This window comes from Sciurus vulgaris (genome assembly GCF_902686455.1).
Source record: "Sciurus vulgaris genome assembly, chromosome: 2".
Taxonomy (NCBI): Eukaryota; Metazoa; Chordata; class Mammalia; order Rodentia; family Sciuridae; genus Sciurus; species Sciurus vulgaris.
The window spans coordinates 2,161,310-2,222,257 of NC_136462.1; the positions used below are offsets into that span (position 1 = coordinate 2,161,310).

At 57.6% G+C, this 60,948-nt stretch overlaps 3 protein-coding genes across 6 annotated transcripts; 2 read left to right on the top strand and 1 right to left on the bottom strand.

The window, feature by feature from the left end:
- The first annotated feature begins 9,649 nt into the window (after positions 1–9,649).
- On the top strand, positions 9,650–28,256 carry GPR132 (G protein-coupled receptor 132). 4 transcript variants are annotated; one of them, XM_079128624.1, is made up of 4 exons: positions 9,650–9,930; positions 11,380–11,462; positions 20,368–20,479; positions 25,455–28,256. In XM_079128624.1, the coding sequence occupies exons 3-4, from the start codon at positions 20,473–20,475 to the stop codon at positions 26,594–26,596; spliced, it is 1,149 nt and encodes a 382-aa protein (XP_078984750.1). In that variant the 5' UTR covers positions 9,650–9,930; positions 11,380–11,462; positions 20,368–20,472; the 3' UTR covers positions 26,597–28,256. The 4 variants fall into 4 exon arrangements, with proteins under 4 accessions (XP_078984750.1, XP_078984751.1, XP_078984749.1 ...); XM_079128625.1 differs by lacking the exons at positions 9,650–9,930; positions 11,380–11,462 and adding an exon at positions 14,384–14,891; XM_079128623.1 differs by lacking the exons at positions 9,650–9,930; positions 11,380–11,462 and adding an exon at positions 15,445–16,068.
- A 7,950-nt stretch (positions 28,257–36,206) lies between these two features.
- Positions 36,207–44,542, top strand: CDCA4 (cell division cycle associated 4). Its single transcript, XM_079126711.1, has 2 exons — positions 36,207–36,420; positions 42,081–44,542. Exon 2 carries the CDS (start codon positions 42,087–42,089, stop codon positions 42,810–42,812), a length of 726 nt encoding a protein of 241 aa, XP_078982837.1. The 5' UTR covers positions 36,207–36,420; positions 42,081–42,086; the 3' UTR covers positions 42,813–44,542.
- Positions 44,543–49,719: 5,177 nt separating this feature from the next.
- On the bottom strand, positions 49,720–57,055 carry CLBA1 (clathrin binding box of aftiphilin containing 1). The gene is made up of 5 exons (XM_079128626.1): positions 56,169–57,055; positions 54,929–55,074; positions 53,374–53,503; positions 51,748–51,864; positions 49,720–50,482 (listed from the first exon to the last, which is right to left on the bottom strand). The coding sequence occupies exons 1-5, from the start codon at positions 56,583–56,585 to the stop codon at positions 50,318–50,320; spliced, it is 975 nt and encodes a 324-aa protein (XP_078984752.1). The 5' UTR covers positions 56,586–57,055; the 3' UTR covers positions 49,720–50,317.
- Positions 57,056–60,948: the final 3,893 nt, after the last annotated feature.

Here is a 60,948-nt window from a genome sequence, read left to right on the forward strand (position 1 = left end):
ACCCCTGTGCTATGGGAGCTGGAGACCAGTCTGTGCTCTGTCCAGTAGTTGGCCCTGCTAGGACACAGCAGTGATGCCTTCCTTCCCCCATTTTCCAGGGGGGAAACTGAGGCACAGAGGTCAAGTGACTTTCCCAGAGCCACGCAGCATGCTGGAGGCAACACAGCCAGTTCAAGGGGTCCTTAGAGAAATCTTGGTGATCCAGCCCTTCCACTCCCAAGAGCCAGGGGAAGAGGCATCCCCTTCTCTGGCCTGTGTCCTCGTTCGGGGAATGGGCTCACAGTAAATACCCTGTGGAGTCGTCCTGAAGACCAGAAGGCACCAGCCAGAGCTGGCTCTGCTGGCCAGCTCCCTGCCCCTGGTAGCTCCCAGCACCCCTTCCGAACCCTGCCGCCAAAGGCACCGAGGCTGGGCTCCCCCTGGTGGCCACCTTAGTGTGAGCCTAGGGCTACTTCCACTCACCCGGTGAGCAAGAAAGCACCTGAGGGGGCGTGGGAGGAGTCAGGCTATGAAGGCCCTGGCCCCAGAGGGGCTGCTGGGTTGGAGCCACATGGTGAGGGGCCGGCCCATGTGTGGGGTGCCTGGAGAGGGTGCTGGTCCTGCCAGGGTGTCTGGGCAGGCTGCACTGAGGAGCCTGGAGAGGAAGCTGTGGGCAGTTGAAAACCACTGGGTCCAAGGGACACCACCCAGAGGATGGCCGCAGGTGAAGCAGGGACTGGGCATGGCCTGTATGCAAGAGGAAGGCAGATCCAGATGCACAGGTCGGAAAGTCCCTGGCCGATGCCCCAGTCTTGCTGTTGCTCCAGTGGCAGGGCCCTGGGCAGCCGGGTTGGTTGGAGTCGGGAATGGGCAACTGAGGCTCCAGGAATGAGTGAGTGGATGTGGGTCCAGCCTCTCAGGCAGAGTCTGTGGTGGCCACGTGCTGGGCAGGGAGTGACAAGGCTCATCCACGGAAGGACGCCCAGGGTGCTCTATGTGGGTTTTCCAGGCGTGGTTCCAACTTCCCATCCTCCTGCCTCAGCCTCCTGAGTATCTGGGATTGCAGGTGTTCACCACTGTGCCTGACCACCCTGCAGATCCCCCCAGATTCCCCAAGCGTCTGCCCACAGGACCCTTCCTCAAGGCGCCTGTCCATGCTTGGCTTCCTCTGAGTGCCCCATCCAGGTGCCTATACTGGCTTTGCTGGAGGAGGGTCTGCTTGTGGATGGTTGGCTGACCCTTCTTGCTGGGCTCTGTTGTCACAAAGCTGGTGGTTCCTTGTCCTGGAGAATGACCTAGGGTCACATCTGGCTTGCCTTACCAGGAGCTGGGGGCCCCTACATGTCCTCTGACCCCTGTGTGGCAAAGCACTCCTTGGTGAGGGCTGACTAGGGGAGAGAATGGGGTGGGGTGTGGCTAGCCAAACCTGGTGGCAAGGATCAAGCGTCCCCAGGGGCTGGTAACAGACCCGCACCATCTCGCAACTGCCCACTGGCAGAGCAGAACTGGCAAGGTATGCAGGCCTGTACAGCCTGCGAGCACAAGGTCCATACACAGTCACACCAGCAAAACTCACAGGCACACACCTCTGCACTTGGAGGAGCACAGGGGCTGGCTCTCAGGACACACCCAGCCCAGACTCCCAGCCCAGGCACCATCTTGCCCTCAGAAGGCCAGGGTGTCATGATGGAGCCCCTAAAGACACTGAGAGGGATTGTGGGGGAGGTGGCTCTGTTGTGTGGGTCCTCTCAGCCTCAGTCTCCCTTCCAGCAATGGTAACCTCCTGTTTACCAGGCACTGTTCCAGACTAACGAACCATCCTGTGATAGAAGAGATAGAAATAAACACCTTTGCACAGATGGGGAAACCAAGGCAGATACCATTTGGAAATGTGTCCCAGCTAGCTGAGACTCAGGTCCAGGACCCTGATGGAGCCCGGGAGCTTTTTTGGGTGACTGTCGGGTGACCAAAGGTCACTCCTCCTGGGTCTCCGGCACAGAGTGAGTCTCCGCCGCGAGGCAAGAGGCTTAGAAGTTTAGGGTTGGGACTGGTGCGAGAGGAGCTGCGAGGTCTGGGTGCGCCCCGCCTCCAACTCCGGAACCCGTCCCCGCCCCGCCCCGCCCCCAGCGGCTGGGGCCAGCCCTGGGAGGAAGGGGTCGTTGGGGTCGGGAGGGCCCCCACCTGGAAATTCCAGGCTCATGTGTCAGTGCGCTAGGGATCGCCCCTCCCCCGACCCTGGCCCCAAGGCGGTTTGGCACACTGCACAGGAGATTCCGAGAGCGAGGGGGCGTGGCTCCTAGGGCTTAGGGCGGGGTCGGGGGCCCGCCTTTCCACCGTCAGAGCCCCCACCCCAGTCCAGTTTCAGAGTCCAGAAGGCTTGAGGCTTACCAGGAAGGGGTCGGAGGGAGGGCCCCGAGCGGGGTTAATCAGGGAGGGAGGCCCGGGACACCAGGGCCTTTGGCCCCGTCCTGGGGATTCTCCCTTACTACTTGAGGGCAAGTCCTGCCCTGCCCCGCTCTGCTGTGTTGCCCGCCGAGGGATGGGACACCGAGTTCGGCGAAGCCCCAAGGTCACAAAGGACCGCAGGTTTCAGTGGAAACCGCTACCTGAGCGGAGAGACGTCCGGAGCCTAAATACAAATCCCAGTTGCACTTCGATTTTTGCATCTGCAGAATGGGAACAAGGGCAGGACCTATCAGGGTTACTGTGTAAGAAAAAGACAAAGGCGAAGGTCGTTTTGCTGCGGATCCCCTAGGTGCCCATGTGAGAGGCCCCAGGAAATCCGTAGCGGGTCAGCCCTCCAGCGTCAGACGGCGAAGGTGGAGACGCGAGTCTGGGGCCCAGCTCGCCGCGCGCCTCTGCGCCTGCTTGCCGGGGCTCGCTCCAGGACTGGGGAGCACTCCCCGCCGCGCCCCGGGCCGGGCGCACGCACCTCCCTGCGCGCGCAGACGCTGCTTTCCCCGCAGCCTCGAACAAGCCCTGGCCGGCTTCATCTGCCCCGGGGGGCAGATGGGCGCCGGCGCTGCTGCAGCCAGGTGCCTGGCCAGCCTGTCCTGCGGGGGTTGGGAACGCAGGCAGTGAGGGCCGAAGTAGGGGGCGAGAAAGGGGCAGGGAGTCTCCGGAGCTGCAATGAGGGAAGGGGTCTCCGGGACTCAGAGACCACCCCAAGACTCAGCTGATCCGAGGCGGACTAGCTACCCCTCCTGGAAGGCGTGGGGGCAGCATTCCCTTTCCTTGCCAGGGAGAACGAGGCTCCCGGTCTTTGTGCATTTGGTGGAAGGCACAGGGACTTGGTCCCTGTAGTGGGGAGCGTCAACTGCCGTGGTCCCCTGGAAGAGCTGATGAGGGAGCACCAGCTTCACTAGGAAAGGAAGCAAACCCCACAGCGCTGGACGCGTCTGCGGTCCTGGAGCACAGCCTCCTGTCCCTGGGACAGAACTGCTCCTGGGACAGGCACTAAGTGGGAGACCAAAGATGAGCCTGCAGGCTCAGCCCTGCCCAGTGCCAGGCCCCTGGGACCAAGTCCCCAAGAGAGCCCTGGGTGGGCAGGAAGGTGCAGGGCAACCAGAAGCCACCAGGTGGCAGGGCAGGCAGTGGGATTGGGGGATGTTGGGAAGGAGCTGAGCGGGTGCAGTTGGCTGGGATGGTGTTTTCCCCGCCTAACCCACCCCTTTCCTGGAGCAAACTTTTGGGGTCACAGGTGGGGGTACATGGGCCTGGACACCCTTGCCCCACCGTCAATCCCTGAGACTAGAGGGGTGCAGGGAAGCAGCTATCTTAGATCATGGGGTGGGAGAAACTTGAGGTCCCCCGGCCCTGTGGTGAAGAGCTGCGTGGCCTCAAGCAGCTTCACCAAGTTCCACGTGCCTCAGTGTCCTCGTGAGCAATTCCAGGCTGCCGATTCTCCTTGTCCTCAGGGAAGACAGGCTTCTGGAGAAGCAGGGCCTGTCTGAACAGAAGAGAAACTGACCACTGGCTGCCCCAGGAGAAGCTGTGTGACCAGGGACCGCTGGTCTGAGCTGGTGCTACGCAGGTCAGAGCCCAGCCATGGTATTTGAGGCTGGGTACTGGGGGTACGTCTCCTATCAGGGCCTGGTTGCTCCTAGAACCCCTGTTCAGTTACGTTGAGCACGCTCACAGCACCCCCACCCGATGGTAGCTCCTGCTGGGGTAGGCCTGACTGGTGATGGCTGTCCCTTCTGTCCCAGGCATTGAGGCTTGGCAGGGCTGTGGGCCAGGAGATGGCACAGGAGGGATCTGGAGGTAGGGAGGCCCAGAGTGCAGTGGTTGAGGCCTGCCTCTATACCACCAGGAACCAGATTGGAGGAACAATGGGTTTTGAGGAATCCAGGCCAAGGCTGCCCTCCTGCCCATCAGGGAGACTGTAGTGGGCAGTCCTGACCAACCCCAGAAGTCTGGGGCTTCCCTGCATAGGATTGGGGCAACTGCCCTTACTGTCACCAGGGTCCCTGGGAGATTTTCTGAGTGAGGTGAATGAATCAGGTGCCGAAGGTCAGAGTGGGCCAGTCTGCAGAGTCCCCCACTCCTGTTACTTCCCTAGGATGGGTGGCAGGCACTGGACTAAGGGGGCTGTGTTCAAAGTGGGCTGCTCCCATCAGTCTCCTGCCCTCCAGGGGCTACCTGCATGGAGGCAGGAGCAGACAGGGCTGGACTCCCCTCCTCTGGTGCAGCTGCGAAGCAACAGGTCTGTTGGAATTGGGGAGATCTCCAGCTGGTCAGGCCCCGGTGTGGGAAGCGAGGCTCAGAGCATGGTGGGTGTGGGCAGCTGGGGCATGTGGGAACCGAGGGGGAGCACAGGCCTGCGTCCCTAAGCAGCTCCCTGCTTTCCAGAGGAGGGTCAGTGTGTGAACACAGGCTTCACAGCCCCAGACACCTGAGTGGCCTGAAGACTGGTTCGGTAAGTGCCATTGGCAGATGAGCCCTGCTTGGGTGCAAGCCCAGCTCTGGGGACCTGGCCAGCAGGTCAGCATCACAGATAGGTCGGTGCCACGGTTTTTTGCGATGGAGTGACTGAGGTGTGTCCCAACCCAGGCTTGCGCTGTGGCGTGATTCACACCTCCTTCGAAGCTGCCGGCCGCCCACCCGACTGCCGCACTCCCACCCTACCTCCCAGCCACCCAGAACTCACCTTCTTCAAACTCTTTGCTCCCCGGCAGGTGGGCCTGGGTGCCTTCCTCCTGCGCCTGTGCAGTGGGGCCTGGGTCATCCGTGCCCTGCACAGTCAGGCCCTTGCCGGGCTCCCAGGAGGCAACTCTGAGCCCTTGGAATGTCTGAGACCCCTGGGGACACGGCAGGCACACAGCACTGCCTGGCGCTCTAGCCCTGAGGATTCTGATTCCCAGGGCATAGGGCCTGCCTGGAAGCGGTACCCCAGGTGGAGTCAGCCGTCCCCGGACAGAGGAGTGGATTGATGGGTAGAGGGACTGGTGGAGAGAGGGAGGGATGGGTGGATAAGAGTGGATGGGTCGATAGAGGGACAGAAGGAGGAAGGAGCAGAGGAGTGGATGGAGGGAGGGATGCACAGAAAGAAGGGTTGCTAGAGCAAAATATCTGAGACTGGGTAGTTTATAAAAAGCTGGAGTTTGTTTCCTCCCAGTTTTGGAGGCTGAGAAGTTCAGGATCAAGGTGCCGGCACCTGGCGAGGGGCTTCTTGCTGTGCCATTCATGGTGGGTGACAGAAAGGCAAGAGGAGGTGAGTGGGTGCAGAGGGGCTGACTCATTCTTTTATCAGGAAACGGCTCCTCTGAAAGCAGAGTTGAAGGCCCCAGCAGGGCAGAGGTCTTGGGGGCAATCAGCTTGCACCTTCCCCCTCACACAACCCAGTATGTCGAGGCTTCAGACCCCGTTGCCTGCACATTCAGACCACAGCAGGCGGATAGAGAGGTGGATGTGGACGGATGAGTGGAAAGAAAGAGGGGTGGGTGGATGGAGAGAGGGTGAGTGGGTGGAAGACAGGGTGGACCATGGACGGAGGGCAAGCACAGCACATGGACAGCTGAGTAAGGAGAGGGTGAGTTTCAGGTCACACCATGATTCTTTTAACATGGCTGATGTTTGGAAATACAGGACAATGTGGAGACATTTTTTTGTAGCCAAGCTCTGTAACACACACTGCTGAGTAACCCATGAGTTAAAAGAAGAGAACCTAATAGAAATTTAAAATGCCTAAGATGGGGTGATAATAAAGACATGTGTGCCCAGACTTGAGGTGCTCGAGAGTGAGGGCTGGGGAAGCAGCCTCCAGGACCTGTGCTGAGGGCAGATCTGGACCTGCAAGTCTGTCTCTGCCTCAGGGGGCTGGGCCTGGTGGGGGGGACTGGCTGCAGCGGGCATGGGGTACTTTTTTCTTTTTTGTAGTTGTATGTGGGCACAATGCCTTTGTTTTATTTATTTACGTGGTGCTGAGGATGGAACCCAGTGCCCCACGCACGTGAGGGAAGTGCCCTACCACTGAGCTGCAGCCCCAGCCCACGGGGACATTTTTGGGTGATGGAAACATTTTATATCTCAGTTGTGCTGAGATGCATTTATCCAAAGTCAAAGCACCAAATGTCACTAAACTGTACCTCAGCTTAGAAAGTCAAATGAGGGGAGGGAGGGGTTAGTGTTAGGGTTAGAGCTAGGGTTAGGGAGGGGGGCAAGAAGGGAGGAAGCAAGGACTGTATAGAGGGAAAAGAGGGGTGGGAGGGGTGGGGGAAGGGACAAAATAACAGAATGAATCAAACAACATTGCCCTATGTAAATTTATGATTACACAAATGGTATGCCTTTACGCCATATACAAACAGAAACAACATGTATCCCATTTGTTTACAATAAAAAAAAAAAAAAAGAAAAAGAAAGTTAAATGAAAGAAGGAAGCTTTGGGGTACAGAAACAGGAATAAGTTCAAGGAAGGCAAAAGCCTAGATAAAGCTAAGACAAGAAGTCAATGAAGTAGAAAACGAAACGCACCAGAGATCACGCCACACTTGTGGATTTGAATGACAAGAAGCCACAGGCTGGCAGCTCTCAGATACAGGGCTGGTGTTCAGGACGTGTGAACTCTCCCAACACGCAACCAAGAAACGTGGCCCACTTTAAAAATGGGTCAAATATCCAAACAAACAGCACCAGAGAAGGTAAACAGACAGCAAGTACAGGAAGGGCGTGGTGTGTCACTTACCGCCAGGAGACAGGTGCACACCCAGTGCGGCACCCACACCCCCTCAGAAAGGCTAAGCCGTGAATGAACGCAAAGACATCATGGGTGCTGACCAAGAGTGGCATAAAAGGGGTGCTCATCCCTCACCCGCGAGAATGCAGCCTGGTGCAGCCTGGGCAAAGCTAGCCACTACTCGCTGTGACCCCCAGAGAATCCACTGACGAGTCCTTCTGGCGGCTGTTGACAGTGGCAGAAGACTGGAAATAGATGAAGCAGTCCTTGCTGGCGAGTAGACAGATCCACAGTCCATGCATGAAATGACACGACTGTTCAGCAAAAATTGACGGCTGAGTTCAGGCTATCTCCCACCCATGGACAGATCACAGATGCCATTTTCCCGTAAAGGAAACCAGATTCCACGGGGCACTGATTGTACCGTTCCATCCATGCGAACCCTGGGAACGACTTCAGGCGTGGCAGGGGAGCAGGGCTGACCACACGGGCACGGTGCGAGTCTGGGGTCCTTGGGGCCGTTCCTGCCTCGTGGCTGTGCCCTTGTCAAGCCTGGGGTACCAACATCAGAGAGCAGGTTTTCTATGTGTCCATTTAAAAATCAAAAAATTCAAAGCAGGAAGTGCCGAAGAAAGGTGACAGGACACCATGAACAAGTCTGCGTCCACGTCTTCGACAGTACAGATGGAATGGGCGAGTTAGAAAAATGCAATGGCCAAGGGAAACGGAGAGGCCCCGCAGTCCCTGACTACCAAGCAGATCTAAGGGAAGTTCGACGCCTTCCTGGGCAGACATCTGGGGAGGCCGACCTCTGGGCCGGGGAGGTCGGAACTGCCCTCGGGAGGGCCGTTCCAGCCTGGGCAGTCCAGGACAGCTGGTCACGGGGGTGCGGGTGGAACCCCCATGCTGTAGGGCCCCCCGCTCTGTCCCCAGGGCCCCCGGGTATGAGCCCGGAGCCCTGTGTGGTTTCTGCACTTGTGCGTGCTCCACGCCTCTCTGCGAGGACGTGCACCTGTGTGTGTGTTTGTGCACAGGTGTGTGTGTGAGCCGAGCAGCTTTGGTCTCCATCCGGGCAGGGGAGGAAGCCCAAGGGGTGCAGGCAGGAGCAGGGGTGCAGTGCCGCCTCACGGAGGAAGCCCCGGCGACAAGGAGAGGTGCGTCCGCAGACGCCTGCAGGCGAGGGGCTGGAGCGGAGGTGCAGCACGCTCTGCTGCCCCGGAGTGGCGGGTGGCACACGGGTGTGCACGCGCTCGCCACACAGGCATCCACGTTCGCGTGGGCACAGGCTTGTGCACGCACAGCCTTCCCCTGGTCTCCTCGGCCCTGCATCCTTCAGCAGCACCGTTCACCCCTCTGCACCACCTCCCCCGCCCCGTGGCCGGAGACTGAGGAAGGCCAGCCTCCTCTGGCCTCTGAGTCTCTTCTGGGCACCCTGACCCCAGGCTGTGCCCTTTGGCCTCCCCTACCCACATAGCTTCCACCCTCGGCCTTTGCACTGGCTGCCCCTCTGCCCAGACGCCCTTTCCTGGGTGCGGGACTCAGCTGCTCTGCGAAGCTCCACCGCACTCCAGAATTGGGGTACAGCCTGCTTCTGCTGACAGTGAGAGATCCCTTTTTGGACTGTGGGTCCCTGTGCGCCTCCCTCTACCTCAGAACCTGTCCATGGTGGGCTCCTGCTGGAGTCTGTCTGTCCTGGTCCTCCCCTGGTAGTGACAGGTGAGGGGTCCCCAGGATGGCAGCCCCCTGGGTTGCTCCCTGAACCCCTGGAGGCTGAGGTGGCTGGAGCCCCCATGGCCTATAGGGGACACCAGACTGTTTCCGGAGAGCTCCGTGGGTTCTGGAGGCAGCTGTGTCTTCTGTGTGGGCTGCTGTCTCTCGGCCGGTGCCTGGGCAGGTGTCATGGACGGGTGGCAGAGGGAAGGGGCCAAGCCACACCACAGCACCAGGGCCACCAGGTCACTTCTGCTTTTCACCCCAGGGGCAAAGGCTGGGGAAATGCGCACGGCCCCAGCTCCAGGCCTTCCCCACGGCTGGCATGCAGCGGAGGAGGACAGAGAGCAGGTGGTCCTCCATGCTCCAGACCCTCCCTGGGGCCATGGCAGGCAGCCAGGGCTTTGGACCTTGGACACTGGAGGGCAGATACTTCTTGGTGGTGGTGTGAGAGCCACCTACGTGGGATTGGGCCCATAGCAGCAGCATCTCTGGCCTCTACCCAGTGGACGCCAGAACACCCTCTCCAGTGTGTCCAGAGATGCTAACTGTGCCCTTGGTGGGGCCCGGCCCCACCCTGGCCAAGGTCCTCCCGCATGGGCAGTGCTCGGGTGAGGAGGAGGGTGTCGGTTGGGCAAGGCTGGCTGCTCGGGCCTCCTGGGCAGAGATCTGACCTTGGTAACGTGGACCCTACCACGGCACCCGGGCTTTGCTGGGTGCCTCGTGGCCAGGAGTCACGCAAGGCTCCTGTCTGCGGCAGAGGGACAGGGGCCTATGCAGAGGGGACGGAGGGGACAGCGCTGGCTTGCACTCTGCCTCTCTCCACCAGGTCCGACTCACGGGCGGCCCGGGGGAACGGGCAGTTCTGCAGCCCCTGCCCTGCCCCCATGCCCTGAGGTCTGGAGGCCTAGTCTTCGAGGTTCGTCCTGTCTAAAAGCGATCCTCAGGACAAAAACAAACAGTCCTAAAGCCGCAGAGTGGCCTTAACCGGGTGTCTCCACAACCCTGCGGACAGCCCCAGCAATGCGGGTTCTGCCTGGCTCTGCCCTGCGTCCTGGAGGCAGGTGTGGACAGGCACCTCGGCTGGCCCCAACTGACTCACAGCCCTAGGTCACTGAGGGCCGCAGGGGCTGTGCAGAGGGGTGTGCCTACTGACACTCCCTCTGTGGGGAGGAGCAGGACACCAGGGAGGTCAAGAGACAGCTCCTGGGCAGAGACACGGAGCCAGTGCCGGGGCCCCTCCAAGTGGCCCACAGGCCCACTGTTCCGACAGCCATAGGTTTGCTGGACCCTCCCCCCATGGCCTCTGGTCCTCCCCAGGACCCTCCATTGAATAGATGGGGTGGCTGGGTCCAGAGCCATGGAGCCTGAGCTAAAACTGTCCTCCCCACCCTCTGCCCTCGGGTCACTGAGCTGGCCCAGACAGGCTGACCCCAGCGCAAAGCCAAGAGGGCAAGACAAAGACCAGTGGGGATTGGGGCAGCGTGGACAAGGACCTCCAGGAGAGGTGACCACATGGTGTGAGGTCGATGTGAGGTCAGTGTAAAGGGGAAACACCGGGAGCAGGGCAGGCTGAAGCTGGGGTGGGACTGGAACAAGCCCCCGGGCCACTCCCCAAATGCTGATCCGGGACTGGGCTCCAGACCCTGACTCGCCCAACGGGGATTTTCCCATGGATATTTCCGGAAATGGAGATGAGGTGTCACAGGCCCCCACTCCACAGGGAGGCACATTGTCCCACAAGATGGGAGGGGCCTGCAGGTTTCCTGCCACACCCAGCCCCCAGCCCCCCCCCCCCCCCCGCTGCTCCCTCAGCGCCATGGGGCTGTCACCCCCTGTTCCTGTCTTCACATGGGTCCTCCCCCAGCCCCAGGCCCCCAGTCCTGGGGAGCTCTGTGCTTGAGTCTGTGTCAGCACCACACGGCCCCAGGGACTCCTCTCCCTCCCACCCTGACTCCTGCAGAGGTGCTGGGCGAGTCTGACCTTCTCGAGGGGCGGGCCATGCGTCCTCCTGTGTCTCTTCCGCACACCTGGAGTGCTCCTGCCAAGTAGGAACTTGGAGCTGGCTCTGACCATGCGATACCTCAGGCACAGGGGTTCTGAGGGCCTCTGGGCTGCCAGGCCTCCCTTCCCTGGGAAGGACACCTCTGTGGCATAGGCCCGGTGCTTGGGGTTGCTGGGGCTGCAGGCAACCTGCCCTGGGCTGTCGTGGTTGGGATCTGGAATATCCCCAAAGCTCGTGTGTTGAAAGTGTATTTCCCAACCCAGCAAGAGGTGGGCTCAGAGGTGGGCTCAGAGGTGGGCTCAGAGGTGGGCTCAGAGGTGGGCTCAGAGGTGGGGCTTGCTGGACAGCCAATGATTGGATCACAGGGCTCTGACCTCATCAGTGGATCGGTCCATATCCACAGAGACCAGTGGATTTCTGGGAGGTGGGACTGGCTGGAAGTGAGGGTCACTGGGGGCGCTGGAAAGGCTTATCTTCACCCTCGCGTCTCTTTCCCTGCTTCTCTCAGCTCTGCCCTGGGCCGAGCAGTTCTCCTCTGCCATGTCCTTCTGCCATGGAGCCAGCTGACCATGAACTGGATCATCTGAAACTGTAAGCCAAACTAAGTCCTTCCTCTTTGAGTTGTTCTTGTCAAGTGTTCTGGTCACAGTGACAAAAAGGTGGCTGACACAGAAATTGGTATCAACACCGGGGGTCACTGCGGCCACTCTACCTGCTTTGGTGGTTCAGAGACTTTAGAACTGGTTTGTAGGAGGAGCTTGGGCACGCAGGCGGAGAAGCCTCAGGATGTCGCGCTGGCTGGGTGTCGGTGGCGGGAGCTCGGGGCCAGACGCGGATGGGAATGTGGATGGGAAGAACTGTGCTCGCGATGCTTCAGAGGGGAGGAGACCTCTGCTGGGAACTGGAGAGGCCACTCGGGTTACATGGTTGCAAAGAACCTTTCTGGCATTGTCCATGCCCTGAGACTGTCTGTCAGGCTGAATGTAAAGATCACCAACTACTTAATCTAGAGGAGGACATTTCAAGGCAGCCCAGCATTCAGGCAGGGGTCCAGGCATTGTTGGAGGATTTTAGTCAGGTTACTGAGAGAATCAGGAGCAAAAAGCAGAGCAGAAAGATTTGAAAAATTTGCAGTTTGGCCAGAAAAGGAGCAGGTTTAAAGTTGTGGCCGCAGTCGGTCTTTTCTGAGGAGATCGGCACCACTGAAGAGAAGCCACGTCTTTGGGCAGTCAGCAGGAAAGATGCCATGAGGGCACGCCAGGAATCCGCAAGCCCACACCCGCTGCAGCCTCAAGGTGAGCACCTGGACTGCCTGGGAAGAGTTTCCCCAGGATTCTCGGCCCTTGGAGGTGAGGGCCAAGGGTGCCTGGCGACTGCTCAAGCTACAAGAGCCATCAGCAGTGAATCTGCAGGAACGAGAAATGCTGGAGTTTTGGCGTCCTGGAGGCTTCCACTGGGATTTCGAAGGGCTGCTGGGGAGGCCAGGCAACGTATAGCAGCTGAGTCCCTGCGGGCAGGCCCTGGACCGTGATGCATGGATGTGAGAGTGAAGCCAAGGGTGTCATGGAGACCCCTGGAAGTTCGAGGTGCCAAGAATCCAGTACATCTGCTGAGGAAAGCTGCAGGAAGCCAGCATGCCAATCCAAAATAGGCTGCGCTGGCTGCAGCTGGCATGGGCTGCCCCGGCCTGGGGCCCACATCCTGCCACTGTACTGGACGTGGAGCTACAGAATTTAATGTTTTCCTAGCAGGATTTCAGTCTTGCTTTGGCCCCATCCTTTCTTCCTATGCCTATTTCTTCCTTATGGAATGGGAAAGTCTACTCTGTGCCATAATATATTGGATGCATGTAACTTGCTTTTGAGTTTTACAGAGACTCACACTGAGAGTTTTTCTTGAGTTTCAGAGGAGACCTTGGACTTGGAATTTTGAGCAATTCTGTTAAGACCTCTGGGACTCCTAGAGACAGACTGAAAGCATTTTGCACTGTGAGGTAGATATGAGCTTTGGGGGGGTCATGGTGGGATGTTATAGTTTGGACCTGGAATGCCTCCCAAGAGCTCACGTGCTGAAAACACGACCCCAATGCAACAAGGTTCAAAGGCGGGGCTTGTAGAAGGATTGGATCGTGACATCTTTAACCATCAGTGAATCAGATCATTCGCTGGGTTCATCCATTGACAGCGGAATGGCCCCAGGGAGGAGGGACCTGGCTGAGGATTTGGGTCATTAGGGGACACCCTTGGAAGGGGGCATCTTCCCCCCAGTGTCTTTCTCTCTCTCTCTCCTGGATAACCTGAGCTGAGAGGCTTTCTGCCACCCTTCTGCTGAGACGTCTGGTCTTAGAGCCAGCTCCAAGAGGAGGACGGATCCTACACGGCTGGATCCTCTGAAATGGTGAGCTGAGATAAACCCTCCCTCCTCTAAGTTTTTCTGGTCGGGTATTTTGGTGAGAGTGAAGAAAATATGACTGAAACGTGGGCCTGACTGGTGCACACTTGGTTGAAACCACATTGGTGACTCACCCTCGGGGTGAGTTTGGTGGAAGGAACACCGGCTAGCGATGAGGACTTTCAGAATTGGCGAGTTCTTGTGTTGACACCTCTCAAAAGCCCCTCTCCTTCCCCATCCTCCCTTTTTCTGTGAAACTGTCTTTAAAACTTCCCTGGCTGGAACCTCTTGTGTGTGGGAGGGCTGACCCTACAGAAACTCCCAGAAACCCGACCCCATTCAGCATCATAAAAGGTGGGAGAGGCAAGGACAGAGTCCTCTCCAAGAGATGGTCCAAGGATAGTCCAAAAGGCCAGGAAGACCCGTCCTGCTCAGAGGTCACCAGCTCAGCCTCCAGATCAGGCACTACAGTAACAGACGGACCCACTGAGAGGCAGCTTGGTTTCTGGAAACTAATGGACGTCACTTACCATAGTGACACATCTACAGAGACAAACCTCACAGCCAGCAGTGCAGAGGGATTGTGGGCCGCTTGTCAGCTTTGGATGAGTTGAACAACTTCAGGAATAATGACTGACAGGCCCATGTGATGCATGCCTGTCATCCCAGCAGCTCAGGAGGCTGAGGCAGGAGGATCACAAGTTCAAAGTCAGCCTCAGCAACTTAGTGAGGCCCTAAGCAACGTAGTGAGACCCTGTCTCAAAATAAAAAGATAAAAGGGGATGGGGATATGGCTCAGTGGTTAAGTGCCCCTGGGTTCAATCCCCAGTACCAAAAAAAAAAAAAAAAAAAAAAAAAAGAAAGAAAAAGAAAAGAATGACTGAGAGAGACACAGAGGGTGTTAATCCATGGATCCTGCACACCTATGTCCAGTACACATGGCAGCCAAGAAGTGGAAGCCACACAGTGTCCAGCAGAGAAGTGAAGGTCCATGCACCAAGTGGACCATCATGCAGCCTTGAGAAGGAGGGACCCTGGGGACACAGTGCTGATGGAAAGAAGCTGTCATAGGAGGGCAGACAGTGGGCAACGCTGCTCAAGATGTGGTCCCAGCAGCCAGCGCCACGCAGCTGCAGGGCAGAGGCCCGGCAGGGCAGGGCAGGGAGCTGGTTTGCTGGGCAGTTTCAGTTCCTCAAGGCCACCAAGTCCTGGGGACAGCGGCCGCCCACTGTGAGTGTGCTAAGGCTGCCCAGCTGTTCCCTTGGAGGTGGTGAAACGGCCACTGCTGGGCCTGCTTACTTTACCACAATGAGGGAAAAGTCTGGGAGTCCGTGGAGAAGAAAATTAGCGAGCCGAGGGCTTCACCACGCCTGGAGGAGACCATAGCACCGGAGGGCCAAGTGCACCTGCCCTGCAGGAGGGAAGCCCTGTCCACCCAATGCAGCTGTCAGGGAGGGTTATGTCACTGGAAAGCACCACTTGGCAAACCCCAAGAGATGGGGCTCTTGGTGGGAGCAGAAGGCAGAACTCCCCAGACAGGCTGGTCAGGGCAGGAGGCTGTGTCCTCCCACTGCTGCCCTGGACACCTGGACTCCCCAAGGTGGGCAACTCAGGACCAGGGGCACAGAGGTCAGTGGCTTGGGGTGGCCCCTGGTGGACGTGGTGTGTGCACCAGACCCCTTCAGGGTCCCAGCCCCTGGGCAGGTGCGGTGCCTCAGACCTGCACACTCATCTGGCTTCCTAGACACCTAGGGGTTTCACCCCGCCCATTTGAGCCCCCAGAGACCGCTGCTCAGGGGTGGTCCTGAGAGACAGGGGGCGTGGGGCTGGGCATGGGCTGAGACCCATGTGTCTTGGGGAAACCCCACAGGGGCCCCGGCCTTTGGTACAACTGTCTGCTGCAAGACTGGTTTTCACCCCTGAAGCAGTGCTGGCCACAGAGCTGCCCTGGAGATGTCCCTGGACACAACCCCTTCCCCTGTCCCCACTGCTGGAAGGACCAGGACTGGGCCAGGTGCCTTGGGGTGGGCAAGGGAAGGGGCCACACCCCACACCTGGAGGCAGCCCTTGTGCAAAAAGAGGTCTGTGAGGGGTGGACTGGCTGGCAGCCCGCCGGTGTTTTCCGGAAGCTGGGGGCTGCATGTTGGCTCCAATTCGTTTTGGCCCAGGGCTTTGCAAGCCACAGGAAGCCTGTGCCCACCACTGAAGGACGCTTCCCAGGTGGCTCCTGGCCCCCCTGCCCCCAGTCGCTGTGGGGCCCCTGAAGGAGGAACCCCCAGGGAAGCCCCTGTGCCCGCAGGCCTGCCAGGAAGCGGGCAGAGGGAGGGCAGGGCATCTTTGGCAGGGCACCCCGTCGGGTGTTCCGGGGAGCACGGCGCTTCTGTGCCTGGGCGATGCTGGCTTCCCTCTCGCCAGACCTCCTGCTGCCTGTGCTGCTGGGCTTCCTGGGACACAGGGAAGGTGTGCACCAGCCTGGATGGAGCTGCCTGGCTGTGTTGCCCTTGGGTCCCTGGTCTCTGTCCCTGGGGTCCTGGTTCATCTCCTGAGTGAAGGCCAGGGCTTGCTCTTGCTGGGGATGCTGTCTGCGCAGGCAGGAGGGCCTGCAGCCGTTTGCTGACACCCTGTCCCGTGGAAAGCGGGGAGGCCCCACTGTCATCACCAGGAGATAACACCCCATTGGCCAGCCCGACTCAGCTCTGCTTGTGGTTAGGGGAGTTTTGGAGTGAACATGTCAGACCCCTCTACTTCCTGAAACTTCAGCGAGCCCTGGAGAGGGGCACACGGCGCCGCAGCAGGATGGGCCTGGGTAAGTCACCGTCCTTGTTGAGCTGGCAGGGTCCTGGGGGACTGGCCCCCCAGCAGAGCGTCTGAGGGAAGGCCGTTTGCTGGAGCGAAGGAGGGGCTTGGTTGAGGGCCCTTAACCTGGGGCTATCCCCAAGATGGGACTTGGGGCCACGGTGCCCTAAGTCCTGTTGTGGAGCATCTGTCACGTTGGTGTCCCCATCTACCCTGATTCCCTCAGGAGAGCCTCAAGGGCTGCTAGTACAGAAGCCAGGCAGGGGCTGGACGTCCCCCACCTCTCTTGGCCTGTGTGCTCTGCCGTCCTCTGGGAGCAGCTTGGGGCCGTGTGGTTTGTGGACGCGGGGCTCCTTCCCTCCAGGGTAGTCTAGGCTGCGCGGTGCCACAGAAGAGGGACAGCAGGACCCTGGGGCTCTGTTGCAATGGGCAGTGGCCCGTCCAGTCATGGGGCAAGATGCCATGGCCGGTGGCTCACAGGTCTCTTAGGCTGGGCATCCAAATCATCTGGCACAGCAGGGGCTGGCTTCACGAAGCCAGGCTGGGCAGAGCCATGAGGAGCATGGCTGACCACCAACTGCTGGAGAGGGAGACTGAGCAGTGGCCTGCAGCATCTCTGTCCAGGACACATAATGCCATGCTTTAGGGCCAGGTGCAACCAAGGCAAGAGGGCAGAGAGGGGCTGGGACGAGGCCGGCAGCGGGGCAGGAGGGTGCGCCTCACCCACAGTGCAGAGACGAGACCGCGTCAGAGACGGCGTCCTCTCAACCCTGACCCGCCCCAGTGGGAAGGTGGAGGGCAGCCTCTGCTGGGGCGGGAAGCAGAGCCCACTCCTCGCGAGGAGTCTGCAGCTCCAGCCTGAGCGCATCCCGACCGGGGACACCGAGTGAGGGCAGGTTCTCGGAGAAGGATGTGGGAGGAAGGGGTTGGAGATACCCCACAGTGCCCGCGGTGCTGAGGGCGGAGGCCAGGAGGGCACCGCAGCAGCCCAGGCTGGCATCCCCTGAAGAGCGTGGCAGGGCCGTGGCCGCAGCCCACATCTGTGTGAAGCGCTCTGTGATGGACGGCCAGAGGGTCACACAGCAGGTGCCAGGGCAGTACTCCCGTGTGCCGCCTGAGCGTTCCCAGGGACTGAGGCCAGCAGGTGGGCAGCAAGCCAGTGGCAGCCTCCCAGGGGTGCGTGTATGAAAGGAGAAGTCACCGAGGGCGCTGGCCGGGCGCAGGGGAAGGTGTGGTTGGAAGATGGCTGGACAGAGTGGCGGTTTGCAGTGGGGGCTGGGAGGCAGGGGACACAGGCAAGCAGTGTCAGGGCCGCTGCAGAGCAGGTGGAAGGGACGGGGCTGACCCAGGCCCGCCTCCTGACTCTGACTAGTCCCCAGGTGATGTCCGAGGACCCAGCTGCGCTGCTCTGTCCCCAGCCTCCAGTTTCCCCAGGAGCCTGGCACCACCGGGCCTGGGCTGGCATCATCACACCACAGGTGCCGTGGGCCTTCCGGACATGCAGTGCTGGGAGCCGTTAGTGCTGTGGGCCTCGAGGGCGTGGCGGGCACGTGCAGGCTCCCGGGCAGCCTGGGCGCCCCTTCCCCAGGGCTCAGCCACTCCCACCTACCCACAGCTGAGACAGACCCCAGAGAGGGGCCCCGGTGGCCAGGGTGGGCGAGTCGAGCAGCCACCAAGCAGGGCCTGGCCTGGCTCCCGCCCTGCCGGAGGGCCACGTCTGCTTCTCAAGGTGGAGCAGCAAGGGATCCTCTCACCTGGCCCTTGTCCTCTGACGCACACAAAAGCCAAGGGGTAGAGAGGGCCCGACCCAGTGCACCCTTCCGGGGAAGGACCTGCGGCCAGGAGGGTGGGGCACACCTTACCTCTCCTCGTGGGAGACAGCCCTGCTGCCCCAGAGATGGCCACACAGCACCTGAGAGGACCTGCAGTCCAGCGGGTGAGAGGGCCCTGTGCAGGCTCACCTGAGGGCAGGGGAGACTCGGGGAGCAGGAAGCGGCTGGTAGCAGCCATGGGTGTGAGCAGCAGGGCGGGCACTTGGATCCTGGCTGGCCTGAAGCTGAGTGCTTGTGGGGCAGGAGCACCCAACTAAGCACAGGGCCCGCTCTGAGAAGCAAAGGCTGTGACTGGTGTGCAGGCAGAGTGGGAGGCAGTGCGGGGCAGACACCCCGGGCGGCCATGGTGAGGAGTTCAGCCCAGTGCTAGGGACAGTCCCCGTGGGCCCGGAGTCTCTCTTCAGCTGCCCCAGCTGCTCCAGCACCAGCTGCTCCCACCTGGGCATCACCACCAGCCCCTTTGCTGTGGTCCAGGGGAACCCTTGGCGCCCAGAGGTCAGACGGGACCCCAGAGCTGGGCCTCAGTGCCCTGTGGTGCCTGGCTGGCTGTGCAGGTCCCAGATCATCTTCCCTGTCCAGGCTGTGCCTCTGTAGGCAGGCGGGGCCCAGAGAAGCCCCTTGGTAGTAGGGTGGCCCTGCCAGCTGCTGGGGAGCATGGAGGCCAGCCTCCGTGGGAGGTAAGCACCTCAGGTTTTCTACCGGGCTCTCACTGCTCTGGCCCTTGTGAGAGTAGCCTGTGGGGCTGCGGCTCTCCCAGCTCAGGGGATGCAGATGATTTTAGGGACAGGTGTGGTGAGCCCTGCAGGGAAGGGTTTGTCTTTCCAGGGTCTGCATCTGCTAGTTTTCCAGAACTCTCTGCCCAGCAGCAGGGAGGTCCTGGCCCTCGCGGTGTTCTGAGGCTCATCCTGGGCCTCCACGCTCGTGGCTGATATATGTGGCCTCACAAGGCTGCCTGTGCTGCTCTGCGTGTGTCCCTCAGGATCTGAAAGAAGGCAGCAGCTTGCAGAGCTAGGCAGGAGACGAGGCACAGGCCCAGGACCCCGCCACCAGGACTAGGCCCAGGAGGAGCAGTTCAGCTGGGAAGGAGGGGTGGGGCAGCCGTCCCCACTGCTCCTGGGCTGATCCCCAGTGGGCTCAGCACAGGAGGGCCTGAAGCCCCCTAGCAGTGTCCTGGCAGGGGAACTATGAGGGTCCTCGTCCCCTTCACACTGGGCAGCTGGCTGAGACCCAGGAAGTGGAGGACACAGGGTAGCTTCCTCCCTGCTGCCCCTGGCCATGCTTGCAGAGGGCCTTTCTGGATTGTCCACCTGGACATCTCACTTGGCCATGTACCTTGAGGGGCTGCTTTGACTTCTCACACACTGAGAAGCTTCCTGTGACCTCAGGAGAGTAGCTCAGCTTCCTGTCAGCCCCAGCTTTTAGAAACAAACTTGAAGAAGGAAGGCAGAGAGCTCGGGAGCTGTGCCGACTGTGACGCTGCAGTCCTGGGGGGCCTGGGGGCTGGAGGCCCGCTTTACGTGGGGCTGCCTTCCAGGAGGCTTCTGCCTGGCCCAGTGCCGTCCCTGGTGGGGAAGGTGGGATTGGGGCCCTGAGTGCCCTCTCCATACCCATCTTCCTTCCTTCTGTGGAAGCTGAGAAGCACGTGTACCAGACTTGTAGACAGGAGGACCCAGGGGGCCCCAGCTGCCCCAGGGTTCCAGGCTCACAGTAGGCCCTTGTGCTGCCTTGGAGTGGTCCGGGGCTCTTGCCTCGCTTACACCCTCTCTGCCTTGCTGCCATGGAGCCAGTTTCAGAGCTGCCCTGTTAGTGAAGGGTGCAGAGAAAAAGGTCCCCTGGAGCCTACTGTCCACCTCCCCATGCCCTGTGTGTGGAGGACACCATCCTTAGGGGTCCCCTGCACACTGGGCAGCAGCCTGCAGTACAGCTTCTGGGTCACACGCACTTCCCACTGTCAGTCGCCTCCCAGGAAACACTCTACACAGGGATTTCCTAGGTGAGAAGGGAAGCACCAGGCTGGGAATGTAGCTCATGGCAGGCTGCAGCAGGAGCGGGGGCGCCCAGGTTTGTGCCAGTGCTGACAATGAAACGAAAAAACAAAGGGACGTATGGAAGAGTTTTGGAAACCTATGGCACAATTGTGCTTCCAAACTTTTGTGGCGACTGAAACCCCATCAACACGTCACAAGGACACCTACCTTTTTCTCCAAGACAAGGAGAGTTAAAATTCTTCATTTCTGGTGTACTGTGTGACGGCTTCATGCTCACTGGCTTCAGTGATTCTTTCTATTAGGTTGCCTTTTGTTGATTTGGGGGAGCGTTCTGTATGTTAAGGACCTGACATTGCATCCCACAGGATGAATCAAGAGTTGGCACATCATAAATGCTCTCTAATCGTTTCGTCCAATGAGTGAATTCGTGATCAGTTCACAGGATTTAATCCGATCTTCCTAATTCAATTTCAACCTCTCTTTCTCTAGGTCCTTTCAAACTGCCACAGTACACTTCTCAGTAGGGCCTGCAAGACGCACAGGGTGCACTAGAAAGCTTATTTGAGAGCCAGCCTGAGATTGGAACCTGCGAATATGCCAGGTGAGCACACTCCTTCACCCTGAATAGTGCCTCCTAGCACCTCCTCCTCCGCCTCTCTTTGCTTGTTGATTCAAAAAGCAACACGCAGAGGCGGATTTCTGAGACAAAACGAACTGAGACAACAGACCCACAGGCTCTCCACCAGTCTCCACCAGGAGCTGACAAGTGCCCATCTCACCGTTCTGGAAAGGGCTGGGAACAGCAGGAAAGGGGTGAGGGACAGGAGCTCTCATGTCCACGTCCCGGGAGCACGGCCATCCCGTGCCCCTCAGGAGCCCTGCTGGCCATGGAAGAGCTTGGCAGGGGCCATGGTGAAGAGCTGGCCGTGAGCCTCCCCCTCTGCCCTGCTGCCTCCCTTCTGGGGCTCTTCTGCCCACACCCGAGGCTCCCGCCCAGGTCACACGAGTGGAGCAGGTGGGACTTGGGGGCCCTAAGTGAGGGCCTACAGGCGCGTGGGCCTGAGCAGGTGGCGTGGGGCCAGGCCTCATAGGACCCTGGGTGGACCGCGTGGCAGTGTGGGGTAGGCGGGGGACGGACCAGAGCTGCTCTGAACCAGGCAGGCTGGGCTGGCTGCACAGGCCTCGCTTCTGCTTCCACCTGGGTCAAAGGTCCCTTGCATCTTTGAGGCACCACACAACAGGGGTGCTGCGATGGGGGAAGAATGGGCTGGGGGCATCTGAGGCCGGGAGTGGGGCTCACGCGGCCAGGTGGGGCGCCTCCCTCCGGCCCTGCCGCCTGCTCTCCTGGTTCAGCTCTTGTGCAGAGGACCCTCAGTCAGGGCTCAGAGGCAGCCCAGCACTTCTGGAGCCTCAACTTGTCCACCTAGACTGGGGACAATGACACAAGCAGAGTGAGTGGACAGTGGGTGGGTAGCCTCACACCCAACAGGATGGCCACTACCAGAAGACAGAAAATAAGAGGGCTGGGGTGGAGCTCAGTGGTAGTGTTTGCTTAGCACGGTGAGGCCCTGGGCTCTGTGCCCGGCTCTGTCCCCAGCCCCTCGGGAAAAACATCACAAAACAACGCCTGCAGTGAAGGACACGGGGAGACCGAGCCTCTGTCCTGTTGGGGGCCAACGTGGAGCAGCACTGGGGAGGCATATGACCAAGCACTCAGCATCCGGCAGACTGGGGTTCCGTCCATTCCCCGGCTGGAAACACAAGGGGACACTGGGAGGGACCTGGGCCAGGACTTGGGCGCTGCCCACTGGGCCCCACTTCTGGCGCTGCGTGAGTGGGCTCTGGCTGCAACACCCAAAGGCCCTGGTCCAATGCATACCACTAAGGCTGGACTCACAGGACGCCCAGAACCCCGGGCCAGCAGGAGGATGGCAGGCAGTGGCCACGCATGGCTGTGATGGCTCTCACACCCTGTGGCCTTCAGCCCCCGGCTCCAACATCCTCTTGGCTCAGGGGCCATGTGACCTTGTACAGTGGTGACCATGTGCTCTGGGGTCGCGGTGAGCCCCAGCGACGGCGCAGACCTAAGGCGCCACTGAGTCTGGCTTATGCCCACGCCCACTTCTTGCCATTCATTTCCAGCTGGTCGGGTGGCAGGTGATCCCGGGACTCTCCTGGGGGCTGAATGGGCGTGTGCAGAAAAGACGTCCACCGTGAGGCACAGGCTCCCCTGGAGAGAGTCTGAGGACCCTCCTCAACCCGCCCGCCCCGTGGGGCTGGGGCAGCAAGCCCGCGCCCTCGCGGGTCTGCACCCTCCATGCAGGAGTGCCCACCCTCATGCCAGGCACCCCGAGCAGGAGCCGATGGAGTCCCCAGAAGTGAAAGAGACAATTTTAGAATTCAGCAAGTGAGTTTAAATAAGCAGGCTAGACAGACACAGAAAGAGGAACAAGCCAGCATCGGGTGTGAGGTCACCCAGGAAGCACCGCACGAGGGGAGGAAGCCCAGGGTGCGCCGCGGCCCCAGACGGGGAGGTGCACGTGACCGCCAGGCCAGCAGGGCCACTCCCCAGCATCAGAGGCCAGGACTCCATCAGCACCCACCTGTCAGAGAAGAGTCCAGCTTTGGTTTTTCAGGACTGGCTTATTTCACTTAGCAGAAGAGTCTCCAGTTCCATCCTCTTACCAGCAAAGCCTAGGTCACACACGCTCTACTGCCGCCTACATCTAAAAAGAACAAGGACAACACCAGCCTCTGGACGCTGGAGCTGAGGCGGGCCCACAGGGGAGCCGAGGGAACCGGGCGGGCGCGCTGAAGGCGTTTCTGGCAACAAAGGCAGGGACATTTGTACCACAGCCTTTGTAGGGCAGGATGTGGCCCAGTGGTAGCGGGAGCCCCAGACGCCATCCCCCACACACGCCATCCCCCCTGCACATGCCATCCCCCCTGCACACGCCATCGCCCCACACCATCCCCCCCTCACTCCATCCCCCCCACATCCTCCTCCTCACACGACACCTCCCACGCCATCCCCCTCGCACACGCCGTCCCTGCACACGCCATCCCCCGCACGGCAAAACAGACAAGGGAGAGCAGAAGAGCATTCCAAAGGGCTTCCCTCCAGCGCCTGGACGCTGTGCTGCAATCCTTGCCCCCAGCGGATGGCAGGAGGGCGTGGGCCTTGGGGAGGTGATCAGGTCCCCATGGTGAGTGAGTGCCTTTGGCAGTAGGACTCAGGAGCCCCTCACCCCGCAGTGCACTGAAGACACGGTGAAGGCGGGAAGCAGGCCTCCCGGGATGGGAGCATGCCGGCGGCTCCATCCAGGTGTCCAGCCTCCAGGAGGGTGAGCACAGCACCTGGATGTCAAGCAAGGAGGGACGTCTCAGAAGAAAGGCCTGAGGCTCAGAAGGACAAGCAACAGGCCCGGCTGGGCTCAGAAGGTCACAGGCCAGCAGACCACCTGGCTGACTCCAAGCAGCACTCCAGAGCTTGCTCAGCACCGCTGGATCGAGATGGTTGCCATGCGATGCTATGTTGTTCAGTCTTGTTTAAAAAATCACAATTTTTAAAACCATACAAACTGAAATGAGGGGACATGAGTCACACACAAGCCAGGCGGGGGGAGCCTGGATCCACTCGGAGGTGACTGCACACTCATGGAGCCCTGCAGGTAATCTCTAACCCATCCGGAGGATGGAGGGGAGCAGGAACCTGGAGTCAGCCGCTGGTCCCTGAGGCGAGGGCTGGGGCTGCCCTGAGGGGGGGCACTGAATGCCAGCATTCGCTGCCCAGGCACTGTGGAGGGGTCCTGGCGGGGTGCCGGGCTGAGGGAGGAGGCGTCCCCAGTGTCTTGTTTCCCCTCCTCCGTGCGGTCCCCATCCAGATCCCTCTTTGTGAGGACGCCCTGCCCTACTCTCTGATCACCTCAGTCAAGGTGCTGCTTCAAGATAAGGTCACCTTCTGAGGCCCTGGAGGTTAGGGCCCCACTGAGTCTTTTGGGTGAGGACGGACATCCGGCCCCTAGCAGGAAGCCCAAGGGCAGTGGGATACATGGAGAGCTGTTCCAAAGAGGACAAACAAGTGGAGGAGAGCCATCGAGTACCAGCCAAGCTGATGGGCACACACCTGGTAGCCCCTTTCTCAGGAGGCTGAGGCGGGAGACTGGCAGGCGCTCCACTGGCTCTGGTCTAGGCCCAGCTGATGCTGCCAGGCCATGGCTGGCAGCCCCACCCTCCGTCCCCCAGCATTCCTGGGTCCCACCTGGGGCAGCCCCTGGTTCCTCCATGGAGGCTCCGACCTGGCACCACAGTGGGAAACCCGCTCAGAGGTCCCCACTGGCCGTCCTGGCAGGGAGGGCAGCAGGCCAAGTGCTCGGGTCAGGGGAGGCGGAACCTAGAAGCAGGCCGAGTGCAGGGCAGCCAGTGGGCCAGGGGAAAGGGTGGCCTCGGTCTTCGGGCACACGCCACGGATCTTTTCAGAGGGAGCGGCCTGGGAGCCCTGTCCACAGCGGGGCGGATGCCCTGGTTCTCACCTCCGGCCGCTGGGCTGTTTGGGTGGGGTGTGAGCTGGAAGCCCTGTCCAGGGTGAATGGGTCCTGCTTCTGTAGGGGAAACAGACGGGTCTTCAAAGTGGACACCAAGGCAACACAATATTACAAGGATTCACCACCATGTCCCTGTGGAGGCCACAAAGAGCCCATGGCCTCAGCTTCTCCAGGTTTTAGAGGCTGCCTGTGTTCCTTGGCCTGAGCCCTGTCGTGTCAATTCGAAGCCACCATGACTTTTCTTTCTCCCCCCTCATCTAAGCACCTGTGATACACTGGGCCAGACCATCCCTGCCTTATAGTCAGCTAATTAAGCCTAGTTCTGTCAGCAGCCTGCCCCCGCCGCCATGGCTACCAGCACACTCACAATCAGGGATTAGGGTCCAGACGTGTGGAGGAGCTCATCATTCTGCCTACCACAGAAACAAAGAGCTTCGTGACATAATGCCAGAAGGGTCGGTTCACCAGGAAGCAGGACAATTTTAAATTTCTATGCACCAATTAATCAAAGCTTCAAATATATAAAACGAATCTTGAGCGACCTAAGAGAAGTGGGCGGATCCACCATCATGACAGGGTTCTTAGTCCTCTTTCTTTGTGACTGATAGTTCAAGGAGGCGGAGAGGAGATGATACTATGCATAAGGAAGGGACAGTGCCTGAGTCAGGGCAGGGGCAGGGGCCAAAGCCTGAAGGAGGCTGGAGGAGGGTGGCGGTGAGCACCCAATTCTGGACGCTGTTGAGCGTGTGCCCAGAAGGCACCTGCTCAGCTGTTAGAAGACAGACACACTCATCCTTTCACACACGCCCACGTTTTTGAAAACTGACCTCAATGAGTTGCAAAGAGTGCATCCTGCCCAGCCTGTGTTCTCGTCCCAGTGTCAATGGGTTGGACATCCAGGATCTGAGGATCTGTGTAAATGATCTCTCTGGAAATTTTTGTAGCACCTGGTGGGTCTGGTCTGGTGTCACAGGGATCTTGATTTTGCTCTTTCTCAGTTCTGTGGATCTTACTCTTATTTCTGCCCCATAGGAAATGCCACCCCAGTGGCCAGCCCTGTCCCTCAGACCATCTCAGGACTGCCTGCTGGGCTCTGCAATGCATCCTTTGCATCCTTCCACGAGAGCAGCAGTATGGTCCTGGTGGTGGTGTACAGCATGGTGTGTGCACTGGGCCTGCCAGCCAACTGCCTGACCGCGTGGCTGACACTGCTGCAGGCGCTGCAGGGCAACGTGCTGGCCGTCTACCTGTTCTGCCTGGCGCTCTGCGAACTGCTCTACGTGAGCACGCTGCCCCTCTGGGTCATCTACATCCGGAACCAGCACCGCTGGACGCTGGGCACCCAGGCCTGCAAGGCGGCCGCCTACATCTTCTTCTGCAACATCTACATCAGCATCCTCTTGCTGTGCTGCATCTCCTGTGACCGCTTCCTGGCCGTGGTGTATGCGCTGGAGAGCCGAGGCCGCCGCCACCAGAGGACAGCCATCCTGGTCTCTGTGTGTGTCTTTGTTACTGTGGGGCTTGCTTACTACCCGGTGTTTGACATGGAAGTAGAGAAGGACAGCTGCTTCGAGCCAATGCGGATGAACGAAAAGATCGCGGGCTACCACTACGCGCGGTTTGCCGTGGGGTTCGCCATCCCCCTCTGCACCATCGCCTTCACTAACCACCGGATCTTCAGGAGCATCAAGCTGAGCATGGGCCTGACTGCTGCCCAGAAGACCAAGGTGAAGCACTCGGCCATAGCAGTGGTGGTCATCTTCCTGGTCTGCTTTGCCCCCTACCACGTGGTTCTCCTCGTCAAAGCAGCCTCCTTCTCCTACTACAGAGGAGACAGGGTCGCAGTGTGTGCCTTTGAAGCCAGCCTATACACAGCCTCCGTGGTGTTCCTGTGCCTGTCCACAGTCAACAGCGTAGCCGACCCCATCATCTACGTGCTGGCCACAGACCATTCTCGGCAAGAAGTGTCCAGAATCCAGAAGGGGTGGAAGAAGTGGTCTGCAAAGACAGAAGTCACCAAACTCACGCATTCCAAGGACTCAGAGGAGATGCACTTGCCAGTGGTGCTTGCAGATGGCTGCACAATGCCCCCGACTGTGAACCCTCCAGGGCCACAGCCAGCTCGGTGGGGTTCCGCGCACCCCTCGGAGAGGCTGGTCGAGGAGTCCTGCTGAGCCCAATGCACTGCAGGGGAGGCCTGTAGGTGTGGGAAGCCGGGGTCAGAAAAGTGGCCACAGCGTCCACAGGCTGGTGACGGATGCCCCTCTCGAGGACACCCTGTTGCTTCTCATTCCAGGCCCCCCATTCTGTGAGCCTCTGCCCTTGGGTGTCCTTCCCCTAGGGTCTCCAACGTGGGAGGTGGCAGTGACGGTCCCAGGCTGTAGAAGCCCAGGGAAGTCGGGCATGGGAGACTCACAGCTGGTTCTAGCAGGCTCCTGGGCCACCAGCCAACCGCAGGCTGTCAGCAGAGCTCTGGGCGATGGCTTCATTTTCTGTGCTTTTCTGCAAGCACTGCTGGGTGATCACCACAGTGCATCCTGGGCTTTCCATGCTTCTGCCTCAGGGGTCTCTGCAGGCCACACTCAGGGGGCCCTGCACCAGCACAGTGCCTGGGCTCTGGCATAGCCCAGGAGCAGCAAGGGGTGGGAGTCCAGCCCTGAGGGTCCTTGTCCGGGCTTTCTGAGCTGAACAGACATAGGCTGCCAGGGTCCCCTAAGGGAGCCATGAGGGAGGGTGGCCAGTTGCTAGCTCCCGTGTGTCTTCCACAGGGAGCCCCAAACACTCATGTTGGGAATACCAGTCAGCCGGAAATGCTGGTGCACACCCCAGAAGGCTGAGGCACAGCTGCCCCAGAGAACGAGGATGCTCGGAATTCTTTCCCATGGAGACTTCCTGGCTTCATTGTTGCAGGGGAAGAGCCAGGGGCTGGGCCAGGGTAAGTCAGCAGCAAGCAGTTGACCACCCAACCCTCACCAGGGCTGGAGTACAGGGAAACCCTCGGCCCACGCAGATCCCAGCTCTGCTGCTGCTGAGCCTTGTCTAGGCCAAGCGTGCTGACGCTTGGTCTCCCCATCCGGAAGGTGGGAACGATGACACCTACCTCACTGGTCACTGCTGGGGCTGACCCTCCCACCTGCCTGACACCCCTGCCTCAGACACTTCTCACACACTCAGAGCACCAGGGCAGGAGCCTGAACTGAGCAGTGGAGCTGCCTGGACGCAGGGCCGCTGCCCGAGGCACACTTAGGCTGCTTCCCTGGGAGCTCACAGAGCCACTGTGCTGAGTTGGGGTCTCACTTCTGTAAGGCAGGTGGAGACGGCTGCTCTTCGCTGTGAGAGACTTCTGAAAAAGAGATGCAGAAAATACATTTAGAAATAAAAACACACAATGCGTGTTCATCCCACTTCCTTTGTAAAAGAAAGAACCCACCTTACCTAAGTGTCTTCATCTGGAAGTCCCTTGCGGGGGCGAGGTCATGAGGGGGTGAGCCCTCCAGAACTCTAGGAGTGCTGCCAGGGGTTCTGCAAACAGAAAGGAAATTTAGGGGTGTGTGAGAACAAAAAGACCCCGGAGAGGTCGCCTGCTAGTGTCCTGGGGTGCTGTAACTGATTCCACAGCCGGTGACTGATCCCAAAATAACCTTACAGTTCTGCAGGCCAGAAGCCCAAGACCCAGCGTGGCAGGGCACACCCCTCTGGAGGCTCTGGGCAGGGTCCTTCCAGCCTCTTCCAATTGCCCTGGCTAAAGGGCTCCCCAGCTTTTGGACATGGCTCTAATGTCCATGTCCAGAGACATGCTGTCTCCGCGTTGCTGTCCTTTCTGTCTCCAATGGCCATGGGGACACCACCCTGCCCTGTGCTCCTGGTCCTGTGGCAGGGCCTCACCTTCTGTCTGCCTGCCCACCACAGATCCAGCAGGGAACCTGCCTCACAGCACCAGGGTGACCATGCTGCCTTCCGTCCTGCCTCTCTCCACCCCTGAGCTGAAGAGGCAGCCAGCCTGTGATAAATGGCCCTGAGTGCCTTAGGTTCTGGTGCCCTCACACTCCTGATACCAGCGTTTTAATGCATGGAGGCGGAAGCTGGACTGATGTCCATGCAGCATGGTGGGTGAGCTCTGCCTCCTGCAACGCCCTGGTACCCGTGGACCTCCCTCTGTCCGGAGGACTTGGTCCAACTCAGTGGACAGCCTGAGCGGGCGGGGCTAGGTGGGATGTGGGGGCGTGGCCGAGGGCTGAGGCCCGGGACCCGACTGTACGAGTGAGGTGTGGGGATCCCTTAGGGCCCTGGCCTTGCCTTTCCCACTGTGGTGTGAGGCAGGACCGGCACCAGCGCGCCAGCGCGTCCACCAAGGCGCGGATGGCAGGGGCGGCAGGGGTGGGAAGCCCTATCCTGTCCTGAAAGCCAGCCCTCCTTGCTCGCTCTTCACCGAGGCCCTGGGGACCCCAGGTCCATTCCCTGGGCCAGGGTCGTGATCAGCCCCCGGTAAAAGGGCCTCCCGGGACTCCTGCATGCATACCAGGTGTTCTGGCCTGTACGGAGGCGGGGGTGACAGGGCGGCCCCTGAGTGGCCTCTTCTCTTGGAGCTCCTTCCCATCATAAACATGAGGACCAGAGAAGTTCTCGCGCAGGGTGGGGCTAAATAAAAGGAATTTCAACAACACTATGTCACTTAAACCATGTAGCACTTTTTAAAAACATGGAACACTTCGTAAGTTTGCGTGTCTTCCATGCTACTCTTCCCCACCGTCCCCACTTCAGTGTGTGTACTGCGAAGGAAGCATGTTCTTTCAAACGACTGAAAAGACGAAAGAGGAGCGCCTGGGCAGGAGTCAGGCAGCAGGGACAAGAACTGTCACTTTCCTGACCTAGTTGGCTACTTTCCCCTCAGAATCATGGGACCAATAACAAAACTGAGAGCCAGGTGGGCAGAGAGGGAAAGCCTGTCCTTTGACCAGAGATTAGAGAATCCTGTAGGAAAGACACTCTGATCCAGCAAAGGATGAGGGCCTTTCAGAGGGAGGGGAGGAAAGGCAGGGGTTCCTTGAGTGGAATTACTCATGACTTTTGAGTAGGGCCCCCTCTAACCCGGGAGGAAGGGGTCCCTTTCCTCAGATGTTTATCTGGACCTCTTTCAGCTGGGGGTCAAGAGCAGGCCGTACCAAGATGGCCCAGCGGATGGGAATCTGATCAGGGACATGCTTTGCAAAGGCAAGCTAGTGAGCTAGGCAAGCGGGAGAGCTGCAGGTCCACAGGGCTTCCTCCATGGCTGAAACCGGCATTGTCATCCCGCATCTGGTTTCCCTGCAGCTGCCTGGGCCCCAAGGTCTACATGGCTGGGGATGGGTGGGGGTGGGGTGGGCAACGGATGACACGCCTGGTCTGGCAAAGAACCCTGGTTAGCAAAAGGTTTATGTCCCAGGGTCTGAGAGGGTGTCAGCCTGGTGACGGGCTGTAGCCCCATGACCCCTCCTCTGGGCTCCACTCTACCCCACTGCAGCCCGGCCTCAGGTCTTTGCCTCTGTGGCTTGCAGCGGGTGAGGAGTCCTCGGGACCCAGCCTCAGGCCACTGCTCCCTGGCCTTCAGGCTCTGTCCACTCAGCACAAGTTCAGCCCATCCTCTGTCCCCTCGGCCTTTCACGGGGTGTCTGGCTCCTGTGTGGTGCAGCGTAAAGCCAGTGGTCGTGGCCACCACTGCCAAGAGGTTTTCCAAATGGTCCATGGCTACCTCCTCACAAGGGGATGGGAGTCTCCCACTTAAATTTTTAAAAATACCACTTTCATTTTTGCTGCTACAGAGTAACAAATAAACAGACCTTTTTGATTCTGTCAAGCTAGGCTACCCCACGGGCTTGGGCTGGAGGCCACCAGGGGCACCTGGCCCAGATGAGAGGTTGCAAGGGCTTGCCAGTGTCAGGGAGGCATAAGAAACCACCAGGTGGGGAGGCTGGAGACAGGCCCTGATGTGGCCAGGTGGGCATCCCGGGGGGCCTCCTGTGCTGGATCTCAGAGGGCCTGAGAGCAGTGGTGTGGGAGTCACGTCAAATCAAACAATGGATGCTCAGGGGGACCAGGAAGCTGGACAGTCACCACTGGGCGTACAGGGAGACCAGGAAGCTGGGCAATCACCACTGGGCGTACGTGCTCTTGCAGACCAGGTGGCTTGGGATTCCACCACCTAGAGATGGATCCATGGCTCTGGCAGGTGCTCACCTGAGGGGGCCAGCACCTGGGACCTTCCCAAAGGCCAGGCCTGTGAGAAATGCAAAGTCCAGGGGTCCATTTTCAGAACACAGTATTTAGCCTTAAGTGTAAAATGACTTGGGATGTAGGAAAGGCAGCTGCAGGGGAGAGCAGGACGGAAAAGTGCATGTAGGTAACACAGAGTGTGAGGTTCACAGCCCCGGGACACACAGGAGGGAGAAGGAAGGGACCTGACTAACAGAGATGGACTGTGCATGTGCCAGCTCAACCCAAGGGGACTTTCCTGCCACAGGAAAGGGAGGTGGGGACAACTAAAGGTACCACTCTTTAAATAATCCAGTAGGAGGCAGTAAAACCTAGGTATGTTCTGAAGACTGCACCCCAAGATACTCAGCCAGTGAGGAACCAGGGAGAGACCCTACGCTCCAGGGGAGAGAACACCGGTTGTACCCAATCTGGGGGTCCTTGGTCACCAGGCACCTGACCTTGCAAGACCATCATTAAAGTCAAGTCTGGCTTTAGCTGTCCCTTGTGTCTCTCAGTCCATTCTTATGGATTTTTTTTTTTTTTTTTGCGGTACTGGGGATCGAACTCAGGGCCCTGTGATTGCGAGGCAAGCACTCTACCAGCTGAGCTATCTCCCCAGTCCCTCTCAGTCCATTCTTTGGGCTTGAACTGGTGAGTGTGTTTTCCATTGGCCCAGAGAGGAGTGAGCTGGACTCCAGCCAAGGGCCAGCTCCTTGCTGGACAAGGGGGCACCCAGGGATTGAGGCCCCGTGCTGCTGAGGCTCTCCAGGGCAGTGGGTGGAAGGCTGCCCAGCCCCTGCAGAGGGCTCTATCTGCTCCTGTTGCTGCCCCCGGCCACATCTGTCCTTTCCTGCATGAGTGATGGGCATAACAGGGTGTTGCCATCAGGCACTCCCAACCGTGGTGCATCCCAGGAGCCCCACCTGGCTCTCCCTGCCACTGACCACCTCCTGTCCCCCAGCAGACCTGCAGTGCACATAGCAGGCGGACCCTAGGTGAGAGCCTGGGGAGAAGCTGCACTGGCCGAGTGGGGGCTAACGGTCGTGTCGGGACCCGGCATCCCCTTGCCTGGCATTGATCAAGGGCGCACAGTCCCAGCAGCTTCCTGAGTCGGGGGAAGGCTTTTCAGAAACTCTGGCCCTTGGGGCCAGCCCCAGGGAAAAGGGGTGCTGCAGACCCCAGGCCAGCTGGTGCAGGGGGCTGAGTACGCCAGCCCCCTGAATGAGGTGTGTGGAGGAGCTTGCTGGCTCATGGTCAGGGCCACCCACAGGCAGCCCAGGCCCACAGTGGGGAACAATCCAGCTGCCCAGACACCACCCTGAGACCCTGCGAACCCGGCCCCTGGGCCTTCCAAGAGACAGCTTACTTTGGACAGGTTATGGCCCGGCCCCCTGTGCCTCAGTTTTCCTTCCAGACCCTTCCGAAAGGAGAACCTGCCTATGGGCACTGTGGAAAATATATGGTGTGGGTCTCTGTATATGGTGGGTGAGCATTTAAATTTAGTTTAATTGACTCATAATATTTGAACATATTGACGGGATACCGTATGCTCATTTGGATACATGTACGGATAACATTGGTGTAATTAGCATCTCCATCTCCTTGAAAATATATCATTTCTTAGCCAGGCATGGTGGTACACACCTGTGATCCCAGTGACTCAGGAACCTTAGGCAGGAAGATGGCAAGTTCTAGTCCAGACTCATCAACTTAGCAAGACCCTGTCTCAAAATAAGAAATAAAAAGGGCTGGGGTATGGTTCAGTCATAAAGCACCCCTGGGTTCAGATCTCAGTACTGCCAAAAAACCCATATATATATATATATTTACATATGTACACTTTAGTTTAGCATCTTTGAGCTCCTCTCTGCTAGGTCTTTATAAGGTCACACTGTGGTCATGGTGAACCCCACTGCACTGTGGGACACGGAACTCACCCCTCCTGCCTAACTGTGCTTGGTGTTCCCCAACACTTCCCAGCCTCTGGTAATCACTATTCTGATCTCCGCTTCTATAAGATCAGGTGCCCTTTTATCCAACTTTTCATGCTGAGGTAATGTCCAAGTTACAGAAAAATGGCAAACGTAGTGTGGAAGGTCTGGATGCTCCCTTCCCATGTGCCCCACCTGCCCACCCTGGCCTCCTTGTTCTTGTTCATAGACTCTGCACAGTCCGAGCACACATGCCGTAGAATTGATACGCGTTACCCTCAACACCTCTGGGTGCTTTGGAAGTAAGCAGACTCACAGAGTGAGTCGACAGAAAGAAACTGACAGGCCTGATGCTTGTCCAATCTGCAGGACTCCCACCAAGGTTTCAGCATTTCCAGCAGGAATCCTGGAGTGAGGCCTGTTCCCTGTGTCCCATCCCAGGCTCAAGGTGGTCTTCTGGACGGGACTGGCAATGCTAACAACTCCTGTTGCCTGGGTGAGATGGGCTCCGCCATGCCTCCCCACTGTGAAGGTAGTTAGTAAGCATCTTACGTTTCTGGGTAGCTTGCCATTCCCTGTGAGGTCGGGCCCTATATCTCCCTTTGCACGTTATATACTTTCTATGTCTGAATTTAATTCAGGCTCAAGAATTGTTCTTTTGCTGCGTAAAGTAAGCTGGTGCTGTGTCCTCTCCACCTGTCTCTTCACTCAAGCACTCCTCACTTCGTGGTACAGATGTTAGCTACCTGGCTCTGGTCTTGGCTCAGCCCTCCTCCCAGGAGCTGGTGGGGCTAGGAAGCCAAGACCTGGGCTCCAGGGTGTGCGCTGCTGCCAGGATAGTCTTGTTTCAGAGCTGGGAGTATATGTCTGCATCTATTTCTACATCTAACCATAGTAAAATTGGATTTTTGTCAACATCTCCAATTTCAATCCAACAACCCCGAAGCTGGTCCAGCCTGCCCCTTTCCTTATTTGCAGCTCCCTTCTCCAACAGCAAGAGGCCTTGAATTCTTCATCCACACTATTTGCTTACTTGTTCAACTCCCAGCACCCTTCCAGGCTCCCCCTGCAGGTTAAAAGCTGTTTTTCATAAAGAGGATGGAAAGGGAAATGGAAGGTTAGATTTTACCCTGCTTATAAGCTTGTAGTCTGTTTTCTGATGCTGTAACATAATATCTGAGAATGGGTAATGTATAAAGAAAAGAGATTTATTTAGCTCACAGTTTTGGAAGTTCAAGGGCATGGTGCTGGCACTGGCTTGGTTCTGGTAAGGGACCCATAGCAGAATGGCATTACAGTGTGGGGAGCATGTGTGGAAAGAGATCACATGGTAAAACAGGAAGCCAGAGCCAGACTTGCTCCTTCGTAACAACCCTCTCTTGGGAACTAATTGAACTGGTGCCCAGACATCCCTTTGGAGGGTGATTCCCACAATGACCTATTTACCTCCCACTAGGCCCCACCTCTTAAAGGCCCCACCATCCTCCCAAATCACCACACTGAGGCCCAAGCTTCTGACACAGGAACCCCGGGGAACACTGAAACCATATTCAAACCACTGCATGGCCAGCAGGTTGCCAGTGCTGGGTAGTGGGTGGGAGACTGGAGACTCCTGGGCCGACACAAAAGGCTCTTCTACTCATGGCACCAAAGGCAACAGGTGCTTCATGTTGTCCTTTGCTCCCAAACCTTTCAGGCAACAATGTGCTTGGAGATCAATATTGGTTACTGATGGCTGGTTCTCAGCTGGAGCTCAGGACCCATTCCTAGCTTGTCCCTGTCACGGGAAAGAGTTGGCTGCTGCAGTGTAGGATGGAGGTCCTTCCTTCTGGTGGCTGCTTCGATGTCCTGAGTCCTTCTAGGGAATCTTTAAAACCTGGCTGTGGTCCTGGTGACCCCCAAGCTTGCATTTGGCGTCAGAAGTGAGGGCAATGCTGCAGACTGTTTTTCAGTCTGCATGTGACTCTTTCACATACTGTTTTACCATGAAGTGATGTCAAATTTTTTATCAGATGCTTTGTCTATGCTTACTCAGCTTTCTCATACCTTTTCTCCTTCATTCTCTTTATGTGGTGAACTCTGTTGTCTGCTTTTGGAATGTTAAACCAACCACGCATTCCTGGAGTACGGCCAACTTGGTTGTGATTATTTATTATGCTGATTTGGAATGCTCATGAGAGACTAGCCTGTCAGTTTTTCTTGCTCTTTCCAAGTTTCAGCATCAAGGTTTGGCTGACTCTGCAGCAAACTGGAGACTTGTAGCTGGGCATAGTGGGCAACACTGTAGCCCCAGCTATGCAGCAGGCTAAGGCGGGAGGATTGCTTGAGCCCAGGAGTTCAAGGCCAGCCCGGGCAACTTAAGGAAAACTTGCCTCTTAAAAAAGATATTTAGGGGCTGGAGTTGTAGCTCAGTGGTAGAGTGCTTCCCTAGCACACGTGAGGCCCTGGGTTCCATCCTCAACATCACATAAAAATAAAATCATTGTGTCCATGTACAACTAAAAAATATTTTAAAAAAAGATATTTAAAGCTGGGCTTGGTGGCACATACCTGCAATCCCAGCAACTTTGGAAGCTGAAGAATAAGGACTGCAAGCTTGAGGCCAGCCTCAACAATGCAGCCAGACCTTATCTCAAAATAAAAAGGGTTGATTGTAGCTCAGAGGTGAAGTGCACCTGGCTTCAATTCCTGGTACAGAAATATAAAAAAGGAAAAAAAGAATTAAGACTGATGCTTTTTCTTCCCCTTGGGTCTTAAAAAAAAAAAAAAAAAAAGATTCTAGTTCTTTGGGGGTTAATTTTCCTGAATACATTAATTACTGTTGCCCGAAAACGTGACAACTCCGCTATCAGGGTCACGCATGGCTCTCTTTCTATTATCTGGGCTCCTCCCACCCCCGTTTCCCACCTTTATTTGGTCCCTTGTCCTGGCATGCCTTGTTAATGCTTTAATGAATGCCGGACACTGGGTGAAAGCCGCATCCAGCTTTCAGAGTGCATTTCTGATCTCTGCAAACCTGGCGGGTGGAAAGCGGCATCCATCAAAGCTCCAGCTTGCGTTGACTGTTGCGACTGGCTGGACTTCTTGTCACCCTCTTAAGGGTGCGTGTTATCTCCTTCGCCCACCTTCTCCGGCTTGGTCTTGTTCTCAGGCGCCGGAGGTCCGCCTGCAGGGAACCGCGCTTGCTGCGTGGGCGTGGCTCAAGCGTTTGCTTTTAGGCCCCGGGTCCCGGCCCCCGGTCGCTTCTCCAGGTGCGGGGACGAACCCGGGCGTCGCGCACCGCTCTACACCGAGCCGCCCCTACCGTTATGAAGCCGCCACTGCTCCCTACGCTCACGGTTTCTTTGCTCTCGAGCGGGACGGGGACCCCGGCTTTCGCACGCGCACCCTCCGCCCTCTCGACTACCCACCGCCCCGAGAGCCGCACGGCAGGCGCGGCGTAGACCTGCCCGCCAGCCCGCGGGGGAACCTGGGAGCCGGGGAGCAGGAGGGGCGGGGCCGGGCGCGAGGGCACCTGGGGGCTGAGGGCGGGGCGCAGCGCGAGGGGGGAGTTGGGGGCGAGGCTGGACGCGAGGGCACCTGGGAGATGGGGCGGGGCCTGGCGCGAGGGCATCTGGGAGCAGGAGGGGCGCACGGCGCGCAGCGGCGCACGCGAGCCCAACGGCCGCCGCCGCGCGGGAAGCCGTACCGCCGAAGCCCCGCCCCGCGCGGTTTGAACGAAGCCCCACCCAGCGCTCAGCCAATCGGCGGGCGCGCAGCGGCGCCATGGCGACCCTTTGTGGTCGCTGAGCAGCTCCCTGGCTCCGAGCGGAGCGGCGGCCGGCCTGGCGGCGCAGGTGAGCGGGCGGGCGGGCGGCGGGCTGTGCGGCGCCTCTGCGCGCGCCGGGCGCTCCCGGGGTGGGCGGGTCGCAGCGGGCTCCCCGGCCGCCGCCCTGTGCGCGCTGGTCGCACCGCGGCCCTCGGGGAGGGCAGCCGCCTCCGGGCCGGACCGACGCCCTGCCGGCGGCCTCCTCCGCGCCCCTCGGCCCGCCGCCCCTCGCCCACCCACTCTCGGTCCACCCTCCGCCCCTCGACCCGTCCACCCTCGGGCCACCCCGGGCCCTCTCCGTCCACCCTCCGCCCACCCTCTTCCTCCCTCCGGCCGCTTCCTGCTCGGTTCCTCTCCCGAGCGCGCGTGCGAGCGCCGGGCCTGGCCGGGGTCCTGCTAGCAGAGCAGGCCGCCCAGGGGCCCGTCCCCCGGAGCGCTGGACCGAGTGGAGTGCCTTCCCCTTGTTTATCGCCTTTTTTAGCGCCCGAGGACGAGGACCCGGGACGCTCGCGGCGGCTTCGCCCGCCTGCTGCCGTCGACCCTCTTCCTCGGAGTTGGTCTGGGCCGCCCTGGACGCCCCGCCAGCCCTCTTAGGTGGGCCCGGGAAAAGCACCAGAGACACTTGCAAGAGCTTCTTTCCCTGAATTAGCGTCACCAAGGAAAAGGCTGTTCTGAGCACTTTCCGGGGATGCACTGTCCGGACAGCCTCCGTGTTTTCTCCCCGGTGGCCTTTGTGTGTGGCCTATCAGTCCAGAGCACTGAGACAACCATTCTGTCAAATGAGCTGACAAAGTGAAGGTTGCACCATAGGAACTTCTTAAACGTGACTGCTCTTTATTTTCACTGGTCGCCATGTTTTAGAGTGAAAGAGTAGAAAGTCAGCCATGGCTTTCATCTAGGCAGAGTAGCAGGTTGTATCCTGGAAGGAGGCCAAAAGTTCCCCTCATTTTGCCACTGGAACCTGCTTCCAGGCATAAGAAAGTCTCCTATCCTGAGAATCCAAAGTAATTGCAACCAGCAAGTAGTAGCTGTCAGCAGACAGTGGTGGAATGATGAACTCACATCAACCTCAGAGACGGGGCCTCTGCACTTCCCCAACTTGTTACATCTTCCCTGCCTCTTTTTTAATGAGATATTTCAGACTGAATCTGATTGTGTGATAGAAATTGAAATTGTTAGTGTTGATTCACCTTAAAAGCCCCATACCCACAATAAGAGTGGTGGGCAGTGGCTACAAGTCTAGCTGCAGTGGTGTCAGTGTTGGGTCAGGTCCCTGACCACACCAGCCCTCCTGATCAGAAACTGGGGATCTGCGTTTTCAGCCAGTAAGAACTGCTGCTGGAGTACAGTATGGCAGCTGTGGGGGTCCTGTGTCTGCCCCCTTGGATTGCTCTAGGGGAGCAATTATAATCACTCGCCTTGCTCCCCACTGGCCTCTGCTGTCCCTTGCGCCTTTCAGAGTTCCTTTGTTCACTTGGCCCTGTCTTCAGGACAGTGCTTGGCCTGGAGGAGGCCTAAACCCTGCTGGTGGGATTTGAGGCATCTAACTGGATGTGGAAAGGCCTGGCTACATGGGAAATAAGGGAGATGTGAGATAGTTAACACACTCTGTACAACTCAGCAGGAAGCCAGGCTCTGCGGCCCCCCAGGGGTAGGGCTTTCTTGTCATTCCTGTGTTGGAAGGGTTAAGCAACCTCAGGCCAACCGCAGGAAGTTGTTTCCAGACCAGGCCGTAAGGCCACTCAGAACCATGCTTCATGCTAACTTGGTCTCAGACACAGAATCTGAATCGGGAATCCTTACTTACCTCCTGAGCCCACTATTGTCCCTTTATTCTGGATCACAGGTTTTGGGCAATAGCACTTTGGGTTCATGAAATTGTAAAAACTGCTCAGGAACTTTATTCTCTTTTGTAGTAGTAAACATTGGTGTTTTTTATATTGAAGTAACAAAATTACCCCTTTCTTGAGATTAGGAGCACTCGTAAGGGATGCTATTATTAGCGTGGACTCTTCTCATGGTGCACAGAACACACCTTATGTGCAGAAGAGGCAGCTGCTAAAATGGCTTCTGATTTTCATGTGGTGGCCCTATATCATCCCATCAGCTGACTTATTTACTTTGTAATCAAAGTATAATTTAATACAATAAAATGAACAGATACTGTGCAGTTCAGTGAGTATTGACAGATGTGTCCTGTGTCACTAATAGGTGTGTCCCCACATCCTCGAGTCCCTCTGCCCCTTGCTGGCAGTCGCCTACCCCCAGCAGCAGCACTGCCTGCCATCCTGCTCTCACACTGGGTTCTAGACTCTCAGGTGGGCTGTTGTGATCCATCCACATTTAACAGAAGCCGTTATGGTTTTTGTTGCGGATTTGTATTCCATGGTGAGGGTACACCACAACCTATCCATGAGACTCATTTATTTTTAATGTTTAAAGAATGTCCTCAAGTTGGGGCTGTAACTTGGTGGTAGGACCCTTTCCTGGTGTGCTCAAGGCCCTGGTTCTGTCCCCAGTACTGGGTGGGGGAATGTCCTTATCTGCAGTGATAAAGTAAGGCTAAGGGCAGAGTGTGAGGCCAGCAGAAACATGGATGTGGAACAAGGCTCCCTGCGGGAGGCAGGAAAGGTGGGGGAGTGGAGCAGTCAGAGAATCGGCCAAGCAGCAGGGGAGTTTTCCAGCACATGTGCAGAAGAAAATCAGACGACCTAGAGGTCAGCCCAGTGCTCAGCCAGTGCCTTTTCCGAATGCGTCTGCCCCTCTCCCTGGTGCTAACCCAGGAACCACTGTTACCCGGGACAGAAAGCTCAGTGTAGGTGAGTGGCATGACCTGGCCTGGAGCAGCCTGTCGTGCTCCAGCAGGCTCTGAGTGGGCAGGCGACTATCAGGGAGCATCTGATCAGCTGCAGAAGCAGAGCTCGCAGTGGACTATGCATAGAGGAGACTGCCTTGGAAAGGGCTGGAAGGAAGGGACCCACAGGGTGACTGGCTTTCTCTGAGTGCTTACAACTGGGGGACATTTTTGTTCTTCGTGTTTTTGGTACTGGGGATTGAACTCCTGCCTCTGCCTCCTGAACCACTGGGATTACTGGGATTACAAGATCACATGCACTCGGCCTGTTTTGTGCTTTGATTGTCTAGTGAGCTGTCTTCCGCCAGGCAGGCTAGAAAAGGCGGAGGCTGTGGGGGAGAGGGAAGGCCTGGGGGCTGGGGCGGGGAGGTGGGCAGGCCTGGCCTCCTCCATGAGTGGAGGGGGGCTATTTGTTTGCCCCTCTCTGTTTGGTCCTACCTCTGGAGCAGGGACAGAAACTAGAGAAGCTGTCATTTTTATGTTCTGGCCATTTCTGTTAGGAAAGAAGTTAGGAAGTTGCTGTTTAGCTTCCTAGAGAGCCTGATAGCTTCCAGGTTGTCCTGGGGTCCTAGGCCCCAGCTGGCTTCCAGAACTGGTGTGAGGGTCTTCATGGAGTGTGCTGCCCAGAGGCTCATGACCTAGAGATAGGGATGCCAAGGACATTACTGTTCAGGGTAGCTCTGGGGCCATGTCCAGGTATGAGGGGTGCATCCTGCCCCGTTCTTACTACTTTTGTGAGTTGCCTCATGTGCCCCTGGTGGGCTCTACTGACCTCTGGTGGACCTACCTGGTTTACAAAGCCAGAGAGGGCAATCAGGAGTTCTGGGTATAAGCTAGGACCCAATTTATGATGTTTGAGTCCTACATTAAATCTTGCAGAGTTGGAATTTTAAATGTGGTTGAAAAGAGAAACCCAGGACTGAAAGAGATAGAGGAATCTTTGGAATTTAATTTTCCTCCAACACAATTTTTCTGTGGTATAACATAATCTTAATTTTCTTGATATACTTAGAAGTTTTATGCCAGTGATTTAAATGTGATTGGAGTTTTAAAAACAACTCTGTAAAAGTTAAATTTGCACCAAGACAAAGAACTTGAATGCTACAATACCAGACGTAATTGAGTGTAGTGTATGTCGGTGGTAAACTCCTGCTCATTGAGAACCGGTTGTCTGGTGTGTGTGGCATGGGATGGGGTGGGTAGTCATGCCACTTTGCTCTCCGGGGAAAAGCTGTGGCTCAGGCTTAACTCTTCAGTTTGAAATACTCTAGACCCACAGGAAGTGACAGAGAGGCCCTGCAAACCTGTCCCCTGCTGCTCCAGGTGGGTGCCAGGGGCAGTGGGGAGTGGGGTCCTCTGCAGTCCAGCACACTTGTCCCTTAACCCCAGGATTCCCTCCGGCCCCTTATTTTGCCACTGCGTGAGTGTCGTGTGAGTGGGATTCCTCAGGAGACCTCCTGTGGCCCTGGATGGCGCCAGTGCCTTCCGTTGTGCTTTGAGTAGGATTGTGGTGTGGCTGGGCCCTTCTCAGCCTTCCTCAGCCGAGGGGACTGTGGGGAGCATTGTGAATGCTCTTGTATACCTTTTTATGTGAACCTTGGCTTTCATTTCTTTGGGACAAATGCCCAAGAGGTTATTTAACTCAATTAAATTTGACGTGTCATGTGCATGGGAGGTGATATCTGTGACTTTGAAAGGAAATTTAGAAGGACAGGGGATCTTTTCTTGTCCATCCCAGGGTGGGGTCAGCAAGAGGGGCCCACTAGGACACTTGGCAGCTGGTTCTCCCACACTGCAGAACTTCTCTGCTTATTCCTTTGCCTTGTATGGGGACAGCACATGCCTCCCTTGGGAAAAAAATCCTAAAGCTTGCATATTTAAGAGATTCTGTTTGTGAATAATTTGATGAATTTATTCATTTAACTTGAGTTATTTGAAATAAAAATGTCTTGCTGCTTTACAAACATGAAAGAAGAATGACCATGCATCCTGGCGTAACTGTGGTCTGGGAGGGGTAGTGCTGACTGGAATGCTGGTTGTGTCAGTCTGCCAGGCCCCATGGCTCTGAGCCCCAAACTTGTGCCCAAGTGCACTTAGTAGACCAAGTTGGGCCCAAGAGGAAAGTCAAATGGAGAGCAGCCTGTCCAGGGAATCCCTGAGCCCTAGGCATGCTGGGCCACGGGGCGGGGCGGCGCAGCGTGAGAACGAGATGGGGTTTGCTGGGACCCTCGTCCCTTCTGAGAGTGCTGCTGTGTGTGGAGCCAGGTAAGGTTGGCCAGCTGGAGCGGGAGGAGGCCGGGCATTCAGATCTGTGCATTTCTGGGGCTACAGTTTTCCACTGAGCTGCCCCCCATAAATGACCATAATTTTATTAGTATTAGGAGGGAAGGAACCAGCCGTTGTGAAACGCAGGGGACTCTCACTAGTGAGGATCCCATCGCACATCGGCTTTTGAAGGAGGACAGCATGACGATGCCATGAAAAGCCCTCCTGCCCTGTCCTCTCCGAGGCCCTGTGTTCTGCGCCTCACCCCAAAGTTCCTCTTCTCCCACAGGCGCCAGTGCTTAGATTTCTTTTAGTACAGATTTTCAGCCTGACACTTTAAAGAAGTAAGTCTCCCTGTTTCTGTTTTCCTGTTGATGGAAACATTGTGCTGCAGCCTTGAGCTGTGTGGTTGGTGACAGTATGACTATGCCAGCATCACAGACACAGGGCTGCCTTCCAGGTCATGCCTTTGTGCCTGTATGTGGATGCCCCTCTCTCTGATGAGTGTCCTGGGGGCACTGTGCTAGGTGCTGAGATCTGCTAAGTGGCATCTTCCTTGGTTCCCACAGGGCACGATGTTTGCACGAGGACTGAAGAGGAAATATGCTGACCAGGAGGAAGACGGGGAGGGTGCCCCTGCTGGCTTTGGCTCCGTCCCTGCCTATAGCCTACAGCGGCAGTCGCTCCTGGACATGTCCTTGGTCAAGCTCCAGCTCTGCCACATGCTGGTGGAGCCCAATCTCTGCCGCTCGGTCCTCATCGCCAACACCGTCCGGCAGATCCAGGAGGAGATGAGCCGGGATGGCGCATGGCGAGGGGCAGCACCCCAGAGTGTGGGGCGGGTGCCGCTTGACCGCCTGGTGTCCACAGAGATCCTGTGTCGCACAGCGAGGGGGCCGGAGGGGGGGCACCCTGCTCCTGACCTGGGAGATGACCCCTTGCAAGGCCCAGTCTCCGAACTTTCCACAGTCAGCTCAGCACAGGTGCCAAGGAACCCTCAGAGCAGCCTTTGGGATTCGGGCAACCCTCGGGAAAACAGAGGGAGCTTTCAGAAGTCTCTAGATCAGATGTTTGAGACCCTGGAGAACAAAAGCCCCAGTGCTGTGGAGGAGCTGTTCTCCGACGTGGACAGTTCCTACTACGACCTGGACACTGTGCTGACAGGAGTGATGGGGGGCGTGAAGCCAGGCCTCTGTGATGGGCTCGAGGGCTTTGCCGCAGCAGCCTCGCCTCCTGGCTCCAGCTGCAAGTCTGACCTGGCTGAACTGGACCATGTGGTGGAGATCCTAGTGGAGACCTGAGGCCCCCAGTGGGCCACGGACAAGGCCACATGCCCCAGAGAGCTTTTCCGACGTACTGTGGCCACACAGACACACAGGGCCGCAGTCCTGTGAAGAGTTCGCGCCACTGCAGCCTGCGTCCTAGCCCTGTTGGGCAGTCTGCTGATCCCAAGAGTGTCCTGGGGCAGACTGTCATCGGCAAGGGCTGCAGACCCCAGACCTGTGCCTGTTCCCTGGGGAGGGCAGGGCAGAGGCTGATGCTGGGAGCTGGGGCTCTCCGAAGGCTCCTCAGCCCTGGGCTAGGTAGCGTCCCATAGCCCTGGGCCCTCGTTCCTTTAGTGTCCTGGCTGCAGCTCCCATGGAAGATGGCGAGGCACAGGCTGCACCCAAACTCATTAAATCTAGATAGGTGAACTTTTAAAACTCAGTCTTACACATTTGGGGCAATATTTTGTCTTAAGGTATTTTTTTAAAACTTTTTATACTTTATCTCTTTAAATTTTTGCAGTTATTTTCTTAAAAGTCTATTTTTTTGTATGAACACCCTTTGCTGCTACGTTAGAAACGTGTGTAACCTGAAGGATTGCAGTTGGTGTGTTTCCTTGTTGGAAGGTTTAGATGGAAGTTCTTTTCACAGTGAGGCAGCAGTGTAAGGGTTCTGTTTTCTACTTCAGCCGTTTGCAGGACCCTCTAGGTTCTGTTACGACAGAGTGCGCTTAAAATGGGAACCGCGCAGCTGGTACCCTCTTCACTAGACCTGCTCTGAGGCCCTGTCTCTGCCTTAGTGTAATGGTGGAGGGCTCTATTGATGGCCATTTACATATGCAAATGCCACTGGAGGCAAAGGTCAGGATTTGTGTGGAAATCACAGGCACCGTTTCCTCTTCAGAGACTGCAGAGTCAGCCTTCCTTCAGGTGGTCACAGAGGGCGCCTTCCCTACGTTCCTGGCATGGCCCTAACAGAGCTGTGTGCCCCTTTTGGAGCATACACGGCGGGCTGCTGTGTGCCAGGCACGCGTGTCAGAAAGGGTATGTCTCTGCGCTGTTGGGGTAGAAATACTTAGACCTGCTCAATTAAATTGGTGCTAGAACAGAATTTTAAGGTTAAATTTAAGTCCAGAATGAAAGAACTCTGACTGTAACTTATGTCCCCTTGATCTGAAAGGTCATGTGATGAGCTGCCCCAGGAAGGGAGCTGGTGTGGCCCCGTGCCCGGCCTGCCACATCTCCAGGTCCTTGCTGCCTGCCACGCACAGGTGTCCCTGTCTCAGCCTGAAAGGCTTGTTTTCCTTTGTGCATATGATCATTGTTCAGCAGGGATTGTTGTAAACCTCACTTTATTAAAAATCTGTCCAACACCCAAGATGGGAAGGTGTTGTGTCAGTTTTCCCTGGTTGGCTTCAGCTGTACCGTCTGCCTGCCTGTGGAGGCAGGGGAGGCTCTTCGCTTGGATACTCCAGCCAACGATGGTTTTCCTTTTCCTGACCTTAGTAGAGCCTCTGGGTCAGGCAGCGTCACAGCAGCGCGGCCGGCTCTCTGTTTCCCTCAGTGGAGGGCTGCCTCCTGATGAGCACTGCTCCCCCAGGTTGCTCAAGGGTGCGTGTCGATAGCATGACTGCAAGCAGTGTTGGCTTTCTCTGCGGCATTTCTGTTGTAAATCTCACGAGTTCATTTCAGATTGGCCGAGTGTAAGATGAAGCAAGGGAGCGTGCCGGCCTTGTGCACGGAGGCCTGGTGCCCTGAGCTTCCACACCCGGGGCAGAGCTGCCTCCCCTGATCTGCCACGGGTGGTGAGGAACGTGTGGGACTTCTTGCGTTGAGAGCCCCTTAGCAGTTCCTCATGCTCCGGACTTAGACGTAGGCCTGGGAAGTGCTTGTTCCATGGTGGCCTGTCAGTTGTGGGTTTTTTGTTTTTTGGTTTTTTTGGTGGGGGAGGGGTTCGGCGGGTACCAGGGTTTGAACTCAGGGGCACTCAACCACTGAGCCACATCTCCAACCCTATTTTTTGTATTTGGAGATGGTCTCACTGAGTGACTTAGTACCTTGCCGTTGCTGAGGCTGGCTTTGAAACGTAGTCCTCCTGTCTCAGCTTCCTCAGTTTTTACATCATGTATATGTGTTTTTTAAAGATGTAGGTACAAGTAATTGACTGGAAACAGTTTTCCAAGCATTTGATAATTTTGTTTACAAACTATTTATATAGTAACAAATATAAATTCGTCACTCAAACTACAGTGTTTTGGGGATCTGCTTCCAAACCCTGAACCCTCTGCGCTGAGAGAAGTGGGCATTTGATTTTAACTTAGTTGATAGTTTGTGTACACCAGGTGTGCATGCTGTTCCAATGCACATAAGTTTGGGGGGACCCAGGACCAGGGAGCATGCTGCAGAAGTCTCAGGAAGTGGCCCTCGCATAGGCTGTTCCACACAACCTGGAGACCCTTTGCCCTGGAAATGTATTGGGTTTTAAAGGTTGAAAAGCAATGCATACTGATTTCACCCATGTGCACTGTGCATGGCTGTAATCCAGCCACTTTGTAGCTGTAGGCTGAGGGCTGGGATGGGAACACCCTGGGTTTGTTCCCAGTACCAGGGAAGAAGAGAGAACACGAGCCACCACGTGAATGTTCCTCTAAGTGTGAAGTCTGTTTGGCGGATCATGCAACTCTCCCCAACAGTGCTTGAGGGTGGACTTCCTCAGGAGGACATTCCATGTGAGCAACACAGTCCTCAGCTCCAGAAGGATGATGTTGATGGGCGTGCCCACTAGCCCGCACCTGGATCCCTCCTGGCCTCACCTGGCTAGCACCTCTGCCTGACACTGCCCATGAAGCTGATGGAGATGCAGTGGTTAAAGCTGGACTCAGACCAAAGTGCCTGTCCTCCCAAACGCTGCTCAGAAGCAAGGGTGTAACCAGATGATCTGCTTCAGTGCAAGGAGCTGAAGGTACCTGTGGCTGGCAGCCCCAGGCAAGGGTCCCTGCTTCGGCGACTCAGTTTCCCACAGGCCCGTTGCTAGCCTCAAGTGGTAGACTCACTGGCTCCACCTGTGAACTTGGAGCACTCCCAATATGTGCTGAGATCAGCCTCAAGATGGAGAGTTAGGGTTCATCTCTCTGTAAACAGCCGTAATTGGTATCTAGGTTTCTGGAAGTTTCCATCTGCAACACCTGTGCCACATGTCCTTCCTGGGACTTTCACCAGGCCCAGGTTGGTTGGTTGGCACGGTTGCATGTGTTGGTGGTTGGGTTCAGTCACAGGAAATGAACTGTGCTTGAACTCAGGGGCACTTAACCACTGGAATATATCCCCAGTCCTTTTTTAATTTTTAGTTTGAGACAGGATCTAAGTTGCTGAGGCTGACCTTGAACTTGGGATCCTCTTGCCTCAGCCTCCCAAGTTGTGGAAATTACAGATACAAGACACCTTGCCCAGTGGGTGACTTTCCACAATGCAGTGTGTGCTGGACGGTCTGCCCAGGGTTCTCAGTAGACACAAGAAAGGCAGGGCAGCTGAGGCGTGTGGTGTCTTTGTCTTTGGGCTCGCGAGTGGCCTCAGGCACGGCAGAGCCCTGCAGCGACTGTAGTGGGAAGCACTCTCCCGGAGATGGAGTCACACAGCAGAGTCCTCTGCCACTCCCATGGGGCACCAGTGCTCCCCACAGGCTGCCATCTCTGGCCTGTCTGTTTACCCTGCCCTGTCCAGTGGGTGCCAGGCCTAGCACTCCGTCTGCCCTCCATGCCTCCCAAGCTGGCTAGTGGTTTGTTTCCAGCATTCCCAGAGCCACTGATGGGAGGTGAGTACAGGGATGACTAGCTGGACCTTCCTCTTGCAGAGGATGCTAATGGTTACCTGAAGGGGAGCCGGAAAGTTCAGAAAGAGCCCCAACAGTGAGGCCCAGAGCAGCCCACTAGCAGGCCACGGCGGGGGGTCACTGCCTCCGTGCAGACGGGCTGGGTGGCCAGGTGAGGTCTGAGCCATCCCTGTGGCCCTGTGCTCTGTGGGCCACACCTCGTCTTTTTGTAAAAATCCCCCAAATATTTAAATGACCAGCAGCTAGTTCCCCACATTCCTGCAGTCAGGATCTGGTCGGTCACGCTGCCCTGCTGCTCCATGGTCAGCTGGGTTGTGGAAGGACCCATAGGTGAAGCCCAGAGGGAGCTGAAGAAGCCACTGCAGCTGGACTCAGGACAGAAACTGATGTGACTGAACCACCAACTCCTACTGCCCCTACCCTCTACTGTCTCCCATAAGTGGCTTCGTGCTCAACACCTGGCACTCAGGAAAGCTGCTGCCCCGCCTGTGCTAAGCTGGGGGACCAGCAGGTGGCCCTGGGTACTTGCTGCCCCACTGCTGACTGCACAGTGACAGCAGAGTGCAGGCAGGGCCAGGTGGGGCACTGGCCGCCCTGAGCTGGCACAGGCCTGATCCCTGCCATGCCCTTGCCCTCTTTCCAGCTCTGGCTGCTGGCCTGGCAGCAGTGGACCAAGGCTCCAAGCAGAACAGGTGGCAGGAGCCTGGCCCACGGCAGTCCCAGGTGTGTGATCTGTAGCCTAACACACCTCAGCCTGGGTGGTCCCCTCATCTCCTTTCCATCCAGGCTGCCCCAAAACCCAGCCCCTGGTGAGGAATGATGGGAGAAGCTTTCTCCTGGTCGTCCAGATTGCTGTTGCTCTGGGGAGCTGTCTGGGGTGGTGTGGGAAGGGGTATGTGCATGTGGGCGCATGGGCGTGTGCTGGAGGGAGGGGTTGGGTGAGCGCCCAGCGTGCCTCAGGGCCCTTGCTTGCCACACCCTGTGCACTTCCTGGGGAAGCAACCTGGCCGTCCTGTGCTCCCCTGAGGGCGACAGAGGTCACAGCCCCTGCTGACACCAGGCAGGGCACCCCTTGACCACAGCCTGCAGTCTGCTCCACTGGAAGGACTCAGGAGGGGCTGCACCTGAGTATCTGGAGGACGCTGTGCATTGGAAAGCCCCTTGTTCATGCTCATTTGTACACAGCAGAGGGCACTACACCAGCCCCTGAGCCTGCTGCGTAGGTTGGCCAGTTGTGAGTGTTGCCCATCTGTTGTGTTTTTCTGAACATATATATACATATATATATATATATATATATATATATCTCCCGGGGCCTCACACATGCTAGGCAAGTGCTGTGCCATTGAGCTACTTTCCCAGCCCCCTGAAACAATTTTTAAACAAATCTGAGCTATGGAGACCATTCTAACCTTAAAAACCAGGTTAACCTTGGAAAATAGAGCATGTTTATAAAATAATTCCGCAGATGATAATTCCTTAAATGTTCTCTAATACTCAGCTCATATTCAGACGTGTCTGCCCTGAGTTTACTCCCCACTACCAAAAAAAAGTTGAAAAGGACATTTGGAGCAGGATTCTTTTTGGTACTGGGGAGTGAACCCAAGGGTGCTCTATCACTGAGCTACACCGCCAGCACTTTTTTAGAATTTTGAGACAAGGCCTTACTAAGTTGCTGAGGCAGGCCTGGAACTTGCAACTTGCAATCTTCCTGCCTCAGCCTCCCAAGCCTCTGGGATGATAGGCATGTGCCACCGTGCCAGGCTACATTTCAACTTTTAAAAACGGGTTCCAGTGTGCATACAGTGTTGCTCACGGCATGCCTGAATTGTGCCCCCTGGCGATGGTTCACGTGGGGAGACATGCATGGCTACTCCCTGGTCATGCGAGCAGGGTGTGGCCCTGCCCCACAGCCTCTGTGTGCTGCCCAGGACTCAGCATGTCCCCAGCTTGCCTCGTGCTGGGTGTCACTGTCCATTCCTGGTTCTTTCAATATGTCCACATGATGGGATGGTGAAGGCCCATTACCAGCGTGTCACCTCAAGTCATGGTGCTTTGTCATGGGAACACTTCAAACCCAAGAACGTAACCGAAGCGCAGTGAGTCTCCTGAGCGCTTGTGCTGTGGAAACTGGCACCTTGCCCGTGACCACCTGTCCTTGGCTTCTGTGTGGGCGGTGGCTTTGGGCCACTGCTGGGCGAGGTCACATGGCCGCGTCTCCTCGTGCCTGCACTGTCTCACCAACAGTGTGCCAGGTCCATCCCTGGAGGCAGTGGCAGGGTCCACCCAGCTGGTGGACGGCAGGGCTCCCTCAGGCATGTGCTGCATTCCTGCACCTAAGTGTGGGGACAGTGCGGCTGAGCAGGCCATGAGAACGTGGGCCTGCAGCTGTCTCCTCCACAGACCGGCTCTGGCGCCCTGCGAGGTGCCCAGCAGCGAGCTGGGATCACGTGGGGTCGTGTTGGCGCCTCCGCGCTGCTTTCCACGAGGGCCGCGCTGTGCTCCAGTTCAGTGTGCAAGGCTCCCCTCCCTCACTCGGGTTCCTTCTAGCGTTGGTGGTGATGCACCCGTCTTACCCGCACTTCCCTGATAGGGAAGGACCCTGGGGGCCATTTGTGTGTGTTCTGAGAAGCACGCATCCTGGCCCTTTGCCACCTGCCATCGTAACACTGCCGCTGCAGGGTCAGGCTCGTCCTGCTGTGCTTTGCTGTGTGCTGTGCCACACTTCTGGTTCAGGATGAGAACTTAAGGCAGCTTTCCTAACATCTGGTGCCATAGAAACAACCCGCGTTACCCCTTTGTCGTGAGCCTCAAGCCACAGGCCACACGGTATTGGTGCACAACCATCTGGGGTGACCACACCTACGCTGGCATGACCAGGGACAGCCAGCTTCCTTCCTCCTCCTGGCAGGCACAGTAGCCATCACCTGCATCTGGACCAGTGGGTCAGGTGACAGGGAAGCTGGCACCTTCTGGGCAAGCTGGCCCCAGGGTGGCCTTGAGACAAACAATGGGGGCTCTCACTTGGAGTGCCAGCCCCTCCAGCCTCACGCCTCTCTCTCGAGACAAGATTTCATCCTCGGTCCCTAGAGAGTTAATGAGTCAGCAAGAACACAGGCTTACCGAGGACCTTTTATTAAATAAAGCTCTACAAAGTCAGTGCTGCCTGCTTGGCCCTTCCCTGGGAGGAAAACAGTTGCCACGGAAGATGACCAGGAAAATCCACCTGCCTACCCACCTGGACCTCCAGGGGTGGCACAGTATGGCCTCCCATCCACTCAGAAAGGCCTGTCCCCAAGGTCATCAGTGGGAAGGCAGGTGGGGAGTGTTCATGGCCCTTCCAGGAAACAGCACAGAAGCCCAGGACCAGGTGCAGACAGGGTTTCCCAAAGCCCTGCTGTCTCCTCAGTGGTATTTCAGCACATACCCACTTTTGAGCCAGGCCCAGGGTCATCCCTGACACCTTCCACCAGGAGCAGGTGGCACCGCACCAACTGGGCAGGCTGCAGTGCATTCAGAAACCCCTCCCCTCTGCACGGGGGCTGGCTCTGTCCCCAACCCACCCCTGTGCTTCCTGAGCAGACCTGAGGCAGGGGTTTTGAAAAGATCCCAGGAAACTGATGTGGATTTGGGAAACAGCTACACAAAATAGTACCAAATCCAACCAGTGAGAATGTAAGCTGCCTCATAAAGACGTAATGTACTCCCGCTCTCAGCACACATCCCTGTTGAAGAATGCCAGTTTTAGGTTACGTGGAGGGAAAACCTTCTTGTTCTGTGGACTTGTGATGTGCCGCCCATTTCCATGCAGGGGTGTCTTCAGAAAGAGGCTGTAGGCAATCAGGCTCCCCTGCCTGTGGCCAGGCGTCCCTGAGAGCTGAGAAGAGGCAGCAGTCAAGTACAAGTACAGGTGACCCAAGGTGCCAGGCTGGCATCTGCCCTGCCTGCCTCAGGCCCTCAGTGCTCTTTCCTTGGTCATCATAGTCTAAAGGCCTCATTGTGCAGCGCGCCCAGAGAAGCAAACGGGGGTTCACTGCGAACAAGGCCAAGAGGTGGCCACCTGTCCCTGGACGCCTCTCACGGTAGCAAGCTACCGCCACCTGACTTCCCGAGTGAAAGGCCAGCTTTCTTACCATTCTGCGAGTGGCCTATGGCCCCCAATATGGGTGGATCTCTTTTGCAGCACAGGGAACTAAACCCAGGGCGTCTACCACTGAACCACACTCCCAGCCCTTTTTATTTTGAGACAGGGTCTCACTGAATTGCCAAGGCTGGTCTTGAACCTGGAATCCTCCCGTTTCAGTGTCCCAAGTGTCAGGATTGCCAGCAGGGTGGCCTGTTTCCTCAGCAGGCTCTCGGCCCTTCTGCTGGGTCTGGCCCCTGCCCTCCATGATCCTGGCCCTGCAGTTCCCACCTGATGGCTGCTGCTGGACCCCGTCAGCGCTGGCAGCCACAAGCATGTGACCTCTTGTGCTCCAAGGCAACAGTGCCCACCCAAGGTTCTTCCAAAGGGCAGAGGCACCCTGTGACAGGCTCTCCCGGGTGCCGCCTGTCAGGCTGCAGCCTGCGCCAGCCGGGTGGCACACTTGCCCCATGCTGCCCCAGAACCTGGCCCCTGTGTCCTCCTGCAGAGCTACACCTTACTGGCCTCACTGCTGGCCCTCTCCAAGCTCATCTGCAGCACGCACTGCCCAGGGGCCACGCTCTCCCACCCACACAGAGCCCCGGGGCAGGGCTTGGCCACCTGCAGTACCTGATACTAGGTGGGCATAAGTCCTCACCCAGACAGACGAGAGAGGGCTGCAGGAACACAACCTTCTGCCACCCTCCTTCCTGCCTTGAGCCCACAGTGAGGATGATGGCGGGACCCTCGAAGGAAGCAGCTCAGCTCACTGCCAGGGGGAGACCCAGGGCTGCCCTACTCTTGGAGTCCCTCTCAGCCCCAGGTCCTCAGCCCCCAGTCTTTGGGATGACACCGTCAGAGTCCTTGGCACTAGGAGTACCCATCTGCCCTAAATAATAGGCAAGTTCATTTTTCTAAGTCCACAAGAATTAAAGGAAGAACATAAACCAGAATCAGTGGAGACCCAGAGCTGTGTACAGACCTCACCTGGCTGCCGAGGCCTCTCCTAGGGCACTCACCTTGGTCTGGATCAGAGCTCTGCAGTGGTGCAGGTGGAAGGTGCTGACTGCCAGCAACTCTTCAGGACCTTTGAGGCCAGAACCTTCTGAAATGTGACCCTGGTCTCTGGAAAGACTCTGAGGAAACAAACCTCTGTCACACAGCTAACATGTTTACCACTTCCGCTCATTTCCCCTTTTAATCCAAGCCCATCTACCAAATTTCACCCTAAAATTGCAGTTACCTTAATTCTGGACATGCTCAGGCCCTGGGAGAGTCAGGGCCGGGCCCGCCCTGATCAGTGCTGCCACCTGCTGTCCTCCACCTGATTCAGGGGCAGCCAGACCTTGGTGCCTCCAGACCTGCCTGCTATGGCTTGAATGTATCCCCCAAGAGTTTCTGTACTGAACACGTAACCCCAAATTCAGAGTGTTGATGGTACTTGGGGGTGATCAGGGCAGACCTAGGCCATGGGGGCTCTCCCAGTGGCATTAGTGGCTTTATGAGGAAAGAGAATCGAGCTGGCATGACTACGCTGTGTTGCCTCGTAATGGCCAGCACCATGCTCTCCTGGGTGCCCAGCCTCCAGAACCATGAGCCAACTAAACTTCTATGCTTTATAAATCACCCAGGTATTTTGTTATAGCAACAGAAAATGCAGTGAGACACTGTTCAACAGAAACACCTTCACAGCCACCCGAAAGATGAGCACCCACACCCTGCCACCACGGGAGCTGTCCCACCTGAGCCTCCCCTTCAGAAATACCCCTGCTTCTGTTTTCCCTGCACCAGGAGATCTCCTGACCCGCCAGTGTGGCACACTGGCGACAGCAATCACCCACACCACTGCCTTCACCAGGGCCAGCAGGCCTGCCTAGGCAGCTCCTTTTGGGTTCTGTGTTTAAAGGTTTCCTTACTACTTAACAGTGGAGGGCTGGGGCTCAGTGGCTGAGCACTTGCCTAGCATGTGTGGGGCACTGGGTTTGATCCTCAGCACCATGTAAAAAATAAATTAAAATAAAAGTATCATATCCATCTACAACTAAAAAATACTAAAAAATACTTACATTGCTGAAAGGTGCCTACTAGTGTGGTTTCTTGATGACACAGACCTTGAATGTGTATACACTGGGCTTTGCTGGCTCTGGGCTGCGCCTGCCTTAGGCAGCAGCAACTCATGCCTATGGGGCCACCTCTACCCCCTGTGGATGCACACTGGCCATCCTCCACTCTGCTGAGGGCCTCTCCCACTCAGCCTCATGCATGTGCCCACACTGGAGTGTGCCCCATCCCCCTCAGCAGGCCCTGGCCCAACCCCCAGCACCTCCCATAGCATCTGAGGTGCAGGCACACCCTGGTGGCCTGTAGTCCCCAGCAGAGCGCTCCCACCCTGCTCTGGAACTTCACCCAGGGCACCTTGCTCCTCTCGCCACCAAATCCACGTGCGCCGTCTCCACATCTGCCCCTATTCCTACTGGAGCCTGCACAGGTGTTCCAGTGCTGCCCAAGACAGGCACACCCACACCCTCACCACCAGTGGCCTTCTGAGCAGTCAGTGGCTTCGGACCTCGGGAGAGGTGGCCTTCCAGTCTCATTTTCTCCCTGTCCCCAGCCCAGTAAAGTCTCCATCCCCTGAACTGTGTCACCTTCTGAGCGGCTTCTATGCCGAGAACCAGGAAGAGCTTCTCCAGGCAGTGAGACTGGCTCTGGAGGCATCGAGAAGCAGACATGGTGCTGGTGTTCTGCAGGGCTCTCCAGAATGTTCTAGATTCAGAACTGGAAAACATTAAACAGGAGGCTGAAAGCCTTCCGAGCAGGTCAGGAAGCCCAGTCTCATAAGCAGAGGGGCTCCTGGCACAGGGGAGTGAGGTGCGCCCCTTCAGGAGCCTGGCCGTCTCCACTCAGACACGCCCTACATCAGCATTCCTGACCCGGCCTGCCGCTTCTGTGCACAGCATCCTCCAGGCATGGCAGGCTTATTCTCAGCAGGGTGTGTCTTTGGGGCCAGATGTCTGCTGGTTTGGCTCGCTATCACAGCTGTGCCGGCCACAAAATAGATGCCTGCAAACTAGGAGAACATCGAGTGCAGAGGAACCGACGAAGAAACAAACGGGGAATGGCTCCGTCATGGCCAGGCACTGGGGCAGGAGAGCCTGGGGTCTGCAGCTCACACCCCGGCGAGGACGTGTGGGTGTCTACCATGCAGCACAGGTGCCTGCGACCAACGCCTGCATGGCTTCCCAGGCACGCCCGTCTCAGAACAGGCAGACACGCCCTACAGCCCCAGGCAGCACTTGTGCCCTGTCTCCAGAGTGTCGGCCCTGCCAGGACTGACCGCAGAAAAGCCGTGCCTCTGCGGAATGGTCTGTCAGTGCCACCCCACGGCCTGGGCTGAGGGCCACCCTCAAGGCAGGCTCTCCCTGGGGGCTGTGCTGCACAGGAGCGTCACACACAGAGGGAGCCAGTACCTGAACTGTGCAGGCCACAGCCTCCTAGGATCCAGGTGTCCCTCCCCGGGCCACTGGGCAGGCGCCGGGTCAGTGCCCGGTAGTGGCCACAATGGGCCAGGCCAGAGCTCTGACACGGGAGGCCTACCCAGACATGCATGGAGCCCACGGTGTGCTGCCCCCAACTACTGGGGTCAGGAAGCCTGCTCACCACCTTCCCTCCCCTCCTGGGGCCTCAGGCCAACTTATCTGAAGCATCTCAGCCCTTCCACCACCTCAGCCTGGAGCCTGTTTGTCACCAGCTGCTAGAAGTCACTGTCTGCACACAACTGCCAACCACACCTGATCTCCTTGGGAGCTGGGAGCTGGCAGCCCTGCAGGCAGTGCTGGAAGCAGGAGGTGGCCTGCTTGGGGGTGCTTTCTATAGCTCTGGGGTTGAGCTCTGGGGCTGCCAACAGCCACTTAGCCAAGTACCCCAGGGTCCCTCTGCGCATTTGCCCGGGCCCACCACTCCTGCTACCCTCCCCTGCACTCATGCTGAGACACAAGAGGAGCTGGAAACCCAGCTGGCTTGCTCAAGGTGTGCAGGGTCAGCAATGCTGCAGGTCCAGCTGTGCTGCCAGTTCCTCAGGGACACTAGCCCCCGGGAGGCTAAGGGAGCAGTGACATTCCCCAGGAGGTGCAGCCACACCATCAATCAACCGTGCAAGTGCAGAGCTGCCTCGGAATTTTTAGATCTGTCGGTGTTCATTACCACAGTCTATGCGCAGATGCAAGGCCAGGATCTTCTTCGCTGCTCATTTCTAATAAATGGTCTAAGGTGGAAACATCTTCAGGTGCCTGCTCAACTGTGACTTCTTGAAAAGCAAACCTAAAAATGTTCTCATACCTGAGAACAAGCTGGAAAGAAAGAACATTCCAGAATCAGGAGAAATACAAGGCATTAGGTCACCATATTCTGAATAACTAATTTTGATACAAAAGAAACCTGTGCTCAATTGTGCAGTGCTACCATCATTTGACACTAAAACCTCTGCTCTGTCAGGGTTCACAGGAGGTGGGAGAGAGCACAACTCAAAGCTCATCGGAGATGCAGAGACAAGGTGGCCTCTCCAAATGCTGGCTGAGAAGTTCACACATACGATGGAAACAGCCTCACCTTGAAAGGCCCTGAGGGGTGGGGACAGTCTGAACTGGGCGCGTCCTAATGCCAGCCGGGGTGGGTGAGGCAGGCCAGGTGCAGGTTTTATGTATTCCAACATGCCCCCATCTGCAGGGTGCAGGTTTTTTCATTTGCCTAGTGTTTCCGACAAAATTCCCATATGCAAAAACATTCCTTAGTACACAAATCACACTGGAAAAAAGTCCTGGTTTGAAAACAAGGGTCACAGCAGAACTGGGTGGGCCCTGCCAGAGGCCAGGAACTCTGGCTCAGGAGAGTTTGCATGCCAGCAGCACCTTTCATTTCCTTCCTGACTGGTTAAGGTATCTTCTGTTCTCTGATGTGTGGTGTGAACCATTGGGAAGAGCCGGCAGAGAGGACAATAAGAGAGGGGCCAGTCAGTCAGAGCAGGCAATGGTGGGCACTGAGTCAAGGGCTAGGGCTTTACTCCAGCCATCTGTGATCACGCGACTTAGGATCTGGGACTTTCTAAACCTGCAGATTCAGAATCAGAAAAAAGAGCTCCTTCCCCACAGGCTCTGAATGAGGCCACACAAGCACTGCCCCTGCAGATGGGGTGTGGTCAGGGAAAGTGGCCCAGCTTGGGTGGCTCCCACCTGGTCTTGCCCAATTCATTTCTGCAGCCTCTACTATCAACCAGTCCCTTCCCTGGCCTTTTGAGGACAGGGTGGCCAACCCCATGACAAGGGAAGGAAGTCAAGAGATAAAAGAACCCTCAAAGGCTGACAGCCCCCAAACCCAGTGCCTCGATGCCTTTGAGAGGTCTTAGGGCCTTTTTCACTCAGTCTGGTGACAAAGACCACAGAAATACCTCTGAAGATGGGTGGGAAGTGGTTCCTGTCGACCCGGATCCACCCTGGTGCGGCAGTTGAGAACCACATTCCTTTAAGGCAGGAGTTCCTAGTGGCTGAGGATCTGTGGGTCTCTCCAGGAGTTCAAGAGCCTGAGGGAGTCCAGGCTTGGCTGAAGATTCTTGAAAGCCTTCAAACTCCCCCCACGTGCTGCTGAGCTCCCCTGGGTCTGGACAACTGCAAGTCGGAAGGCCCTCTCCCGCTGAGGAGCTGCTGGCTTTCCCACCTGGCACAGGCAGAGAAGGCTGGCAGTGGATCCTTATCGGTTCCAAACTGTCACCATTCTGTCCTTCGGCTGCGAAGCGGCGGGAAACCTCGGCCGGTTCCCCTGCGAAGTCACTCACGGACTCTCCCCAGCGCTCCTGCCGGCCTTGCATCTTGGTGCGGCCAGGCCAGCAGTCCCAATGGGAAGCTGCGAAGGAGACATACAGTTGCTGGGCTGAAGCTGTCCAGAGCTGCGCTGGACAGGGCCTGGGGCGCCGGGAGCCTCGCGGTTCGGTCGGCGGGGCTTCCTGACGAGTGCCCACGTGCCGCGGTGGGCCGATACCGCCTGGCCGCCGCTGACCAGTCCACCACAGGGGCGTGTCCTGAGGCCAAACCAGGCGCGGGACCGGGAAGCCCGCGGGGAGGCCGGCCGCAGTCGGGAGCGCGTCTGGGAGGCCCCGACGACAAGGTGGGCTGCCGGGCGCCGGCGCCAGGCCCAAAAGCGAAGAGAGGGCGCGGCGCCTGGGAGCCCCGGAGCGCGTCCCCGCGGGAGGGCGGACGGCGGCCCCACGCACTTCGCTGCGGCTGCTGCCCGCATCCCCCGCGGCCCGGCCAGTGTTGCCCGGCAACAGCGCGCGTCGGCCCGCTTCCGGCGCCCGCCGCCGTGGCGTCAGCACGCTGCCGTGGGCGTGGCCAACCCCCCCGGCCCGCCCCGTGGGCTGCACCGGCGGACCCGGGTGCGCCCGCGCCGCCTGGCTAGGCCTGCCTGCCGGCCGGCGGGAAAGCCTCTCGCCGCCTTGCCACGCGCCTCGCGTGCCGTTGTGCACCCGATACCCGCCCGCGTGGAGCACACGCACTCCGGAATGAGCAAACGCGAGCTGCCCGCTTCGCCCACGCCCGGCCCTCAGGCGGCCTCACTTCTGCCCTCCGGCCCTGGGTCGCACGTTCTAGCCTCGGCCCTCTCGTCCTGCTGTAGCCACTTTTGGGGCGAGACTGCTGCTGGGGAATGTTTTTTCCACCGAACTGGAGGCTCCCTGAAGGCCAGGGACAAAGTCCGTCTTCCCAGAACCTAGCCCGGTCCTAAATGGCCTGAACTTGTAGGAGGATGAGGGCCCACTGCCTGCAGGGCACGATCCCCTCCTCCCAGGACTCATGTAGTGCTGGAATCTCTGCCGGTCATTAGCCAGCCCCCAGAATAGGATTAGTGTGTGTATGGGGAGGGCAGTCACCCCCTCCTCCTGCCACCTGCCCCGGGGTGAAGGCACTAATGAATTTTTGCCCTCCCTAGGCATTCCCTGTCTTTTCCCATCTGTCCCCCAGGCTCATGAAGTCGACCTGTGCTTCACTCCATTTCCCCTGCAGCCTCACCAGACTGGCAGCCATGCCAGCCTCTGGAAGGAAAGGGCCAGGCCCCCATCCCTGATCCACAGCCACCTGCAGCCCACCTCCATGCTCACATTCTCCCACACTGCAGCCTCCTTAAGCCCTGCAGGGGCCTGTCCTTGCATGAATCATCAGTCTCTGCCTGTCCTTCTCAGCCACACCATTGAAAAATTTGATTTTAAAAGTGACGAGATGAGTTCATTCTCTGCACCCACCCTGGACTCACCCTCCTGACACCCCCACCCCACATACTTTCCTGAGAAGCAGAGCAGCCTGGCAGTGCTCAGGGGAGACTTGCAGTCCGACTGCTCAGTTCTAGGTCTTGAGCACCAACCACCCCAGCACCTGCAGCAGACCTGCAGGATGGGGGTCAGGCACTGCCTGGGCTTGCAGACAGTGGCTCCACTTGCCTTGTCTTCACCAGAGACAGCATCAGTCAGTAGTCCTGCTGTCTGTCCCTGCCCACTGATCCAGCTCCCCTTACCCACTGTGCTTGCCACCCTTGAAGTCCAGGAGTTGGAAGCAGAGGGAGAGTGCTGTCCTCTCAGGGGCTGAGGCCTGGGCCCAGATGCCCAAGTGAGAAGGAAAGGGATGCTTTTCCAGCAACTCCCAAGCCTCTCTGGGCTTCAGCTTTCTCCTGGGGAGCTTGGTGGCCCTCAGGTGGTAGTAGAAGAAAACCACTCAGGCACCAGCAATGACGGGTTCCAGTGCCTGGCCATGGACTGGAGGTGGCCATGGGCTGCATGCATTACCTGATGTGGCAGCTGGATGATGTCTGGGGGAACATCACTCAGCACTTCCTAATCCCCTGGAAGCTGTGCATATGGGACCTTCTGACGGAGGCAAATTCACACACGTGATTAAAGCAAGGGTCTAGAGATGAGGAGGTGGTCCTAGATTATGGTTGAGCCCAGCATAATCATATGGTCCTTACAAGGAGAAAAGAGATGACAGGTGTGGTGGTGCATTGGAAGGCTGAGGCAGGAGAATCACAGGTTCAAGGACAGCTGTGACAACTTAGCAGAGCCCTGTCTCAAAATAAAAAATAAAAGGGCTGGGGGTGTAGCTCAGTGGTAGAGCACCCCTGGGTTCAATTCCCAGTACTGAAGAAATAAGTAAAGGGCTGGAGATGTAACTCAGTTGTAAAGTGGCCCTGGGTTCAATCCCCAGCACTGAAAAGAAAGAAAAGAAATCCAAGAGACAGGAGATCAGTGCTAGAGAGAGAAGATACAAAGATGCAAGCAAGACCAAAAGCTGAGGAATGCAGGCAGCAGGAAGCCAGAAGCACCAGGAGACTGAGGTCCCCTGCGGCCTCCCAGCACTGGGAGGGAGGGCGAGCTGGTGTTGTTTTAACCCAGGCCATGTGTGGCATTTTGCCACAGCAGACATTTGGAACCATTATACCTGGATAACCCCTAGTGACCACACTGAAGAGGAAGGGTAGAGGTGACCCTGACATTGGGTGACCAGCCCTGGCTGCAGGAGGGGTGGGGCAGCCCAGGTAGCTGTAGGTGGCCCCTGCCACTTGGGCCAGCATTTGGGCAGACTGTCCTGTTTCACAGCACAGTCACATGGGGGCATGAGCCCAGCAGACCTCAGGTAGGTGGGCAGAGCAGGCAGCTGCTCAGGTTTAATTGGCTCCACCTGCTGAGAATAATGGCCAAGGGAGTGGCTCCCTACTAAAGTCAGGGGGTGGACACAGGCCATGACTCCCCCTGGAGGAGCCCAGGCCGCTCTCCCAGGCTCCTCTCCTGCCACCTGCCTATACCCCCACAGCCTGGCTTAGAGCCAAGCATTCCCATCCCCTTCTCAGGAGGAAGGGCCACTCTGGGTCCTGAAGCAGGTGCCACTTTGCCTGGAACCCATAGTCACCCTGGTGGCTCCTGGCATCACCTAATAGAAAGGACTGGCTGAGCAGGAGTCCCTTGCCCCAGAAATACCCAGGTGTCCTTCTCCTCCAGGATCCCTAGGCTCCAGCTCCTCCAGTGCAACAGGGAGGATGTCTGTCCCTGCCTCTGTCATCCCGTGGAACGTCCAACCCTGGAACTTGCTGCAGCTCAAATCCAAGCTGGCCTTTGCATCTACCGCCAGGAGGCAGTGGAGGCTCAGTGAGGTAGTTGGCAAGCCCCCCAACTACCCTGTGTCCTGGTCCTAGGCATGTGCTGAGCTGTGCAGGCACAAAGGAAGAGACCTGGGGGCTATGCCCAGGCCAAAGACAGCCACTTAGCTTTGGGGGAAACTGAGGCAGTTAGGGGTGGCAGCCGTGAACATGTGGGCCATGTGCCACCTGCTGGGCCAGCAGGCCTGGAACCCTCCCTATCATCCCTGTGCAAAGGACAAAGGGGGCTAGGGTGGCTGAGAGGTCCTAGATGCCCCCGCTCCCTCTGGCTGGGCTGGGCGGGGTGAGGCTGTGGTGGGAGGGGCAGGGACAAGTTAGAGCTATTTTTGTTATGCTGCTGCAGTTGCCGCAAGGAGGCATCAATCATTGATGCTCTGGGCATCCTGGCCTGCCTGGAGACGCGCAGGAGAACAGTTGGAATATCCAGTGGGGGGTAGGGTGACACGCCAGCTCCTGGCCCAGGCCCCACCCGTGAAGGAGACCCTGCCCTGGGAAGGACAGAGAGCAGGGCATGGCACAGCCATGCAGCACCCTTGGGTGACATTTAGAGGTGTGGGGCCTTGTGTGTGCTGGGGTGGTCCTGAGCTGGCTGTGTTCTCATGATGCTGGGGTTGGTGAGGGAGAACTGATTCTGGAGCTGAGTCCTGCTGTAGTGGCTTTCCCCAGCTGGCATCTGTCCCCAGGGGTGCACCTGGGTGCGATGACAAGAAGTCCTGGCAATGCAGGGCTCTGTAGCAGACGAAGGTCAGGCTGCAGCTGGTGGAGGGATGGGAATGGGGCAGACACACTTTGTCCTGGCTTCTGCTTGCTGTGATCCTGGGGACCAGTTTGGGCTTCTGAGGCCTGGGTTCCGGGGAGCAAGGACCCTGTGGCTGGGCCCATCTGTGGGCAGGCCCTCTCAGAGTCAGCTTCAGGGAGACACAGCCCACAGTTCCACGGGGTGAATCTGGGGCCCCTGGGGTGGGGAAGCTCTCTGGGTTGACACCCCAAGTTATCTATTCCTTAGGACACTGACCTACCATCTAAGAAGGGGC

Coding starts and splice junctions, on each gene's coding strand:
- CLBA1 (XM_079128626.1), bottom strand. CDS start 56,585: ATGCAAGGCCGGCAGGAGCGCTGGGGAGAGTCCGTGAGTGACTTCGCA. Junction 55,075..56,168: donor CTTCCCACCCATCTTCAGAG/GTATTTCTGTGG, acceptor CTTTCTTTCCAG/CTTGTTCTCAGGTATGAGAA. Junction 53,504..54,928: donor GCATCTGCGCATAGACTGTG/GTAATGAACACC, acceptor AATGTTTTCCAG/TTCTGAATCTAGAACATTCT.
- CDCA4 (XM_079126711.1), top strand. CDS start 42,087: ATGTTTGCACGAGGACTGAAGAGGAAATATGCTGACCAGGAGGAAGAC.
- GPR132 (XM_079128622.1), top strand. CDS start 23,465: ATGAGGGGACATGAGTCACACACAAGCCAGGCGGGGGGAGCCTGGATC. Junction 23,550..25,454: donor ACACTCATGGAGCCCTGCAG/GTAATCTCTAAC, acceptor TCTGCCCCATAG/GAAATGCCACCCCAGTGGCC.